A 71,241-nucleotide genomic window follows, 5' to 3' on the forward strand; every position below is an offset into this window, starting at 1 on the left:
TGCCATGCTTTGTTATGCAATGATTCCAGACTACGTGCTACTGGCCTGGCGTGGTAAAGTGTCCTACCATGGTGGACGGGATAAGGCAGCCCTCCCCAGAAACCTTTTGCAAAGGCTTTGGGAGTACATGAAGGAGAGATTTCTGGAGATGTCCCTGGAGGATTTCCGCTCCATCCCCATACACGTTAACAGACTTTTCCAGTAGCTGTACTGGCCGCGATTGCCAGGGCAAATTAATCATTAATCATTAAACACGCTTGCTTTTAAACCATGTGTAATATTTACAAAGGTACACTCACCAGAGGTCCCCTGTGTGCCCTCAGGGTCTGAGAGCACGCCTTGGGTGAGTTCGGGGGTTACTGGTTCCAGGTCCAGGGAGATAAACATATCCTGGCTGTTGGGGAAACCGGTTTCTCCGCTTCCTTGCTGTGAGCTATCTTCATTGTCTTCATCATCATCATCATCATCTTCCGCGTACCCCGAATCCGCTTCCCTGTTGCGTGTTTCTCCATTGACGGAGTCAAAGCACATGGTTGGGGTAGTGGTGGCTGCACCCCCTAGCATGGCATGCAGCTCCGCGTAGAAGCGGCATGTTTGCGGCTCTGCCCCAGACCTTCCGTTTGCCTCTCTGGCTTTGTGGTAGGCTTGCCTTAGCTCCTTAATTTTCACGCAGCACTGCTGTACGTCCCTGTTATGGCCTCTGTCCTTCATGGCCTTTGAGACCTTTTCTAATATTCTGCCATTTCGTTTACTGCTACGGAGTTCAGCTAGCACTGATTCGTCTCCCCATATGGCGAGCAGATCCCGTTCCTCCCGTTCTGTCCATGCTGGAGCTCTTTTGCGATCCTGAGACTCCATCATGGTTACCTGTGCTGATGAGCTCTGCGTGATCACCTGTGCTCTCCACGCTGGGCAAACAGGAAATGAAATTCAAAAGTTTGCGGGGCTTTTCCTGTCTACCTGGTCAGTGCATCTGAGTTGAGAGTGCTGTCCAGAGCGGTCACAATGAAGCACTGTGGGATAGCTCCCGGAGGCCAATAAGGTCGAATTCCGTCCACACTACCCCAAATCCGACCTGCAAAGGCCGATTTTAGCGCTAATCCCCTCGTCAGAGGTGGAGTAAAGAAACCGGTTTAAAGGGCCCTTTAAGTCGAAAGAAAGGGCTTCGTCGTGTGGACGTGTCCAGGCTTAATTCGATTTAACCCTGCTAAAGTCGACCTAAACTCGTAGTGTAGACCAGGCCAAAGAGAGGTTTTCTAGTGACCCAGAGAAGGCACACAGAACTTTATAAAAACACATGTGGAGAACACTGCAATGTTTGCAACACTTGGACATTGTAGGTTCCAAACCTTAAGAAGGCCTTGGGCACACTGCCTCCGAATTAATCAGTGACTAACACCCCTGCAGTAAATTAAGGGGGGAGGTGTGACATTTTGTGCCCAAAGCAACACCCTGGCACTCCCATATTGAACATGATGATGTGATTATGATGTATTTTATACAAAATATGTCATATAAGGTATCAATGAAAAAGTTATGATTTGCTGAATATGATTACCCTCTTTGTATGCATGTATCATTTTTCTACCTAAAGTTCTGAAAGCATGTGAAGGCATGTGACCAGTTCATGTGACACTGGACTCCTTTTGTGCCTGTACTTTTCCACTAACTGCACTGGGGGCTTTTGCTTGGAAAAATGAAGTTCCCTCCACATAGCAGGAGCCATAAAAGGTGGAAGTAATAAAATCACTTGGCCTCACTCCCCTCCATAACTCAACACCTGGAAACACCTGAGGAACAAGGACTGAACTGCGGATTTGGTCCCAGACTGAAGGGATTTCTAGCCTGTTGTAACGAGGCGACCTTTGGCGGGGCACTACTGACAGTATCAAGTCAGGACAAATTGCTTAGAGCCAGGCAGTCACAGCCCAAGGCTGGGGGTTCAATCACTACTAAGGCAAACCAAACCAGTCAAACAGAGAGGACTTCGGTTTTACCCCACTGGCTAACCTGAAGTCATACAAGCAATTCCCTCAGATACTCCAGTTCCCTTGTATCACCACCAGCACCACTCCTTATGGGGACGAATGGTTATGAAAACCAATACCACAGTAAAAGAAAAAAGGTTCTCCCAATCCCAAAGGACCAAGGCCCAGACCCACATCAGTATAAAAACCAGATCTTACCCACAAATCACGCTATTGCCAATCCTTTAGAATCTAAAATCTAAAGATTTATTCATAAAAAGAAAGAAATACAGATGAGAGTTAAAATTGGTTAAATGGAATCAATTACATACAACCATTGCAAAGTTCTTAGTTCAGGTTTGTTTCAGGCTTTATGGGATTACTTACATAAGAACATAAGAACATAAGAAAGGCCGTACTGGGTCAGACCAAAGGTCCATCTAGCCCAGTATCTGTCTACCGACAGTGGCCAATGCCAGGTGCCCCAGAGGGAGTGAACCTAACAGGCAATGATCAAGTGATCTCTCTCCTGCCATCCATCTCCATCCTCTGACGAACAGAGGCTAGGGACACCATTCTTACCCATCCTGGCTAATAGCCATTTATGGACTTAGCCACCATTAATTTATCCAGTCCCCTTTTAAACATTGTTATAGTCCTAGCCTTCACAACCTCCTCAGGTAAGGAGTTCCACAAGTTGACTGTGCGCTGCGTGAAGAAGAACTTCCTTTTATTTGTTTTAAACCTGCTGCCTATTAATTTCTTTTGGTGACCCCTAGTTCTTGTATTATGGGAATAAGTAAATAACTTTTCCTTATCCACTTTCTCAACATCACTCATGATTTTATACACCTCTATCATGTCCCCCCTTAGTCTTCTCTTTTCCAAACTGAAGAGTCCTAGCCTCTTTAATCTTTCCTCATATGGGACCCTCTCTAAACCCTTAATCATTTTAGTTGCTCTTTTCTGAACCTTTTCTAGTGCTAGAATATCTTTTTTGAGGTGAGGAGACCACATCTGTACACAGTATTCGAGATGTGGGCGAACCATGGATTTATATAAGGGCAATAATATATTCTCAGTCTTATTCTCTATCCCCTTTTTAATGATTCCTAACATCCTGTTTGCTTTTTTGACCGCCTCTGCACACTGCGTGGACATCTTTAGAGAACTATCCACGATGACGCCAAGATCTTTTTCCTGACTCGTTGTAGCTAAATTAGCCCCCATCATGTTGTATGTATAGTTGGGGTTATTTTTTCCAATGTGCATTACTTTACATTTATCCACATTAAATTTCATTTGCCATTTTGTTGCCCAATCACTTAGTTTTGTGAGATCTTTTTGAAGTTCTTCGCAATCTGCTTTGGTCTTAACTATCTTGAGTAGTTTAGTATCATCTGCAAACTTTGCCACCTCACTGTTTACCCCTTTCTCCAGATCATTTATGAATAAATTGAATAGGATAGGTCCTAGGACTGACCCTTGGGGAACACCACTAGTTACCCCTCTCCATTCTGAGAATTTACCATTAATTCCTACCCTTTGTTCCCTGTCCTTTAACCAGTTCTCAATCCATGAAAGGACCTTCCCTTTTATCCCATGACAGCTTAATTTACGTAAGAGCCTTTGGTGAGGGACCTTGTCAAAGGCTTTCTGGAAATCTAAGTACACTATGTCCACCGGATCCCCCTTGTCCACATGTTTGTTGACCCCTTCAAAGAACTCTAATAGATTAGTAAGACACGATTTCCCTTTACAGAAACCATGTTGACTATTGCTCAAGAGTTTATGTTTTTCTATGTGTCTGACAATTTTGTTCTTTACTATTGTTTCAACTAATTTGCCCGGTACCGACGTTAGACTTACCGGTCTGTAATTGCCGGGATCACCCCTAGAGCCCTTTTTAAATATTGGCGTTACATTAGCTAACTTCCAGTCATTGGGTACCGAAGCCGATTTAAAGGACAGGTTACAAACCTTAGTTAATAGTTCCGCAACTTCACATTTGAGTTCTTTCAGAACTCTTGGGTGAATGCCATCTGGTCCCGGTGACTTGTTAATGTTGAGTTTATCAATTAATTCCAAAACCTCCTCTAGTGATACTTCAATCTGTGACAGTTCCTCAGATTTGTCACCTACAAAAGCCAGCTCAGGTTTGGGAATCTCCCTAACATCCTCAGCCGTGAAGACTGAAGCAAAGAATCCATTTAGTTTCTCCGCAATGACTTTATCATCTTTAAGCGCTCCTTTTGTATTTTCATCGTCAAGGGGCCCCACTGGTTGTTTAGCAGGCTTCCTGCTTCTGATGTACTTAAAAAACATTTTGTTATTACCTTTGGAGTTTTTGGCTAGCCGTTCTTCAAACTCCTCTTTGGCTTTTCTTATTACACTCTTGCACTTAAATTGGCAGTGTTTGTGCTCCTTTCTATTTGCCTCACTAGGATTTGACTTCCACTTTTTAAAGGAAGTCTTTTTATCTCTCACTGCTTCTTTTACATGGTTGTTAAGCCACGGTGGCTCTTTTTTAGTTCTTTTACTGTTTTTCTTAATTTGGGGTATACATTGAAGTTGAGCCTCTATTATGGTGTCTTTAAAAAGGGCCCACGCAACTTGCAGGGATTTCACTTTAGTCACTGAACCTTTTAACTTTTGTCTAACTAACCCCCTCATTTTTGTATAGTTCCCCCTTTTGAAATTAAAGGCCACAGTGTTGGGCAGTTGAGGTGTTCTTCCCACCACAGGCATGTTGAATGCTATTGTATTATGGTCACTATTTCCAAGCGGTCCCGCTATAGTTACCTCTTGGACCAGCTCCTGCGCTCCACTCAGGATTAAATCTAGAGTCACCTCTCCCCTTGTGGGTTCCCGTACCAGCTGCTCCATGAAGCAGTCATTTAAAGTATCGAGAAATTTTATCTCTGCATTTCGTCCTGAAGTGAAATGTTCCCAGTCAATATGGGGATAATTGAAATCCCCCACTATTATTGGGTTCTTAATTTTGATAGCCTCTCTAATTTCCCTTAGCATTTCATCATCACTATTACTGTCCTGGTCAGGTGGTCGATAATAGATCCCTAATGTTATATTTTTACTAGAGCATGAAATTTCTATCCATAGAGACTCTATGGAACCTGTGGATTCGCTTAAGATTTTTACTTCATTTGAATCTACACTTTCTTTAACATATAGTGCCACTCCTCCCCCTGCACGGCCTGTTCTGTCCTTCCGATATATTTTGTACCCCGGAATGATTGTGTCCCATTGATTGCTCTCAGTCCACCAGGTTTCTGTGATGCCTATTATATCTATATCCTCCTTTATCACAAGGCACTCTAGTTCACCCATCTTATTATTTAGACTTCTGGCATTTGTGTACAAGCACTTTAAAAACTTGTCCCTGTTTATTAGCCTGTCTTTTTCTGATGTGCCAGATTCTTTTTTATGTGGCTGTTTATCATCTGATCCGGCCCTTACATTATACTTTTCAGTCCTCTGCTCCTGACTATAACCTGGAGATTCTCTATCATCAGACTCTCCCCTAAGGGAAGTCTGTGTCCGATCCACACGCTCCTCTGCAGCAGTCGGCTTTCCCCCATCTCCTAGTTTAAAAACTGCTCTACAACCTTTTTAATGTTTAGTGCCAGCAGTCTGGTTCCACTTTGGTTTAGGTGGAGCCCATCTCTCCTGTATAGGCTCCTCCCATCCCAGAAGTTTCCCCAGTTCCTAATGAACGTGAACCCCTCCTCTCTACACCATCGTCTCATCCACGCATTGAGACTCTGAAGCTCTGCCTGCCTACCTGGCCCTGCGCGTGGAACTGGGAGCATTTCTGAAAATGCCACCATAGAGGTCCTGGATTTCAGTCTCTTCCCTAGCAGCCTAAATTTGGCTTCCAGGACATCTCTCCTACCCTTCCCTATGTCATTGGTACCTACATGTACCACGACCACCGGCTCCTCCCCAGCACTACACATAAGTCTATCTAGATGCCTCGAGAGATCCGCAACCTTCGCACCAGGCAGGCAAGTCACCATACGGTTCTCCCGGTCATCACAGACCCAGCTATCTACATTTCTAATAATCGAATCTCCCATTACTAACACCTGCCTTTTCCTAGAAACTGGAGTTCCCTCCCCCGGAGAGGCAACCTCAGTGCGAGAGGCAACCCCAGAACCATCTGGAAGGAGGGTCCCAACTATGGGAAAGTTTCCCTCTGCTTCCATTGACTGCTCTACTTCCCTGGGCCCTTCTTCCTCCTTAACAGCACAGGTGCTGTCTAAGCGGAGGTGGGACAATTCTACAGTGTCCCGGAAAGCCTCATCAACATACCTCTCTGCCTCTCTCAGCTCCTCCAGTTCCGCCACCCTGGCCTCCAAAGTCCGTACATGGTCTCTGAGGGCCAGGAGCTCCTTGCACCGACTGCACACATACGCCACCCGCCCACAGGGCAGGTAATCATACATGCAACAGTCGGTGCAATAAACTGGATAGCCCCCACTCTGCTGCTGGGCTTCTGCCTGCATTTTATCCTAGTTAGTGAAAGGGTGGTTTACAGAAGGAAGTTTTGGAATGTGGTTTGGTTTATAGGTTTTAGGGGGGGGCCACGGGGATGGGGTTACGGCTGGCGAGGGACTCCCACTCCCTTCCCACTCCCCTTCTAAACTCCCTTGCGAAACTCCCTGTTAGCAGCCCCTGGTCGCAAAGCTCCCTGGTCGCTTGTGCGCGGCTTTATAAAGCCCTGGCCTGAGTGAATGCCCCGCCCACTGAGTAAGGCTCAGCCAATTACCAGAGGCTTCGAGCTTTCAAACCTGCCTCCAACTGCCAGCCAGAGCACACGGTCCCTCAAACAACCAACCAAACAAACACAAGCTCAGCACACAGCAAGTAACCCCCAAACTCAAACAAACACACACTACAGACAGTCACTTACCCCACAGATGCTGTATTAGCTCCTCCTTCACCTGGAGAACTCCCTTGCGAAACTCCCTGTTAGCAGCCCCTGTTCGCTGCTGTCTGGTGCAGACTGGGTAATAAATTTACCCTCGCCGGGCTTCTGACCAGGGTAAGACGGTACAGCTCTGGGGTCCTAGGCTTGGGAGCTGGGGTGGGGGGGAATTGGCTGGAGCCTCTCTATTGTTTGCTCATGAGTGCCTAGTGAAAGCATTCATGTAACTGCAGCTGGATGCGTCCCTGGCTGTGTCTGGCTGTGGAAGTGCAAAACCCGGAGAGGATTGCAGCTTGTCACAGCCTCACAGTGTGAGGGGGAGCCCAGGTTGGTATGCCAGAGGGCTCAGCGGTACCCCCGTTCCAGGTTGCATCCTGGGCAAGTCCATCAAACCCACCTAATTAACAATCCCTGCCCTGACCGTGAGTCCATTTTCTTCTTGTTACTAACGGAGAGACCGTGGTTACATCAGGGAAGTCAGGGCTCCTGGGTTCTGTCTGTCATTCTCTGTGTGACCTTCACCAAGTCATGTCCCCCTTTCCCTCAGTTTACCTCTCAGTATAATGGGTATATGTTCATGGTCACTTTCCTTTGCCAGGTGTTTTGAAGATCCTTCAATGAAAGGTGCTGCACAGTATGATGATAGTTACTGATGAGAATTACTGATCTCTGATCCCTTAGCGATAGCCCCGTGTGCCTGCAGAAAGTGTTCGTGTCTCCCCTCAGTCACCTTTCTCCAGATCTCTCTGTCTACTATCTACCCATTAATACTGGACATTTACAGGTATCAGACCCTATGGAGAGCTGGGCATTATCCCTAGTTTTCTTAATAATCAACTTCTTTTAAAAAATACACAAATACACAGAGCAGCCAATTCCCCTCTGACTCAGTGGAGAGCCCAAGGGTTCTCATCTCCTTTGGGAAGGTCCCTTAATTACTGTTTACTCCTGAAGCTGGATAAAGAGCACAGAAGCGCAGACATTGAAAGAGAGTCATTGGCTAGAGTGTCTCTGGTCTCCAGCCAGTTTCCATTCAGATGCTGCTTCTCCCGTAGAGGCTGAACGACCCTCCCTGGGATTGCACACAGCTATATTATAAATGGTGCACACCACTGTATCGGATTTTCACATGGGATGCTGCTGCAGATGCTGGGGTGAGAGAGGTGTGGGAAACGGCTGCCTGCGGGGGATTCCCAGGGAAGACACGTCCAGCTCAGAATTCACAGGTACCCATCTCTTGCTGAGGAGTTCACCTGCTCGACAAACCCAGTGCAACGTGGACGTGATGGGACAGAGAATAGGTCTGTGGTCCTTTCCGCTCTGCACAGCCATTAAACATGCCCTTGCAAGAGGGCATGAGTTTGCTCCAATATCACTGGCCAAAATGTTTCTCTTTGCTCTGCCCCTGGCTGATGGCCTCCATCCCCGAGGTGGCTGCATTTCAGTGGCACAGGGGATCCTTCAGGATGAAAGGTGTTAGTAGATGGACAATTCTGAAGCCGTGGCCCGTACATTCTCAGGCCCCAATGAGGCAAATATCCCCTTGGAGTAAGAACTGAGTAAAGAACTCAGGAGCCAGCTGTGTGTGAGTTAATGCACAGGGACTCTCACCTCCTCCTCTTGCATTTCGGGGCTCTGGCTGTTAACAGGCTCTCACTTGACTTTCTCATGGAAAGCATGGAGGTGCTAGGGCTCTTCAATGGAATAATTATATGAGTTTTTCAACCTGGGCAAGACATCTTTTCTCCTGGCTTCATTTGAGAAGTTGGCTGAACTGTTATGCCTGAAACTTTCAAAAACCAATTCAGCCAGAAGCAGACACCCTGTGTGGGAAATTTCAGTCCAAACAGTTAAAGTTTGGCAAACTTATAAGCAACTGAAAATGAGGTCTCCTAATTGAAGGTGTCAGACAGCCTTAACTAACGGTGGAGCCACCAGCACCACCTGCAATGGCCAATCCATTTGTGAATCCCATTCAGCTATGCTCTTTGCTCCAATAAAATCTGTGGCAAGGAGTTCCACAGGCCAAATATGGATTATGTAAACAATTTTCTTTTCTCAATGTTATATGTTCAGACTTTCAATCTAATTGAATGTTCCCCTGTTCATGTGTTATGAGACAGAGTAAATATAAATGCCTGACCTACTTTCTTTATCGATAGATTCATCGGGTTTAAGATCAGAAGAGACAATTAGATCATCCTGTCTGACCTCCTGTATAACACAAGCCATTAAATTTAACCCAGTTACCTCTGTATGTAGCTCCAAAACTTGTGTTTGACTAAGACCTGGTCTACACTAGGATTTTACATTGTACAATCCTAGAGCCACAGGGTGAGAAGGGACCTGCAAGGGTCGGCTAGTCTAACCCCTGCCAAGATGCAGGGTTTGTTGTGTCTAAACCATCCAGGACAGACGGCTCCAGCCTCCTTTGGAAAATCTCCAGTGAAGGAGCTTCCACAACTTGCCTAGGTGACTGTTCCATTGCCCAACTGTTCCTACAGTTAGGAAGTTTTTCCTGAGATTTCATCTAAATCTGCTCTGCTGTAGTTTGATCCCATTGCCTTTTGTCCTGACCTTTGTGGCAAGAGAAAACAACTTTTCTCCATCTTTTTTATGGCAGCCTTTCAAGTATCTGAAGACCAATATCATGTCCCTCCTTAATCACCTCGTTTCCAAACTTAATATACCCAGTTCCTTCAGCCTTTGTTCATATGGTTTGCATTCCATCGCTTGGATCATCTCTGTCGCTCACCTCTGGATCCTTTCCAGTTTCTCTACAGAGTGGTGACCAAAACTGCACACAGCACTCTTCATACTGCTTCTTTCCAAATGCAGAAGAAAAATAGTTCTTGAACACATCTACCTTTTCCGCAACTTTAACAAGTTTCCTTTCTCCCTCTAGGAATTGGCTTTTACCTTTTCTATGATTTCTTTGGTTCTTAATATGCTTAATAATCTCCTTTTTGGTATCCTTAGCCCTTCAAAGCATGGATTTCCCCCGATGTCTGTAACGTCCTGTATCAATTTTCATAACTTCCAGTTTGTATTGCTTGCCAATTATTTTCCCTTTTTCCCATTTGTTATATGTTGCTTTCCCCCCCTTAATTCCTGCCTTCACTTTCCTACTGAACTGGGTTTTTAACCAAAGTTGTCCACTTCCTTGATTGTGGAATTGTGGCTTTTTAGCTCTTTAATAAACTCTTCTTAAAGAACTCCCATTTTTCATTCCCATTTTTCTGTCTAAATTTTCTCCCAATCAGTTTTGCTGATAATTTGTCTCAGCTTTGGGGAATTAGCCCTTTTGAAGGGTATCTGTAGATAGCTATTACTGGTTGAGAGCTGGTCTCTGTTTGTCCATTTCAATGTAATCAGTTCCATTCTTTTATTTTGTTCTCCTCTATCCTACGCCCCCTTATTTGTCTCTTCTCTAAACTAAACAGACACAGACTTCCCGATCTCATAGCCTGTCTCAGAAATCCCCTTCTATCTGCTACATCCTGTATAGAGACTGGGTGACCAAAACTGAGCGCGTCTCCAGAGCAGGAAATTCTCCATCCCATTCCTTAGGCACTAGAACATTGTCTTTGTTGAGGCCACTACTGCAAATGAGCAGGTGTTTCCATGGAGCTGCTATCAGTGACATCCAAGACTTTTCCCTGAGGTGTGTTCTACTTGGGATGTTTCCCCCGGCACATGTCTTGGCAAAGGTGTTTTTCCCACTGTCGGATTTTCAGTAACTAGGTGAATGGGAAACTTCCTACAGCATGGTTCTGTAGCCTGGGTTTCATTGCATTAAGGGGATGTGTACATTGGCAGATTTTTTTCACTGAAAGTTTGATCAATGACCAAAAAGCCTTTAAAGAAAACCGTTGTTGCACATTCACACTGTCTTTCTCTTTCGGCATAGCGCATCCACACGTGGGTTGGTCACAGTGACAGTGAGGGCAATGCACTGTGGGTAGCTATCCCACAATTCAGCTCTCCATCTTGTGCACATAGGTGTTGTGGGAAGGCAGAGTGGATCGCAGCAGATCATAGAATCATAGAATCATAGAATATCAGGGTTGGCAGGGACCTCAGGAGGTCATCTAGTCCAACCCCCTGCTCAAAGCAGGACCAAACCCCCACTAAATCATCGCAGCCAGGGCTTTGTCAAGTCTGACCTTAAAAACCTGTAAGGAAGGAGATTCCATCACCTCCCTAGGTAACCCATTCCAGTGCTTCACCACCCTCCTAGTGAAAACATTTTTCCTAATATCCAACCTATGCCTCCCCTACTACAACTTCAGACCATTACTCCTTGTTCTGTCATCTGGTACCACTGAGAACAGTCTAGATCCATCCTCTTTGGAACCCTCTTTCAGGTAGTTGAAAGCAGCTATCAAATTCCCCCTCATTCTTCTCTTCTGCAGAATAAACAATCCCAGTTCCCTCAGCCTCTCCTCATAAGTCATTTGCTCCAGCCCCCTAAGCATTTTTGTTCCCCTCCACTGGACTCTTTCCAATTTTTCCACATCCTTCTTGTAGTGTGGGGCCCAAAACTGGACACACAGTACTCCAGATGAGGCCTCACCAATGTTGAATAGAGGGGAATGATCACGTCTCTCAATCTGCTGGCAATGCCCCTACTTATACAGCCCAAAATGCCATTAGCCTTCTTGGCAACAAGGGCACATTGTCAACTCATATCCAGCTTCTCGTCCACTGTAACCCCTAGTTACTTTTCTGGAGAACTGCTTCCTAGCCATTCGGTCCCTAGTCTGTAACAGTGAATGGGATTCTTCCGTCCTAAGTGCAGGACTCTGCACTTGTCCTTGTTGAACCTCATTAGGTTTCTTTTGGCCCAATCCTCCAGTTTGTCTAGGTCCCTCTGTATCCTATCCCTACCCTCCAGCGTATCTACCTCTCCTCCCAGTTTGGTGTCATCTGCAAACTTGCTGAGAGTGCAGTCCACGCCATCCTCCAGATCATGAATGAAGATATTGAACAAAACCGGCCCCAGGACCGACCCTTGGGGCACTCCGCTTGATACCAGCTGCCAACTAGACATGGAGCCATTGATCACCACCCGTTGAGCCCGATGATCTAGCCAGCTTTCTATCCACCTTATAGTCCATTCATCCAGCCCATACTTCTTTAACTTGGCGGCAAGAATACTGTGGGAGACCGTATCAAAAGCTTTGCTAAAGTCAAGGAATAACACATCCACTGCTTTCCCCTCATCCACAGAGCCAGTTATCTCATCATAGAAGGCAATTAGGTTAGTCAGGCATGACTTGGTGAATCCATGCTGATCACTTTACTCTCCTCTAAGTGCTTCAGAATTATTCCACACTGAAGCCACAGATCATGATTGATGCCACGGATCATGGCTCCGGGCTCAATGTCCCATGATGCATTGCTTTCTGTCCCAGCATTCCATGTGTTTTGGTCTCCAGTTCACGGCATTTTTCAATATCTCTTGTTTTCTGTTCAGCTCGCCACCTGTATCTGCAGGAATGGATGCTCTGCTAGATGTCAGTAGAACATTGTGAATGGCAGTGGAATCAGTCTTGAAGTTGCAAAGGCAACGGGAGTCACAGTTGCCTGATGTGGTGTCTGATGTGGATAGCAGCAGCGTTAGCTTGATTTTGGCATTCACGGAACAGCTGACCATGGTGGAACGTCGCTTTGGGGCTCGGAAAACTAGCACGGAGTGGTGGAATCGCATCGTTATGCAGGTATGGGATGACGAGCAGTAGCTGCAGAACTTTTGGATGTGGAAAGCCACCTTCCTGGAAGTGTGTACTGAGCTCACCCCAGCCATATGGCATAAGGACAACCAAATGAGAGCTGCACTCTCAGTGGAGAATCATGTGGTGATCACAGTGTGGAAGATGGTGACTCCAGGCTGCTACTGGTCGGTCACAAATCAGTTTGGAGTTGGGATGTCAACCATTGGGGCTGCATTAATGCAAGTGTGCAGGGCCATTAATCACATCCTGCAGCACAAGACCGTGACTCTTGGCAACGTGCATGATATTGTGGATGGCTTTGCAGAAATGGGTTTCCCCAACTGCAGAGGGGCGACAGATAGCACGCATATTCTAATTTTGGCACCAGATGCCTTGCGATGAAATATATCAATCGGAAGGGGTACTTCTCCACGGTGTTGCAGGCTCTTGTGGATCACCACGGGTGTTTCATTGACATCAATGCAGGTGGTCCAGAAAAGTGCGTGACGCATGAATCTTTAGGAACACCGTCTGATTTACAAAAAGCTGAAAGCAAGGACTTTCTTTCCAGACCAGAAATCCCCGTAGGGGATGTCGAACTGCCCATAGTGATCCTGGGAGACCTGGCATACTCCTCAATCCCAGGGCTCATGAAACCGTACATGGGAAACCTGGATAGCAGGAAGGAGCGTTTCAACAATAGGCTGAGTAGGAGCAGGATGACCATGGAATGTGCATTTGGCAGATTAAAAGTGGACTGGCGATGCCTTTATGACAGGTTAGACCTCAATGAGGAAAATATTCCCCTGGTCATACCCATGTGTTGCACGTTGTATATTTTTGAAGGAAAGGGTGAAATGTTTGCTATGGGGTGCACTGCTGAGCTGAACACTTGGATGCTGATTTTGAGCAGCAGATAGCAAGGCTATTAGAGGGGCACAATGGGAAGCAATTTGAATCAGGGAGACTTTGCAGCAGCACTTTAAAAATGAGAACAAGTAATGTTTGTTGCTATGCTTGGGATTCTAATGCATAATGAAGTCCAGTTCTGGTAGGGTAGGAAGCACTTGTGATTGTTCAGGCCCAGGGTTCAATGTAAGGAAATGATAAAACTACCTGCTTGTTTGCTTTTGCCATCTGCTATCATAACTTCAACGGAAACAAATAAAGCATGCTTATTATTCAAATAACTTTGCTTTTATTGCCAAAAAACCCACAACGCCATGCACACACACACACCTGACCATAAGCCCAGTTTTCATTTGAAAAGGTGTCTGTGGAGGTGAAGTGAATGGTTAAGTGACAAGTCCCAGAAATCGGAAAGGAATGTGCGGGTGGAGTTTGGGAAGGACATGGGAAAGAGTTGTGAATGTGCTGAAGGGGAGGGAGGACACCCATCTGCTCAGTCTGGGGCATCAAGAGGGACTGCAGCATGTTGGTTTGCCACTCCAAAACTTTTATCAGCCTCTCCATTGTATCCCTAGTGTATGCCTCATTTTCTTTTCTTTCCTACTTGTCACTTTCCCTCCACTGCCTGCATTCCGTCTTGTCTGAAGCAAAGTACTGCTGCACCTCCCAGAACATATCTTCCTTGCTCAGTCTTGGGTGTTTTCTAATCCGGCGGAGACACTCGGCTGGACTGGAGGGGGTGCCTCCTTTCAAGGACATATCTGGTGAAGCACAAGTAACAATAAACAAAAGCATTATTGTTAGGTAGATGTACAGCATGAAACGCTACCTTAAAATACACCACTGGTAACACACCAGTCACTTCCCCGCTTACCCTTGACAAGCACACATGGAGAGTGGAGAACAGCACCTGACTGAATGCAGCACTGGGCAACCCCGGCATGGGCTCCACATCCTCTAATGCCTCCATCTCTTCATCAATGACTTCCTCCTCTGGCTTAGGTCCAGTTTCTGTTGGCTCCAGCCCCACCGAACTATCCACAGGGCTCTTGGCGGTGGAAGTGGGGTCGCCACCAAGGATAACGTCCAACTCCTTATAAAAATGGCAGGTCTGGGGCACAGCACCGGAGCGACCATTTGCCTCCCTTGCCTTCTGGTATGCATGCCTCAGCTCCTTCACCTTTGCTCTGCACTGCAGCAAGTCCCAATCATAGTCCTTTTCCCACAAGCTGCAAGAAATCTGTCCATAGGTATTGAAATTCCTACAGCTGGAGCACAGCTGGGACTGCACAGCCTCCTCTCCTCAAATACTGAGCCATAGGCACTGTCTCGGTGGGTGCCAAGCTCCCCACCCCACCCCACCGCCCCAGCTCACCTCTGCCTCAGCCTCCTCCTCTGAACACGCCACGTCCCTGCTTCTCCTCCCAGCACTTGCCACCACCAAACAGCTGTAACAAGACAAGGCCTAAGGAACAATGAGGGATAACCAGTATCCACTCATGTTTCTTGCTGGTGCCTATTAAGGTTTCCCACACCACAATGTGTAGGAATTATTGATGCAGGGAGCACCATAAAATATGGAATTGGCATTAGGAGGGTCAGTTGTTCATAATTCATTTATCTGAATAATGAAAATGTCATTTTTGAGTGTGTGAAGAGCGACCAATCTGCTTCATCCATTAGAACAGCCTCCAGTTGTGCATGTAGTGTCTCATATTAACATTGTCTCTCCATCCAGGAGTCTGTCCTGTGACCATCACCCTAGACTCTGGGCACATACAGGAAGTCAGGGGAACATACGATACATGCAGGAAACACTGTTGGGCCTCAGTGTTGGACACCTTCTCCCCTTCACCATGTCAGACTCCAACTCAACCGACTTCACCAACCCCTCCACCTTCATCCTGCTGGGCATTCCTGGCCTGGAGGCAGCCCACATCTGGATCTCCATCCCCTTCTGCACCATGTACATCATAGCCATCTTGGGGAACTTCACCATCCTGTTCATCGTGAAGAGGGAGCCGAGTCTCCATGAGCCCATGTACTATTTCCTCTGCATGCTGGCCATCACCGACCTAGTCCTGTCTACATCCACCCTGCCCAAAACGCTGAGCATCTTCTGGTTCAATTCCAGGGAGATCAATTTCAGTGCATGCCTGACCCAGCTGTACTTCATTCTCAGCTTCTCCACGATGGAGTCTGGGATCCTCGTGGCCATGGCTTTTGATCGCTATGTGGCCATCTGCGATCCCCTGAGACATTCCACCACCCTGACAAACCCCATGGTGGCCAATATTGGTCTGGTGGTGGTGCTGCGTGGTGCCATACTCGTACTGCCCTATCCCTTCCTGGCAAGGAGGTTGCCATATTGCAGAACCAACATAATTCCCCATACATACTGCGAGCACATAGCTGTGGTGAAGTTGGCCTGCGCTGACATCAGCATCAGTAGTTACTACACCCTCTCTGTGGAATTTTTGGTGATCGGTATGGATGTGCTTTTTATCGCCATGTCCTATACCCAGATCCTCAGGGCCATCTTCAGCCTCCCAACAAAGGACGCCCGGCTCAAGACTTTTGGGACCTGCGGCTCCCACCTCTGTGTCATCTTAGCCTTTTACATTCCACATCTCTTCTCCGCCCTCGCGCAACGGTTTGGGCAAAATGTGGCCCTGCATTTTCACGTTCTCATGGCCAACATGTACCTCCTGGTTCCCCCCATGCTAAACCCCATCATCTATGGGGTGAGGGCCCAACAGATCCGGGATAGGCTGCTCCAGCTCTTTACTCATAAAGGGACCTAAAGCTTTCTCCTGGTGCTCTGGCTCTCAGACTGAGCTCCATGCAGAGCTGGCTGGTGACATGGTGCTGGGCCCTCATCCCTCAATCACTGACTGGCCAGTCAAACAGACATTAAATCCTTTCCTGACATTACTGTGCTGTGTCAGTGGGACAAACTGGGGAATTTGCCTATGTACAACTCATAGGGTTGCCACCTTCCTAATTGCTGGTAACTGGAAGCCTGAGGCCCCGCCTCTCTGCCCTGCCTCTTCCCCCAGGTTCCGCCCCTGCTCTGCCTCTTCCCTTCAAGGCCCCGCCCCTCACTCGCTCCTCTCCTCCCATCCCCTGTCACTCTCTGGTTCACCCCTCTCACACTCTCAACCCAAAGCACCCCATATTTACCAAGGTGATGTAATTATGGTATGTTTTGTACAAAATATTCTCTGTAAGGTATCATTCTAAAAGTCAAGAGTACTTGTGGCACCTTAGAGACTAACAAATTTATTAGAGCATAAGCTTTCGTGGGCTACAACCCACTTCTTCGGATGCATATAGAGTGAACATATATGTTCACATATATGTTCACTCTATATGCATCCGAAGAAGTGGGCTGTAGCCCACGAGAGCTTATGCTCTAATAAATTTGTTAGTCTCTAAGGTGCCACAAGTACTCCTGTTCTTTTTGCGGATACAGACTAACACGGCTGCTACTCTGAAATCATTCTAAAAGTCTTAATCTGCTAAACATTGATATCCCCTTGGGTTGTATGCGCTCTCATTGTATGTGAAGCTATGAAATCCTGCTATGTGTGAGTTACTAAAGTGTGATGTGAGGCTGGAAACACCCCAAACCAGCCTTTCAGGTATGTCAAAGGAGTAGCCAGACGGTGTTAATTGCTGTCATCAACACCCATCCAGGGAAGAATCCACTAGCACAGGATTCTGTGTAAGGAAGCCTCCTCATTGGGAGTATGGAGACAATGGAGAATGTTTGGCCAATGGGGGAAGACCCCTCACGTCACATGCACAGACTTTCCAGCAAGCTGGAAGAAAGTATAAAATATGGGGAGTGACATCATCACTTGTCTTCACACACATCCCCAACTCAACACCTGCAAGACGCTCTGGAAGACAAAGGACTTTGAACGGGGGAGGGGAACCCAGGCTGCAAAGCAGATGCAGCCTGTGCCTCAAGAATCTGTAAGACTGCTTGTATCATCAGTCAGGGTGAGTTTACATGGTTACCATCTAACAAGATATAAGTAAACACACACAATTAGTATTACCTCTAATTCTCTAACAATACAGGTTTACATTTTAGAGCTCCAGTCCATTTCCCATTTATGTTGCTATTTATGAGGAATAGCCCCAATGACCATTTATATACTTCTCTAATATGTCTTGAAAAGGTTGCATTTAGGTCAATTAGCCTGCTAGTTGCATAACCCTTTCTGACCCTGTGTCACACCTATTAACTCACCTTTGATTGTCTGAACCATCTGTATCCTTATGTCTTTGGGCTTTTACTGTGCTCTTCGCTCAGGCTCCTTGTGCTCAGAGGCAGGAGGCTAGGGCGGCCAGAAGAAAGGAGTAACTGCATTCTAGATAAAACCAGTTTTCTCCCGCTTCTCTGCTGAGGGGTGGGCTTGGAAGGAATGGAACCTCCCTAGAAGAGGGAACAGAGACAGGAGGGGTTGGTCCAGCCCTTTAAAAACACAGAGACTGGATAAGTCAGAAGAAGCTGGGGCCGGAGAGAGGCACAAGGACGGTAGAGGGGCTCTTTGGTTGCAGAGCTGTGGCTGCAGCTGAGAGACAGACTACAGATGGAGGAGAAGCCAGGAGTTGCAGGAGGTGGCTCCTGGACACCTTAGAGGGATCTGACCAAATCCCAAAGACCTCTCTAGGGCAATGAGGACACTGAGGCAGGGAATGGTGTGCAGGTGTTGTATTGTGTTTAAGTGGATCTGGGTATCTCTTGTGCGCTCTAAAGTAGAGGAATTGGTTTAGCAACTCCTTTTGCAAGGCCTGGGTCTGTTTGCTTTAACGATCCTGTGTCCCAAAAAGAGAGAAACTGGAAACAGAGTGTGCCCAGGCGGTGGAAGTGGGGTCGCCACCAAGGATAACGTCCAACTCCTTATAAAAATGGCAGGTCTGGGGCACAGCACCGGAGCGACCATTTGCCTCCCTTGCCTTCTGGTATGCATGCCTCAGCTCCTTCACCTTTGCTCTGCACTGCAGCAAGTCCCAATCATAGTCCTTTTCCCACAAGCTGCAAGAAATCTGTCCATAGGTATTGAAATTCCTACAGCTGGAGCACAGCTGGGACTGCACAGCCTCCTCTCCTCAAATACTGAGCCATAGGCACTGTCTCGGTGGGTGCCAAGCTCCCCACCCCACCCCACCGCCCCAGCTCACCTCTGCCTCAGCCTCCTCCTCTGAACACGCCACGTCCCTGCTTCTCCTCCCAGCACTTGCCACCACCAAACAGCTGTAACAAGACAAGGCCTAAGGAACAATGAGGGATAACCAGTATCCACTCATGTTTCTTGCTGGTGCCTATTAAGGTTTCCCACACCACAATGTGTAGGAATTATTGATGCAGGGAGCACCATAAAATATGGAATTGGCATTAGGAGGGTCAGTTGTTCATAATTCATTTATCTGAATAATGAAAATGTCATTTTTGAGTGTGTGAAGAGCGACCAATCTGCTTCATCCATTAGAACAGCCTCCAGTTGTGCATGTAGTGTCTCATATTAACATTGTCTCTCCATCCAGGAGTCTGTCCTGTGACCATCACCCTAGACTCTGGGCACATACAGGAAGTCAGGGGAACATACGATACATGCAGGAAACACTGTTGGGCCTCAGTGTTGGACACCTTCTCCCCTTCACCATGTCAGACTCCAACTCAACCGACTTCACCAACCCCTCCACCTTCATCCTGCTGGGCATTCCTGGCCTGGAGGCAGCCCACATCTGGATCTCCATCCCCTTCTGCACCATGTACATCATAGCCATCTTGGGGAACTTCACCATCCTGTTCATCGTGAAGAGGGAGCCGAGTCTCCATGAGCCCATGTACTATTTCCTCTGCATGCTGGCCATCACCGACCTAGTCCTGTCTACATCCACCCTGCCCAAAACGCTGAGCATCTTCTGGTTCAATTCCAGGGAGATCAATTTCAGTGCATGCCTGACCCAGCTGTACTTCATTCTCAGCTTCTCCACGATGGAGTCTGGGATCCTCGTGGCCATGGCTTTTGATCGCTATGTGGCCATCTGCGATCCCCTGAGACATTCCACCACCCTGACAAACCCCATGGTGGCCAATATTGGTCTGGTGGTGGTGCTGCGTGGTGCCATACTCGTACTGCCCATTCCCTTCCTGGCAAGGAGGTGGCCATATTGCAGAACCAACATCATTCCCCACACGTACTGTGAGCACATAGCTGTGGTGAAGCTGGCCTGTGCCGACATCAGCGTCAGTAGTTACTACAGCCTCTCTGTGGCACTCTTGGTGATCGGTATGGATGTGTTTTTTATTGCCGTCTCCTATACCGGGATCCTCGGGGCCATCTTCAGCCTCCCAACAAAGGACGCCCGGCTCAAGACATTTGGGACCTGCGGCTCCCACCTCTGTGTCATCTTAGCCTCTTACATCCCAGCTCTCTTCTCCTTCCTCACGCACCGGTTTGGACATAATGTGGCCCTGCATTTCCACATTCTCGTGGCCAACGTGTACCTCCTGTTGCCCCCCATGCTAAACCCCATCATCTATGGGGTGAGGACCCAACAGATCTGGGATAGGCTGCTCCAGCTCTTTATTCGTAAAGGGACCTAAAGTTTTCTCTTGGTTCTCTGGATCTCAGACCGAGCTCTATGCAGAGCTGGCTGGTGACATGGTGCTGGGCCCTTTTCCCTGAATCACTGACTGGCCAGTCAAAGAGACATTAAACCCTTTCCTGACCTTACTGTGCGGTGTCAGGGTGAGAAACTGGGGAATCTGTCTATATACAACTCATAGGGTTGCCATCTTTCTAATTGCTGGTAACTGTAAGCCTGAGGCCCCACCTCTCTTCCCTACCTCTTCCCCCAGGTTCCGCCCCGGCTTTGCCTCTTCCCCTCAAGGCCCCACCCCTCACTCGCTCCTCTCCTCCCCACCCCATCACTCTCTGGTTCATCCCTCTGACACTCTGCACCCCAAAGCACCCCATATTTTCCCTGGTGATGTCATTATGGTATGTTTTGTACAAAGTAGGCCCTGTGAGGTATCATTGTAAAAGTCTTAATCTGCTAAACATTGATATCCCCTTGGGTTATATGCACTCTCATTGTATGTGAAGCTATGAAATCTTGCTATGTGTGAGTTACTAAAGTGTGATTTGAAGCTGGAAACACCCAAAACCAGCCTTTCAGGTATGTCAAAGGAGTAGCCAGACAGTGTTAATTGCTGTCATCAACACCCATCCAGGGAAGAATCCACTAGCACAGGAACTTTGTGTAAGAAAGCCTCCTCGGAGGGAGCTTGAATCCCTGAAGGAAATATTTCCTGAACCAGGTAGTGCCAGTTTAGGGTCAGGGCATGGATTTGTCTCTGTCATAAATATAGAGGAACGGGTAGCATAAAATCCCTTCTTGGCAGCTGTACTGAATCGCCTTACCTGTAAGCGGTTAAGCAGTTCAAATAACCTCATTGGCACCTGACCAGAAGGACCAATGAGGAAAGAAGATACTTTCAAATCTGGGGTGGGAAGGATTTGTTTGTTGCTCTCTTTTGTTGTTCCCTCTCCGGATGGAGGCAGAAGCCAAGCAGGTATAACATCTCCTGAAAATATACCTGGAATAATCCATCTAAAACCACAGAAATTATAAGTAGGGCAAGGAAATGCATTTGGTTATCTTTTGTTTTGGCTTATGAATTTTCCTATGCTACAAAGGTAGTTTTATTCTTGTTTTTGTAACTGTGATGCTGAGCCCAGAGGGGAATCCTCTTTGTTTTAAATCTTTTTATTACCCTGTAAAGTTACCTTCCATCCTGATTTTGCAGGTGTGATTCTTTTACTTTTTTCTTTATAATAAAGTTCTCCTTTTAAAAACCTTATTAATTTCAGTGTCCTGAAGACAAAGGGTCTGGTCTGTGCTCACATTGCTAAGGCAATTAGTTGGTAGTTTATGTTGGTAGTTTATTCTCAAGCCTCCCCCAGAAAGGGGGTGAAGGGGCTTGGGGGGATATTTTGAGGGATAGGGATTCCAAGTGACCTGTCCTTGAATTTTTGTGTAAATCACTTGGTGGTGGCAGCAATACCGTCCAAGGACAAGGAAAGGAATTTGTGCCTTGGGGAAGTTTTAACCTAAGCTGCTAAAAATTAAGCTTAGGGAGTCTTTCATGCGGGTCCCCACATCTGTACTCCAGAGTTCAGAGTGCGGGGGGGGGGGGAAACCCTGACATGGTGGCAGCACAGTGGGGTCATTTTGAACCAGAAGCACAGACCTCAGGATTTTAAAAGGACACATTTTTCCTTTTGGCTGCTTGAAAACCAGGGAGTTTTTTTTTAAACGGACACATTTTTATTTTTATTTTTTGCTGAGAGCAGCTGAAGTTTTTTTTTCTTTGCCTGAAGGCAAAGTAGTTAAACTGCAGCAACGGAATTCACAAGCTGTTTTTTTTTTCTTTCTAGCTCTTGGGCTAGGCTATAATAGGGCAAAATGAGTGATAGTGAAGTGCAAAAGAAACTTGAACTTCATAAAAGCCAGATAGAAGAAAGGGAAAGGGAACATGAAAAACAAATGGAATTAAAGCGCTTGGAGGCGGAAATGGAGGTGAAGCGCTTGGAGGCGGAAGAGAGAAAAGAAGCAAAGCGCTTGGAGATGGAGTTAGAGCTGAAGTGCTTAGAGCTGGAAAGGGTTAAGCTGGGTCCCACAGGTAACCCTAACAATCCTTCTCCAGATATTGCTCCCCATTCCAAGAAATTCCCCACATACAAGGTAAGTGATGATACAGAGGCCTTCTTAGAAAATTTCGAAAGAGCCTGCCTTGGGTACAACACCCCTATAGACCAGTATATGGTTGAGCTGATGCCACAGCTCAGTGGACCCTTAGCAAAGGTGGCAGCTAAAATGCCTAAAAAACACATGAACGACTATGAACTCTTTAAAAAAAAAAGGCCAAAATTAGAATGGGCTAACACCCAAGCATGCCCGTCAGCAGTTCAGAGCCCTACATTGGAAACCAGACACGGCATTTTCCTGACACGCCTACCACATTGTAAAAAATTGGGATGCCTGGATATCAGGAGCAAGCATTAAATCTCTGGAAGATCTGTCTCTCCAATGCAAATGGAGCAGTTGTTAGAGGGTGTTCCTGAGGAAATAAAAAGGTACATCCTAGATCGGAAGCCAAAACTGTAATCGAGGTGGGGGAGATCGGAACCAAAGGGGTGGAGGTGGCGAAAAAGAAAAAAGCTGGTAGCAGTTGGAATGGATATCAAAAGGGGCAACCCCAGACAACACCCTACCACCGGGAGCAGCCCATGGCCCCACCTACACCTGAAGAAAAACCCTAAACACCTTATCATCCCACCACACCATTCTCCAGAAACCCACCTCGCCCCAGTGACCAGTCAGCTGGGTGATGTTTTAAATGTAACGAGCTGGGGCATGTGAAGGCCAACTGCACAATAACCCTAACAGACTGCAGTTCATTGCACTGGGGTCACACCAAAGGTCCTGAGGCCCAGATGCCTCCCAGATACCCTCAGAGCGAAGGGAAACTGTGAGTGTGGGTGGGAAGAAGGTTATCGCGTGGAGGGACACTGGAACACAGGTGTCAGCTATCCACCAATCCCTAGTGGACTCCAAATTCAACAACCCAGAGGCCCAAGTGATGATTCAACCCTTCAAGTCAAACTCTTTAATCTTGCCTACAGCCAGGTTGCCTGTCCAGTACAAGGGCTGGTCAGGAATGTGGACTTTTGCAGTCTGTGACAATTATCCCATTCCCATGCTGCTGGGAGAAGACTTGGCCAACCATGTAAAGCTAGCCAAGAGGGTGGGAATGGCAGGGCCGGTGCAAGGATATTTTGCACCCTAAGCGAAACTTCCACCTTGCGCCCCTCCCTCCCCTCCCCCTGGAGCATCGCTTATTATAAACTTTCAAAAATGAATACTGCATAATGTGGCATTGTTCATTAGAATTAATACACGCTCGGCTTGAAAATTTATTAATTTCATTATTTAGTCTACATATTTAATGAAAATAAATGGCCTTGGGTCTCCTGCACGTGGCTAGAGTCCCTCCCCCCCCCCCCCATGGATCTGGAAAGGGCTGTTTTGGGGATCAGAGCACAGACCAGGGAGTCGGGATCTGGCTTCTATTCTCCACCCTGGCACCAACTCACTGGATGACTTCAGGCAAGTTACTTCCCCATTCTGGGTTCAGCTCCTCCCAGTGCTAAGGTGTGAAATGTTTCCTTGCACCTGGGCTGGAAAGTGCAATGCAGGCGGGAGGGGGTGTCTGAAGGCCTGTCTTCCCCACAGGTGTGAGGCGAGGACAGAGTTCCAGCCTCCGTCATGACTGTCCTGGTTGCTTTACTCTGCCCCACGCCAATCGCTGCTGAAGCCCCTTATTCAGGGAGCTCTGGCCCAGGGCAGAGGCGTCAGTGGCACTCTGGGCCTGATTTTCAGAGATGCTGAGCACCTGTGGTTCCCCCGATGTCTGTGGGAACTCCAGGGTTCTCAGTACTTCTGAAACTCAGGGCAATTTATTTCGAATGCTGGGCCAGGACTGAGCCTGCAAAGGCAGGTCCATATACACCCCTCAATCCACAGCAGATCTCCCATCAATAACAATACAAGCAATCAGGAGAATGATGAGGGGCAGTTGGCCCAATGCTGGGAGTGGGAGGACATGGCCCTAATGTGGTCACTAAACTTCTACCTAATAAAGTTACTGGTGCATCTCCTGTCATTCAGTGGGAGAACAAAAATCTCTTGGGTGCTGCAGCCTGCCCAGGGTTCAGCTGCACTTAACCTGAGTTGCTCACACACTTGCAGTGGTTGTGCGCCACGCAACTGGTCACCCATGTTACATGAAAATCTGGCTCTGATGGTGTTGTAATTAGGCTTAACAGTTACTGCCGCATTTCCTAGAGCTGTTGTCCCAGGCTGGCTGCAGACTCAGGCAGACAGAACTGTGTCGGCTAGACGCCCATCACCTTTGGAAGATTTTCCTCGTAGCCATAAGGGCTCGAGACAGCCGTGTTTTGTCACTGAAAACTTGCAGTGAGCTGCCCCTGAATCCCAGATTAATACCTTGTGTGGGCAGGTGCAGAGCTCAGGGCTTGAAGACCTCTGGTCTAATGGTCTGAGCCAGCACAGAACTAGGAGCCTTGATCTCCTGTGTTCAAAGCAGGACTCCGACAATGACTCCCCGGGTGACCTTGGGCAAGTCACGTCCCTGTTCTCTGCCTCAGTTTCCCCAAAAATGGGGCTCTCTTTACCTGCTCCACAGGGCTGCAGGGATGGAGCCTTGGAAGGTGGCACGTGCTGAGGACGGTTACACTTTTGCAGCTCTTTAACCCTGTATCCTATGGCAGGGCCATGATCCACCCCTGCAGGTGGACCGGTGGCCACGGTCTCCTCTTCCTTTCCCCCACTCCCGCCCTCCCCTCCCACCGCTGCATTGCTGTCAATAGGGCCAGCTGCAGGTGGGCTGAAGTCACCCGCTCCGATCTGCAGCCGGCAGCCCTTGGGCAGCAGCCACTGCTGTGACAGGGGGTCCGGGACTGCCAGAGCCGGAGGAAGCGGGCTAGGGAGCGATGCGGTAGCCTGGGGGCTCGGGGAGGAGGCAGCTCCGGGCTGGCGGGGGGACGTGGGCGGGCAGTGATGTGGGGCGCGGCGGAGGGAGGCGGCAGGGCCCGCGGTTGCAGAGGACACCCACAGAGGTAGGCGCTAACGCGGCTGCGAGCGGCCCATCCCCCCGCTGGAAGCAATAGTGTAAAAAAAAAATTACACTAAAATTTACACTAAAATTTTTGGGGGCGCTTTTTGGCGCCCCCAAATCTTGGCACCCTAGGCGGCCGACTAGTTCGCCTAGTGGTTACACCGGCTCTGGGGAATGGTCACCCGCAGCCAGGCTAAGCAAGCCTTCACACCTATCCCTGTTCCTGAGCCTTCTACAAGGGCCCCATCTGTGTTACGAAAGACCCAGACTGAGGTGGTGGAACCAGATCCCATGCCAACAACTACAACAGCCGTAGTGGATCCAGTCCCAGAGACCCAACCAGAACTAGTCCCAAAACCAGCACTGGCGGAGCAACCAGCACCAGAACCATTGCCAGCACTGAATCCAGCACTTGCAACCCCGTCTGCAACTCCAACGCCAGAGGGCACCACCAAGCCTGCACTGGCAGCAGCAGCTAAACCTGTGCAAGAGGCTCAGTCGGAGCCTGAAATACAACCTAATGCACCAGCGGACAGCGGTTCAAAGTCAACGGAAACAACCCCAGCACCTACATCGCTTCCAGAGGGACCAAGCCCAAGTCCACAATCCAGTGAGGAACTCATGTCTCCAGCGTCAAGGGAACAATTCCAGGCAACCGTCAAAAGGCCTTTAATGAGCTTAAAGCAACACTCATGTCTGACCCTGTGCTAAGGGCCCCAAACTTTAACAAACCATTTCTAGTAACCACAGATGCGTCTGAGAATGGTGTGGGAGCAGTTTTAATACAGGAAGGACCAGATCAAGAATTCCATCCTGTCGTGTTTCTCAGCAAAAAACTTTTCTGAAAGGGAAAGCCACTGGTCAATCACAAAAAAGGAATGTTACACCATTGTGTACGCTCTGAAGAAGCTATGCCCATACACTGGGGGACGGCGTTTCCACCTGCAGACTGACCATGCTGTACTGAAGTGGCCTCAGACCGTCAAGGAAAATAACAAAAAAATTCTTCAGTGGAGTTTAGCTCTCCAAGATTTTAATTTTGAAATACAACATATTTCAGGAGCTCCTAACAAAGTGGCTGATGCACTCTCCTGTGAAAGTTTCCCAGAATCAACTGGTTAAAATCATCCTAGAAATGTGGGAAATACTGTTAGTTCTTATATAATCAGTAGTATATCTAGAGGTGCATATGTCTTATTAAATCTGTTTTCTCCTAGAGCTCCAGGAAGAAATCACAGCCAGTGTCCAGCACCGTCTGTGATTTGGGGGACGTGTCATAAATATAGAGGGAAGGGTACCATAAAATCCCTCCTTGGCAGCTGTACTGGATTGCCTTACCTGTAAGGGGTTAAGCAGTTCAAATCACCTAGTTGGCACCTGACCAGAAGGACCAATGAGGAAAGAAGATACTTTCAAATCTCGGGGGGGAGGATTTGTTTGTTGCTTCTCCCTCCGGACAGAGGGAGAAGCCAAGCAGGTAAAATATCTCCTGAAAATATACCTGGAATAATCCATCTAATACCACAGAAATTATAAGTAGGGCAAGGAAATGCTTTAGGTTATCTTTTGTTTTAGCTTCTGAATTTTCCTATGCTACAATGGTAGTTTTATTCCTGTTTTTGTAACTGTGAAGCTGAGCCAGAGGGGAATCCTCTGTGTTTTAAATCTTTTTATTACCCTGTAAAGTTACCTTCCATCCTGATTTTGCAGGTGTGATTCTTTTACTTTTTTCTTTATAATAAAGTTCTTCTTTTAAAAACCTGATTCATTTCAGCATCCTGAAGGCACAGGGTCTGGTCTGTGCTAACACTGCTAAGGCAATTAGTTGGTATATGTAGTGGGGTGGTCACCCACTCCTGCCCTGAACGGCTTGAAATCAGCCCTGGGACAGGGCTGAGGCTGTGTGAGGGCTGCAGCTAGTAAGAGCTGCAAGCCTCAGCTGATTGGGGAAGACAGCCACAGCTGGGGCCACGCCCCAATCAGACCGTAGCTGGCCTTATAAAGGCAAGGGAAGCCAGGCGCTGAGGACTCTCCCTCTAGCGGGAGAAGGGCCTGGCTGCTAAGAAAGCGTACCTAAAGTGGAGCAGGGCTGGGGGAAGGCTAGAGGAGCTGGGGGAGCTCCAGCCTGGAAACCCCCAGGCTGCAGGTCTTGTTAAAGGCTGGGAATGGTACTGGGGTTGCAGAGGGGCAGCCCAAGGGTAGGCAGAGGCAGCAGGTCCAAACCCTCCTTGCCGATGATGAGTGGCAATTACACTGCAGTCCGCCCCAGTGAGCGGGGACTAGATGGTGACTGGCAGTAGCCAAAGACTGAGGCGAGGTGGGGATAGGGGATTGGGGGTTCCCCGGGGAAGGGAGACCCAGTGAGACTGCGGGGTACTGCAGGGGGCAGAAACCCTGACAGTCTCTACCTTGGAAAGTGCTCCCCAGAATGGAAGAGGCAGAGAATCCCTGTTCTAGTGGATTTCGTCCCATCTCCAGGGCCGGCTCTAACTTTTTGGCTGCCCCAAGCAAAAAAAAAGAGTGCCGCCCTCCATAGCGCCGCCATAACACACACCCTCAGCACCGTGACAACACACCCCCGACCCCTCTGCTGTGCCGCCGAACCCCCCAGCCCCCCGCGGAGTGCCGCCGAACCCCCCCCCGCAGAGCGCCGCCGAACGCCGTGCCGCCTAACCCCCCCCCGCAGAGCACCGCTGTGCCGCTGAACCCCCCCGCGGAGCACCGCCGAACCCCCCAGTCCCCCGCGGAGCACCGCTGAACCCCCCAGTCCCCCGCGGAGTGCCGTACCGCCGAACCCCGCAGCCCTCCGCGGAGCGCCGTGCCGCCGAACCCCGCAGCCCTCCGCGGAGCGCCGTGCCGCCTAACGCCCCCCCTGTGGAGCACCGCTGAACCCCCCCCCGCGGAGCGCCGCCGAACGCCATGCCGCCGAACCCCCCCGCCGAGCACCGCTGAACACCTCCCAGTCCCCCGCGGAGCACCGCCGAACCCCCCAGTCCCCCGTGGAGCACCGCCGAACCCCCCAGTCCCCCGCGGAGTGCCGCCGAACCCCCCAGACCCCCGCGGAGTGCCGCACAGCCAAACACCCCCCCCCCCGTACAGTGCAGCGTTGCTGAACCCCCCCGCCGAGCGCCGCGCTGCCGAACCCCCCTGCCGCCCCACACACCTCCCGCCGAGCCGCCAAACACTGCCGAGCCGCGCTGCCGAACACCTCCCACCCCCGCGGAGCGCCCCGCCGCGCCGCCACACCCCCCCCCCGTGGAGCGCCGCTGCCGAATCCCACCCCCCGTGCGTCCAGCCGCCAAAACAAAAACAACCCACCCCAACCCCGCCCGACCGAACACCCCCAAAAAAACCCTGAGCGCCCCCCGCCACCCCAAGATTGGCCGCCCCTTACCAGGTGCCACCCCAAGCATGTGCTTGGTCGGCTGGTGCCTGGAGCCGGCCCTGCCCATCTCTCTCTCTCTCACTCTCTCTCTGTCTCACTCACTCTCTCTCCTCATCCATGCATTTTGGTTCCTTTTCTCCCCCTTTCCTTTCTAGTTCCCCCCACACACACACATGCCTCCCTCTCTCTGCCACTTCTAAGGTGCATCCCACCCTAGGTGCCAGTTACAAACACTCAAGGGTCTGTTGTTCCATCCACTTCAGTGGCAATTGCAGGTGTATCACTGTGAATCTCAGATCAGCTGAGCACTGATCTGGCTGGGCACGAAGCACTGCGCATTAGTCTGGTTATTTATCCAGGTAAAAAAAGTCCCTGGCCATTACCATTGAGCAGCCTGCAACCACCTCAGTATTAACCTCTATGATAATATATGGAGATATTACCTATCTCATAGAACTGGAAGGGACCCTGAAAGGTCATTGAGTCCAGCCCCCTGCCTTCACTAGCAGGACCAAGTACTGATTTTTGCTCCAGATCCCTCAGTGGCCCCCTCAAGGATTGAACTCACAACCCTGGCTTTAGCAGGCCAATGATCAAACCACTGAGCTATCTATCCATCCATCCCTCCCCCCCCAAAGGAGGGAGGGAGGGAGGAATTGCTGGGCAGATGGCAATTTCATGGCCAGGGCTGGAGGCTGCTTGAAAGATGTGGGTGCTCCGTTCATACAGCGCAGCCTTTGGGGAGATGTCATGGCCGCTGGCTTGGTAGAAACTTGCAGATCTATAGAGCAATGGGTACCCCAGCTCCAATGGATGGAAGCAAAATGGTGGGGAGCTCAGGTACTCTGGGCTGATGTTTTCAAGGCTCCTTGTCTCCAGCCGCTTCTCCGTATTGAGATCAGCAGCACAAGATGAGGAGTGAGGATATATTGAACCCACAACCACTCCCATCAGCGCTGTGTCAGTTTTGGCAGCTTTCTTGCTGGGGACACATTGCTAGAGTGAAAGACCAGCAAGTTCTGAAGTGGGCACAACGAGGAAAAACACAAGAGTCCAGGAGGTGCTATCATTGTAATTCCACTGAGCACTGAGCACCTGAGGGATAAATACCCTGTGCTGGGAAGAAGCAGGCAGCCCATGCGAATGCTGCAATTCTGAGCACAGAAGCCCTCAGGCACCCATCACTTATCATACTAGGTTAGCAAAACTAGCCTCTGCACAACTAGGCATGAAGCACTTAAAGGCTGTCAGCATTCATGGCAGGGAACAGCTTGAGTGGGAAGATACAGGGGCAGAAATGTCTGTGGTTAGGAGGAGTATAGTGCAACAAGGTGACATACTGACAGGACAGATGGCAGAGCTTTTATTATTTGGCAGCTACAAAATCCTTGTGCCTTTGGCTAACGTTCACATAGAAACCAAGGGTTTGGAAACTGTATTATTAGTGGGGGTAGTAGACGATAACCCCATTGATATGCTAATTGGCAATGATTTCTTCCATGTAGCTCAGGCTGTTAAAGTGTCCGCCTGCAGCAAGAAGGAGCGTTCTGCTGGGAGCTCAGAGGGAAAGGGGAAAGTCTCAGGAACTGGTGAAGGAAAGAGAGAGTCTCTCCTTGATTTCCCTGCAGCAGTGGGAAACTGCATGCTTCCAGGGGTGGGGGTGGTTGAGACCAGCTGAAGGGAGCGCTGACTCAGGGAGAAAAATGTCCATGTTGCTGCTAAACAAGGCACAAATGCAATATTAGGGAGCACAGAGAGATGTGTTCTGGAGGGGAACCCAGAAAAGGGTGGTAGAATCATAGAAACCATTGAGGAGGTGGGTGTGGGTTCCTTTAACACTGCAGCAGGAGGCAACACCACCTGAAGAAGGGAGCGGGGGTGGAGAGCCTGCTACTGAGACAGCTGTCCAGGCTGTTAGCTGTGAGCCCTTCACAGATGAACAGGGATAGTTCCCACTCTAGAAAGCATAGGAGTATGTGTCCTAGAGGGGGGCCCAGAGCAGGAAACTGGGGGAGGAATAGTGGGAGTACAGGAATGTCTCCTCACTGATCACGTGGGGGAGGATGCCCAGGACAGAATGGCTGATTTAGCATTTGTGCTCCCAGGCACCCAACCTGAGGGGAAAGGAAAACCAGTAACTAAACACATGTTAAGGTTCAGGAGGAGTTGAAAGACACAATGAGTATTGAACAAATCAAACTGTTCAAGCAGAAGGTGTGGTATAATAAAAATATTTGGAACAGCTACCTGTGATAAAAGATTTGGTGTTATTGCTAAATCTCATGATGCAATGTTTGTTGCTAATGGTAAATCTTATAACAAAGAATTTCGTACTGACAGTAAATCCTATGAAAGGGTGTAACATGCATGATTTTGGGGAAAAGCTTTCGGACATGCTACAAATAGTAAACAAGAAGCCCTATGGGGATACTGCTTCTCAGCTAACACCTGTAAATGGGTTCAAAGCTTGTCACAGCAGGGAAAAAATAATAATATCGGTCTGCTGTGTGGAAGGGGAAACTGAGGCACACCACTGCATGGCATTGATGAATATCTGTATTGAGTTATCACCAGATTGAAAATCACAATGGTTGCCAATGCTGCACGGATTCAAAGAGAGGTTTTCTAGTGACCCAGAGAAGGCACACAGAACTTTGCAAGAACACGTAGATAACACTACGTTTGCAACACTTGGGCGTTGTATATTTTAAACCTTCAGAAGGCCTTGGGCACACTGCCTCCGAATTGGTCAGTGACTAGCACTCCTACAGTAAACTAAGGGGGAGGTGTGACACTCTGTGCCCCAAAGCAACACCCTGCCACTCCCATATTTACCACGGTGATATGATTATGATATATTTTATACAAAGTATGTCATGTAAGGTATCAATGAAAAAGTTATGATTTTCTGAATATGATTACCCTCTTTGTATGCATGTATGCATGTGTACAAAGAACCTGAAGTTCTGAAAGCGTGCGAGGGCATGTGACCAGCTCCTGTGACACTGGATACCATTTGTGCCTGTCCTTTTCCAGTAACTGTGCTGGGGGCTTTTGCTTCGGAAAATGAAGCTCAACACCTGGACACAGCTTAGGAACAAGGACCGAACTGGGGATTTGGTCCCAGGCTGAAGGGATTTCTAGCCTGTGTATGGAAGACAGGTGGACTGTTTGTACCATCAGGGTGACACACTGCGCGATTCAAATCCTGTCTAGTTTATAGAACTCAGATTGTGATTTTGCTTTATTTCTTAGGAAATCTACGTTGATCTGTACACTTATTACTTATAATCACTTAAAATCTATCCTTCTGCAGTTAATAAATCGTTTTTTTATTTTTTTTTTACCTAATACAGTGTGTTGTTTGAAATGCAACAGGGAAACCTTCTCAGGAACAGGGGCTGGTGCATTGTTCTCTCCACACTGAGGGTGGGGCAGGCTTCTGACCAGGGTAAGACGGTACAGCTCTGGGGTCCTAGGCTGGGGAGCTGGGGTGGGGGGGAATTGGCTGGAGCTTCTCTATTGTTGGCTCATGAGTGCCTAGTGAAAGCATTCATGTAACTGCAGCTGGATGCGTCCCTGGCTGTGTCTGGCTGTGGAAGTGCAGAACCCGGAGAGGATTGCAGCTTGTCACAGCCTCACAGTGTGAGAGGGAGCCCAGGTTGGTATGCCAGAGGGCTCAAGGGAATCCCCATTCCAGGTTGCATCCTGGGCAAGTCCATCACACCACCTAACTAACGAGCCCTGCTAGATTCCTTCTTGTCATGCACAACAGGGAAGTCAGGAATCCTGGGTTCTATCTGTCAATCTCTGTGTGACCGTCACCAAGTCACGTCTCCCTTTGCCTCAGTTTACCTATCAGTATAATGACGATATGTTCATAGTGACTTTCCTTTGCTAGGTGTTTAGAAGATCCTTCTATGAAAGGTGCTAAACAGTATGATAGTTACTGATGAGAATTACTGATCTCTGATCCCTTAGCGATAGCCCGGTGTGCTGCAGAAAGTGTTCGTGTCTCCCCTCAGTCACCTTTCTCCAGATCTCTCTGTCTACTATCTACTGGGCCTTTACAGAGTATCAGACCCTATGGAGAGCTGGGCATTATCCCTAGTTTTCTTACTAATCAACTATACTTTTTAAAAATACACAAATACACAGAGCAGCTAATTCCTCTCTGACTCAGCAGAGAGCCCAAGAGTTCTCATCTCCCTTTGGGAAGGTCCCTTAATTACTGTTTACTCCTAAAGCTGCATAAATAGCACAGAAGCACAGATATTGAAAGAGAGACATTGGCTTGAGTGTCTCTGGTCTCCAGCCTGTTTCCATTCAGATGCCACTTCTCCCCTTGAGGTTGAGCGAAACCCCCTGGGATTGCACACAGCTATATTATAAATGGTGCACACCCTTGTATCGCCTCTCGGCGTGGGATGCTGCTGCAGATGCTGGGGTGAGAGAGGTGTGGGAAATGGCTGCCTGCGGGGGATTCCCAGGGAAGACACGTCCATCTCAGAATTCACAGGTGCTCCTCTATTGCTGAGGAGCTCACCTGCTCGACAAACCCAGTGTAACGTGGGCATTATGGGATAGAGAATAGGTCTGTGGTCCTTTCCGCTCTGCACAGCCATTAATCAGCCCAGGGCCCTTGCCACAGGGGATGAGTTTGCTCCAATATCACTGGCGAAAATGTCCCTCTTTGCTCTGCCCCCGGCTGATGGCCTCCAGCCCCGAGGTGGCTGCATTTCAGTGCACAAGGGATCCTTCAGGATGAAAGGTGTCAGTAGATGGACAATACGAGTCCAAATTCTGAGGCCCCACTGAGGCAAAACTCCCCTTGGAGTAAGAACTGATTAAAGACCCCAGAAGCCAGATGTGTGAGAGTTAATGCACAGGGACTCTCAGCTCCTCCTCTTGCATTTTAGGGCAATGGCTGTTAATGGGGCTCTAATCTGGCTTTCTGATGGAAAGCATGGAGGTGCTAGGGCTCCTCACTGGAATAATTATATGAATTTTTCAACATGGGCAAGACATCTTTTCTCCTGGCTTCATTTGAGAAGTTGGCTGAACTGTTATGCCTGAAACTTTCAAAAAACAATTCAGCCAGAAGCAGATACCCGGTGTGGGCAAACTTATAAGCAACTGAAAATGAGGTCTCCTAATTGAAGGTGTCTGACAGCCTTAACTAACGGTGGAGCCACCAGCACCACCTGCAATGGCCAATCCATTTGTGAATCCCATTCAGCTATGCTCTTTGCTCCAATAAAGTCTGTGGCAAGGAGTTCCACTGGCCAAATATGGATTATGTAAACAATTTTCTTTTCTCAATGTTATATGTTCAGACTTTCAATGTAATTGAATGTTCCCATGTTCATGTGTTATGAGACAGAGAAAATATAAATGCTTGATCTACTTTCTTTATCGATAGATTCATCGGGTTTAAGATCAGAAGGGACAATTAGATCATCCTGTCTGACCTCCTGTATAACACAAGCCATTAAATTTAACCCCGTTACCCCTGTATGTAGCTCCAAAACTTGTGTTTGACTAAGACCTGGTCTACACTAGGATTTTACATTGTAGAATCCTAGAGCCACAGGGTGAGAAGGGACCTGCAAGGGTCGGCTAGTCTAATCCCTGCCAAGATGCAGGGTTTGTTGTGTCTAAACCATCCAGGAGAGACGGCTCCAGCCTCCTTTGGAAAACCTCCAGTGAAGGAGCTTCCACAACCTGCCTAGGCGACTGTTCCATTTTCCTGCTGTTCTTACACATAGGGAGTTTTTCCTGAGATTTCATCTAAATCTGCTCTGCTCTAGTTTAAACCCATTGCCTTTTGTCCTGCCCTCTGTCTCAAGAGAGAACAAATTTTCTCCATCTTTTTTACGGCAGCCTTTCAAATACTTGAAGACCGCTATCATATCCCTCCTTAATCTCCTCTTTTCCATACTCAATATACCCATTTCCTTCAGCTTTTGCTCCTATGGTCTGCATCCATCCCTTGGATCATCTTTCTTGCTCACCTCTGGATCCTTTCCAGTTTCTCTACATCCTTTCCAGACAGCGGTGACCAAAATTGCACACAGCACTCGAACTGCGACCTAACCAGTGCTGAGTAGAGTGGTACTATCACCTACCATGACTTGCGCGCAATAGCTCTATTAATGCAACCCAAAACTGCATTTCCTTTTTTTCCAACAGCAAAAGAATCCACACCCCTGATAGATATAGCTATATCAACCTAACCCCGATATAAACAGAATGCGGTCGATGGAACAATTCTTCCATCAACCTAGCTACCACCTCTCGGGGAGGTGAATTACCTACACTGACGGGAGAATCCCTGTTGTCCATGTAAGTCATGTCTACACTTAAAACACTACAGTGGCACTGCAAAGTGCTTAAGTGTAGACAAGCCCTCAAGCAGATCTTCCAGAAATGCATCCAGTCTGGATCTGCAGACATGGGGAGTTGGAGAATACACCACTTCCCTTTGTAGTTTCTCCCAACGATTAACCACCCTGAGTGCTAATCATTTGGCCCTTATTTCCAATTGGAATTTATCTGGCTTCAGCTTCCAGTCCTTGGGTCTTCCTCTGCCTTTCTAAACTAGATTACAGAGCCCGTTAGTACCCATGGTTTTCTCCCCATGGAATTCTCTGCTTGATTGTCTTTTTGATGAGATAAATAGATAAAGCTCTTTAAATTTCTCTCTCTGTCAGGCATCTTCTCTGGTCTCCAATCATATTTGTAGTTTTTTTCTGCACCCTCTCCAATTTTTCAACATCCTTTTTGAAATGTGGACCCCAGAACTTGGTGCAGTCGGTTTCATCAATGCCGTGTGCAGAGGTAAAATCCTTCCCCTGCTCCAATGCACGACTCCCCTGTTTATGCATCCAAGGATCTCATTAGCCATTTTGGCCAGAGCATCACACTGGGAGCTCACAATGAGTTGGTTGTCCACAATAACCCCTAAATCCTTTTAACGATCCCTGCATTCCATAATACAGTGCCCGAGCCTGGGGGTCGGGCCTGCATTCCCTGTTCCGACAGGACCACTTTGCATTTGACTGTATTAAAACATTTTGTTTGCATGGGCCCAGCTCAACAAATGCTCCAGATCAATCGTTATGCCTGCCCTGGCCCCCTCATTGTAACCACTCTGCCAAGCTTTGGGTCGTTAGCAAATTTATCCTTTGGCCCTTTGGCCCTTTGACAACATCTTTCTGAGATCTGTCAGTTAGCCAGCTTTTACTCCATTTAACATGTGCTCTACTGATATTGCATAGTGTTCATATTTTTAACTGAATGTTTCCCCCTACTAAATGAAATGCTTCAGAGAAATCAAAGTTTGTTGCATCTGCTTGGTTCCCTTGATCAACCAAACGTGTACTCTCATGAAAGGATGAAATCAGATTTATTTGACAAGTCCTGTTTTCCAAAAACCATGCTGTTGTCTGGCATTAATTATACTCCTAGACTTTTTTTTTTTAAACTTATCCCACATCAGCTTTTCCATTGTTTCCTGACTACTTACTTCTGGTTCCGAATGAGATGTCTGGTTGATTGGTCAGTTTGTAACTCTGGTGTTTGTAACTCTAAGGTTCTACTGTAGATGCTGGTTAACATCCTCCTTGACTGCTAATGGACTGGAAAGTGTTTCATCACTGCATGTGATAGGAGTACCTCATACTGCTTCTTTCCAAATGCAGAACAAAAATAGTTCTTGAACACATCTAACTTTTCTGCAACATTAACAAGTTTCCTTTCTCCCTCTAGGAATTGGCCTTTACCTTTTCTGGGATTTCTTTTGTTCTTAATATACTTAATAACCTCCTTTTTGTTCTCCTTAGCCCTGCAAAGCATGGATTTCCCCCGATGTCTGTAACGTCCTGTATCCATTTTTATAACTTCCAGTTTGTATTGCATTAAGGGGATGTGTACATTGGCAGATTTTTTTCGCTGAAAGTTTGGTCAACGACCAAAAGCCATTAAAGAAAATCGTTGTTGCACGTTCACACTGTCTTTTTCTTTTGGCATAGTGCGTCCACAGGTGGGGCCATTGCAGCGACAGTGAGAGCAATGCACTGTGGGTAACTATCCCACAGTTCAGCTCTCCATCTTGTGCTGATAAGTGTTGTGGGAAGGCAGAGCGGATTGCAACACATCATGGCTCCAGGCTCAACGTCCCATGATGCATTGCTTTCCGTCCCAGCATTCCATGTGCTTCCGTCTCCAGTTTGCAGCATTTTTCAATGTCCCTTGTTTTCTGCTCAGCCCGGCACCTTTATCTGCTGGAATGGATCCCGCACTGCTCTGCCAGCTGTCAGTAGCACATCACGAATGGCAGTGGAATCAATCTTGAAGTTGTGAAGGCAAAGGGAGTCACAGTTGCCTGATGTGGTGTCTGACGTTGATAGCAGCAGCGTTAGATTGATTTTGGCATTCACGGAACAGCGGAGCATGGTGGAATGTCGCTTTTGAGCTCGGGAAACTAGCACTGAGTGGTGGAATCGCATCGTTATGCAGGTCCGGGATGACAAGCAGTGGCTGCAGAACTTTTGGATGTGAAAAGCCACCTTCCTGGAACGGTGTACTGAGCTCACCCCAGCCCTGAGGTACAAGGACACCCAAATGAGAGCTGCACTCTTTGTGGAGGAGCGCATGGCAATCGCGGTGTGGAAGATGGTGACTCCAGGCTGCTACTGGTTAGTCACAACTCAGTTTGGAGTTGGGAAGTCGACCGTTGAGGCTGCGTTAATGCAAGTGTGCAGGGCCATTAATCACATCCTGCTGCGCAAGACCGTGAATCTTGGCAACGTGCATGACATTGTGGATGGCTTTCCAGAAATGGGTTTCCCCAACTGTAGAGGGGCAACAGATGGCACGTATATTCCAATTTTGGCACCGGACACCTTGCGATGGAATATATGAGTCCAAAGGGGTACTTCTCCATGGTGTTGCAGGCTCTTGTGGATCACCACGGGTGTTTCATTGATATCAATGCAGGTGGTCCAGAAAAGTGTGTGACACATGAATCTTTAGGAACACCGGCCTTTACAGAAAGCTAAAAGCAGGGACTTTCTTTCCAGACCTGAAGATCCCCAGAAGGGATGTCAAAATGCCCATAGTGATCCTGGGAGACCTGGCATACCCCTCAATGCCAGGGCTCATGAAGCCGTATGTGGGAAACCTGGATAGCAGTAAGGAGCATTTCAACAATAGACTGAGTAGGGACAGGATGACCATGGAATGTGCATTTGGTAGATTAAAGGCGTGCTGGCGGTGCCTTTATGACAGGTTAGACCTCAGTGAGGAAAATATTCCCATGGTCATAGCCATGTGTTGCACGTTGTATAATATTTGTGAAGGAAAGGGCAAAAAGTTTGCTCAGGCGTGCACTGCTCAGACAGAACACTTGGCTGCTGATTTTGAGCAGCCAGATACCAAGGCTGTTAGAGGGGCACAATGGGGGGCAATTCGAATCAGGAAGGCTTTGCGGGAATGCTTTGTAAATGAGAACGAGTAAAGTTTGTTGCTATGCTTGGGATTGTAATGCATAATGAAGTCCAGTTTTGGTAGGGTAGGAAGCAGGTGTGATTGTTCAGGCCCAGGGTTCAATGTAAGGAAATGGTAAAACTGCCTGCTTGTTTGCTGCTGCCATCTGCACGGAAACAAATAAAGAGTGCTGATTATTCAAATAACTTTGCTTTTAATTGCCAAAAAGCCCACAATGCCATGCACACACTCACAGCTGAGCATAAGTCCAGCTTTCATTTGAAAAGCTGTCTGCGGATGTGGAGTGAGAAGTCCCAGAAATCAGAAAGGAATGTGCGGGTGGAGTTTGGGGAGGACATGGGAAAGAGTTCTGAATGTGCTGAAGGGGAGGGCGGGCACCCATCTGCTCAGTCTGGGGCATCAGGAGGGACTGCAGCATGTTGGTTTGCCGCTCCAAAACTTTCATCAACCTCTCCATTGCATCCCTAGTGTATGCCTCATTTTCTTTTCTTTCCTGCTTGTCGCATTCCCTCCACTGCCTGCATTCCGTCTTGTCTGCATCAGAGTACTGCAGCACCTCCCAAAACATATCTTCCTTACTCGGTCTTGGGCGTTTTCTAATCCGGCGGAAACACTCAGCTGGAGTGGAGGGGGTGCCTCCTTTCAAGGACATATCTGGTGAAGCACAAGTAACTATAAACAGAAGCATTATTGGTAAGTACACCTACAGCATTGAAACGCTACACCAAAATACACTGCTGGTAACACACCAGTCACTTTCCCATTGACCCTTGACAAGCACACATACCAGTCAACACTACAACCATGGTGAGTGTTCCGGGGGGCGGGGGACGTTGTGCATGGGAGAAAAGCAATGTGAAGGGGGTTGCGGGGGGCACTTCTCAGGGGACAACACTCTAAAATTTCCCACCACTTTCCATAGGTGGGGGTCATTGTGGCAGATCTCTCTCTCCTGAGGGTTAGCAAGGAAGCAAGGGTGCATCTACTACATGCTTGCTGTTTCCGTCCCGGTCCCTATGCTGCTCGCCTGTGTGCTGCTTTGGTCCTTGCCCAAGTAATTGCAGAATGGCGCGGGAAAGTGTACCTCAATGGGGGTAGGAACAAAGAAGCTCTGCCAAGGAACCTCCAGCAGAGGATTGCAGAGTACCTGCAGGAAAATTTCCTAGAGAGCTCTCTGGAGGATTCCAGTGAAATCTCAGTGTGCATCAACACCCTGTTCTGCCATACTGCCTACCTACAAGGGGAACTGCCCAGCACACACAAACACAGCCAGCCTTGTACATTTCTCTGTCCTCCACCAACCTCTGCACTTCACAAAGCAAAACCACTTACCAGGGGCCTTATCTCCTGCTTCTGGCTCACCTGATTGTGACTGCCGAGACTGGCTGGACACCTCCAGAGTGGAGAACAACTCCTGACTGGATGCAGCACTGCGCAACCCCAGCATGGGCACCACATCTTCTAATGCCTCCACCTCTTCATCGATGACTTCCTCCTCTGGGTTAGGTCCAGTTTCCATGGGCTCCAACCCCACCGAAGTAGCCACACGGCTCTTGGCGGTGGAAGTCAGATCGCCGCCAAGGATAACGTCCAACGCCTTATAAAAATGGCAGGTCTGGGGCGCAGCACCGGAGCGACCGTTTGCCTCCCTTGCCTTCTGGTACGCATGCCTAAGCTCCTTCATTTTCCTCTGCACTGCAGCATGTGCTAATCATAGCCCTTTTCCCACAAGCTGCAAGAAATCTTCCCATAGGTATTGAAATTCCTACAGCTGGAGCACAGCTGGGACTGCACAGCCTCCTTCCCCAAATACTGAGCAAATCTAGTAGCTCCACAGTGGTCCAAACAGGAGACCATTTGCTGCATGGAGCTGCCATGGCCACCTGGGAAGATGTGATGTGAACACTCCACGCCGAGCAAACAGGAAGGGGAATTTCAAAATTCCTGGGCCTTTAAAAGGGGAGGAGCAGAAAGTATTTACCTGGATGCAGGGCAGCAGAGATGAAACTTCTGACCAGAGGGGTTAGGATGGGCATTGTGGGATGCCTTCCAGAGGCCAATTACACCGATGAAATCAATCACAGTGTCTACAATGGCACTTTGGAGACAAATTTTTTGTGTAAAAAGCCTTACAACTCTCGTCAAGGTGCCTTTATTACATCACTGAAACTGGGGAGTTCCGTCATCAAAAGTGGCTTTGTAGTGATAACACCTCCACTATTTCTTCACCAAATGCTGCCTTTTGGCGAAAAAATGTGGCAGTGTAGAGAAGGCCTATGGAACAATAAGGGAAAACCAGTATCCATTCGTGTTTCCTCCTGGTGCCTGTTAAGGTTTCCCACCCCACAATGTGTAGGAATTATTGTGGCAGGGAGTACCATAAAATATGGAATTGGCATTAGTAGGGTCAGTTGTTCATAATTCATTTCTCTGAATAATGAAAATGTCATTCTTCAGTGTGTGAAGAGCAACCAATCTGTTTCATCCATTAGAACAGCCTCCAGTTGTGCATGTAGTGTCTCATATTAACATTGTCTCTCCATCCAGGTGTTTGTCCTGCGACCATCACCCTAGATCCTGGGCACACACAGGAAGTCAGGCGAATGTACGGTACATGCAGGAGACACCGTTGGGCCTCAACGTTGGACACCTTCTCTCCTACTCCATGTCAGACTCCAACTCAACCGACTTCACCAACCCCTCCACCTTTATCCGGCTGGGCATTCCTGGCCTGGAGGCAGCCCATGTCTGGATCTCCATCCCCTTCTGTGCCATGTACGCCATAGCCATCTTGGGGAACTTCACCATCCTGTTCATCGTGAAGAGGGAGCCGAGCCTCCGTGGGCCCATGTATTATTTCCTGTGCATGTTGGCCATCACCGACCTAGTCCTGTCTACGTCCATCCTACCCAAAATTCTGAGCATCTTCTGGTTCAATTCCAGGGAGATTGATTTCAGTGCCTGCCTCACCCACCTGTACTTCATTCTCAGCTTCTCTGCGATGCAGTCTGGGATCCTTGTGGCCATGGCTTTTGATCGCTACCTGGCCATCTGCGAACCCCTCAGACATTCCACCACCCTGACAAACCCCGTGGTGGCCAAAATTGGCCTGGCCGTGGTGCTGCGTGGCATCATACTCGTACTGCCCTATCCCTTCCTGGCAAGGAGGTTGCCATATTGCAGAACCAACATAATTCCCCATACATACTGCGAGCACATAGCTGTGGTGAAGTTGGCCTGCGCTGACATCAGCATCAGTAGTTACTACACCCTCTCTGTGGAATTTTTGGTGATCGGTATGGATGTGCTTTTTATCGCCATGTCCTATACCCAGATCCTCAGGGCCATCTTCAGCCTCCCAACAAAGGACGCCCGGCTCAAGACTTTTGGGACCTGCGGCTCCCACCTCTGTGTCATCTTAGCCTTTTACATTCCACATCTCTTCTCCGCCCTCGCGCAACGGTTTGGGCAAAATGTGGCCCTGCATTTTCACGTTCTCATGGCCAACATGTACCTCCTGGTTCCCCCCATGCTAAACCCCATCATCTATGGGGTGAGGGCCCAACAGATCCGGGATAGGCTGCTCCAGCTCTTTACTCATAAAGGGACCTAAAGCTTTCTCCTGGTGCTCTGGCTCTCAGACTGAGCTCCATGCAGAGCTGGCTGGTGACATGGTGCTGGGCCCTCATCCCTCAATCACTGACTGGCCAGTCAAACAGACATTAAATCCTTTCCTGACATTACTGTGCTGTGTCAGTGGGACAAACTGGGGAATTTGCCTATGTACAACTCATAGGGTTGCCACCTTCCTAATTGCTGGTAACTGGAAGCCTGAGGCCCCGCCTCTCTGCCCTGCCTCTTCCCCCAGGTTCCGCCCCTGCTCTGCCTCTTCCCTTCAAGGCCCCGCCCCTCACTCGCTCCTCTCCTCCCATCCCCTGTCACTCTCTGGTTCACCCCTCTCACACTCTCAACCCAAAGCACCCCATATTTACCAAGGTGATGTAATTATGGTATGTTTTGTACAAAATATTCTCTGTAAGGTATCATTCTAAAAGTCAAGAGTACTTGTGGCACCTTAGAGACTAACAAATTTATTAGAGCATAAGCTTTCGTGGGCTACAACCCACTTCTTCGGATGCATATAGAGTGAACATATATGTTCACATATATGTTCACTCTATATGCATCCGAAGAAGTGGGCTGTAGCCCACGAGAGCTTATGCTCTAATAAATTTGTTAGTCTCTAAGGTGCCACAAGTACTCCTGTTCTTTTTGCGGATACAGACTAACACGGCTGCTACTCTGAAATCATTCTAAAAGTCTTAATCTGCTAAACATTGATATCCCCTTGGGTTGTATGCGCTCTCATTGTATGTGAAGCTATGAAATCCTGCTATGTGTGAGTTACTAAAGTGTGATGTGAGGCTGGAAACACCCCAAACCAGCCTTTCAGGTATGTCAAAGGAGTAGCCAGACGGTGTTAATTGCTGTCATCAACACCCATCCAGGGAAGAATCCACTAGCACAGGATTCTGTGTAAGGAAGCCTCCTCATTGGGAGTATGGAGACAATGGAGAATGTTTGGCCAATGGGGGAAGACCCCTCACGTCACATGCACAGACTTTCCAGCAAGCTGGAAGAAAGTATAAAATATGGGGAGTGACATCATCACTTGTCTTCACACACATCCCCAACTCAACACCTGCAAGACGCTCTGGAAGACAAAGGACTTTGAACGGGGGAGGGGAACCCAGGCTGCAAAGCAGATGCAGCCTGTGCCTCAAGAATCTGTAAGACTGCTTGTATCATCAGTCAGGGTGAGTTTACATGGTTACCATCTAACAAGATATAAGTAAACACACACAATTAGTATTACCTCTAATTCTCTAACAATACAGGTTTACATTTTAGAGCTCCAGTCCATTTCCCATTTATGTTGCTATTTATGAGGAATAGCCCCAATGACCATTTATATACTTCTCTAATATGTCTTGAAAAGGTTGCATTTAGGTCAATTAGCCTGCTAGTTGCATAACCCTTTCTGACCCTGTGTCACACCTATTAACTCACCTTTGATTGTCTGAACCATCTGTATCCTTATGTCTTTGGGCTTTTACTGTGCTCTTCGCTCAGGCTCCTTGTGCTCAGAGGCAGGAGGCTAGGGCGGCCAGAAGAAAGGAGTAACTGCATTCTAGATAAAACCAGTTTTCTCCCGCTTCTCTGCTGAGGGGTGGGCTTGGAAGGAATGGAACCTCCCTAGAAGAGGGAACAGAGACAGGAGGGGTTGGTCCAGCCCTTTAAAAACACAGAGACTGGATAAGTCAGAAGAAGCTGGGGCCGGAGAGAGGCACAAGGACGGTAGAGGGGCTCTTTGGTTGCAGAGCTGTGGCTGCAGCTGAGAGACAGACTACAGATGGAGGAGAAGCCAGGAGTTGCAGGAGGTGGCTCCTGGACACCTTAGAGGGATCTGACCAAATCCCAAAGACCTCTCTAGGGCAATGAGGACACTGAGGCAGGGAATGGTGTGCAGGTGTTGTATTGTGTTTAAGTGGATCTGGGTATCTCTTGTGCGCTCTAAAGTAGAGGAATTGGTTTAGCAACTCCTTTTGCAAGGCCTGGGTCTGTTTGCTTTAACGATCCTGTGTCCCAAAAAGAGAGAAACTGGAAACAGAGTGTGCCCAGGGGGGAGCTCTGGGCAGGGTGTGTTGAAGCAATTGGAGACTCTGGGGAAGCCAAGCCAGAACTAGTCTCTGGGCCCTGGCACTTGGCATGCAGGTCTCTGTATAACCCACACACCTCCTGGATGTGGTGTTCTGTCCCATCTAGTGGCACTGAGATCACTTAGAGAGAGAGATAAAATGAGTCTTCTCTACAGCCTCATCTGATAGGCGTTTGGCTTTTAGCTCATGTGGTAGAGGCTCATGCACTAAGCTCCAGAGGTCCCCGGTTTTATCCCGCCCGCTGACAACCGGGGTCTGTCAGCGTTACATCTGCTCCCAGAGGGAGGCACTAGAATGGAAGCTGACCCCGAGAGTGGGCCTAGAAAACCAGAGCCAGAGGAGGGCCTGAACCCTGCTCCAACTCAAAAACACATCAGTCCAGCATGTGGGACCCAAACACGGCTGCCTGGCTAGTGTCCAGGCACGGGAGCTTGAGCAGGGCTGTGACAGCAAACCTGAAGCTGGGGCACGGACGCTAAGGGACTGTGAGTGGACCGGGAGTGGAGCTGGATGATCCCAAACCTGCAGGGAGGTGTCCACAAGATGTTCTCTTGACCCTAATGTGGCCACTCCCCCTGCCCTCAGTGTTTCCAGAAGTGCTCCAGTTCCCAGACTGATCCAGCCAGAATCCCTGAAGGAAATATTTCCTGAACTAGGCTGTGCCAGTTTAGGGTCAGGGAAAGGATTTGTCTCTGTCATAAATATAGAGGAACGGGTAGCATAAAATCCCTCCTTGGCAGCTCTACTGAATCGCTTTACCTGTAAGGGGTTAAGCAGGTCAAATCACCTCGTTGGCACCTGACCAGAAGGACCAATGAGGAAAGAAAATACTTTCAAATCTGGCATGGGAAGGTTTTGTTTGTTGCTCTCTTTTGTTGTTCCCTCTCTGGATGGAGGCAGAAGCCAACATCTCCTGAAAATATACCTGGAATAATCCATCTAATACCACAGAAATTATAAGTAGGGCAAGGAAATGCGTTAGGTTATCTTTTGTTTTAGCTTGTGAATTTTCCTATGCTACTGAGATAGTGTTATTCCTGTTTTTGTAACTGTGAAGCTGAGCCCAGAAGGGAATCCTCTTTGTTTTAAATCTTTTTATTACCCTGTAAAGTTACCTTCCATCCTGATTTTGCAGGTGTGATTCTTTTAATTTTTTCTTTATAATAAAGTTCTTCTTTTAAAAACCTGATTCATTTCAGCGTCCTGAAGACAAAGGGTCTGGTCTGTGCTCACATTGCTAAGGTAATTAGTTGGTATATGTAGCGGGGTGATCACCCACTCCTGCCCTGAATGGCTTAAAATCAGCCCTGGGACAGGGCTGAGGCTGCGTGAGGGCTGCAGCTAGTAAGAGCTGCAAGCCTCAGCTGATTGGGGAAGACAGCCACAGCTGGGGCCACGCCCCAGTCAGACTGTAGCTGGCCTTATAAAGGCGAGGGAAGCCAGGCACTGAGGACTCTCCCTCTAGCTCTTGAGGGAGAAGGGCCTGGCTGCCTGGGAGCTGAGGAAGAGTACCTAAAGTGGAGCAGGGCTGGGGGAAGGCTAGAGGAGCTGGGGGAGCTCCAGCCTGGAACCACCCCCCCCCCCCCCAGGATGCAGGCCTTGTTAAAGGCCAGAAAGGGTACTGGGGTTGGGTAGGCAGAGGCAGCAGGCCCAAACCCTCCTTGCCGATGAGTGGCAATTATGCTGCAGTCCGCCCCAGTGAACGGGGACTAGATGGTGACTGGCAGTAGCCAAAGGCTGAGGTGAGGTTGGGATAGGGGGTTGGGGGTTCCCTGGAGAGGGGAGACCCAGCGAGACTGCGGGGTACTGCAAGGGGCAGCACCCCGGCCTGAAAGGGGCACCGGCATCCAGGAGGGACTCGGGGCCCGGCGGCAAGCGGGACACCGCCTGCAGAGAGCGCTCCTGGGTTGAAGAGTTAATTTCCGGATTGACCAACAGGAGTCGCCACAGGGGTGAGTCGCCACACCGTCACACGTGGTGGAGAATGTGGGTATAGGCAGCCCTCCCCCGATACAAGGGGCAAGGAGGAACAGCAGGACTATTGCCCAGACACTGGAGAGACAAGAAGGGACGATAGATCCCAGTTACACCAGGGTCTTTTATGCCAAGACCCCAGAGGAAGGGGGCTGATGACCTACAGGGGATCCAGGAGGCCCATCAGGGAATATGGGCGGTGCATTTGGCCCTTCATGAACAATTCGGCCGGCTGGTGGAGGGACAGCGGGCCCTGGCACTACTCCTCCGAAAGGAGTTCCAGAGGAACCGCAGCGGGCGTGTGCAGCGGAGTGCCAAGGCCAGGAGGCCTGTGGCAAGGTGCAGGGCGTGCTACACCTGTGGAAAGATGGGGCATTTGAGATGGGACTGTCCCTATTGGGGTGGGGGCAGGGCGCCGCAGCCCAAGCAGGGACCAGGACAGGTCTCGAAGACAGTCCGCCGGGTGAAGAAACCTGGGCGGCTGCTGACCTGTTGGGCCTGTGGGCAACAGGGCCACATGCAGTGGACATGCCCAGGCCCAGCGCTGAAGGTTCACATCAGTCCCGGCGAGGGGACGGAACCCCAAACGGAACACGGGAAGTCCCGGGCAGCACGGAGGCGGGATGCCTGCTGGGGTTGCCGGGTACCCGGCCATATTAGGAGGCACTGCTCCCTTAGGGGAACTGAGCGGGGACCAGAGGAGATGCCTGTGGGCCCAGGAGGGCCGGAACTGGAGTCGGAGTTGGTCGCCAGGACGGAGGGGACCCTGAAGGAGGACGGGACCCAGACAGTCTGGATTTCCTTATCAGAGATCGGCCCAGTGACGGAGTGGGGCCAGCAAGATGCCGGGGTCCAGGTGGTTGCGGAGCAGACCACCAAGTGGACACAGACCCTAGGGGTGGAGGGTCCGGAGGACGCAGACCTACAGGCATGGCTAGAGGCCATGGAGGTGGCCCGATGAAGGCCGAGGCCCAGGTCCGGGAGATGGCCCGAGGCTGGGAGGCCTCAGAGAGGAAGTGTGCAAGCCGGGAGGGCCAACTTCGGGGAACCCAAGCCATGAATCCCCCCTACCGCCAGGGGGGGGTGTAGCGGGGTGGTCACCTACTCCTGCCCTGAACGGCTTGAATTCAGCCCTGGGACAGGGCTGAGGCTGTGTGAGGGCTGCAGCTAGTAAGAGCTGCAAGCCTCGGCTGATTGGGGAAGACAGCCACAGCTGGGGCCATGCCCCTATCAGACCGTAGCTGGCCTTATAAAGGCCAGAGAAGCCAGGAGCTGAGGACTTTCCCTCTAGCTCTTGAGGAAGAAGGGCCAGGCTGCCTGGGACCTAAGAAAGCATACCTAAAGTGGAGCAGGGCTGGGGGAAGCCTAGAGGAGGTGGGGGAGCTCCAGCCTGGAAAGCCCCCAGGCTGCAGGCCTTATTAAAGGCCGGAAAGGGTACTGGGGTTGCAGAGGGGCAGCCCAAGGGTAGGCAGAGGCAGCAGGTCCAAACCCTCCTTGCCGATGATGAGTGGCAATTACACTGCAGTCTGCCCCAGGGAACGGGGGGTAGGTGATGACTGGCAGTAGCCAAAGACTGAGGCAAGGTAGGGATAGGGGGTTGGGGGTTCCCTGGGGAGGGGAGGCCCAGTGAAACTGCAGGGTACTGCAGGGGGCAGAAACCCTGACAGTCTCTACCTTGGAAAGTGCTCCCCAGAATGGAAGAGGCAGGGAGTCCCTGTTCTAGTGGATTTCGTCGCATCTCTCTCTCTCTCTCACCATCCATGCACTTTGGTCCCTTTTCTCCCCCTTTCCTTTCTAACTCCCCCCCACACACACACATGCCTCCCTCTCTCTGCCACTTCTAATAGGCATCCCACCCTAGGTGCCAGTTACATACACTCAAGGGTCTGCTATTCCATCCACTTCAGTGACAATTGCAGGTGTATCACTGTGAATCTCAGATCAGCTGAGCACTGATCTGGCTGGGCACGAAGCAGTGCGCATTAGTCTGGTTATTTATCCAGGTAAAAAAAGTCCCTGGCCATTACCATTGAGCAGCCTGCAACCACCTCAGTATTAACCTCTATGATAATATATTGAGATATTACCTATCTCCTAGAACTGGAAGGGACCCTGAAAGGTCATCGAGTCCAGCCCCCTGCCTTCACTAGCAGGACCAAGTACTGATTTTTGCTCCAGATCCCTCAGTGTCCCCCTCAAGGATTGAACTCACAACCCTGGCTTTAGCAGGCCAATGATCAAACCACTGAGCTATCTATCCATCCATCCCTCTCCCCCCCCCCCCCAAAGGAGGGAGGGATTGCTGGGCAGATGGCAGCTTCATGGCCCGGGCTGGAGGCTGCTTGAAAGATGTGGGTGCTCCGTTCATACAGCGCAGTCTTTGGAGAGATGTCATGGCCGCTGGCTTGGTAGAAACTTGCAGATCTATAGAGCAATGGGTACCCCAGCTCCAATGGATGGAAGCAAAATGGTGGGGGGGCTGAGGAATTCTGGGCTGATGTTTTCAAGGCTTGTTGTCTCCAGCAACTTCTCTGTATCAAGATCAGCAGCACAAGATGAGGAGTGAGGATATATTGAACCCAAAACTGCCCCCATCAGCGCTGTGTCCGTTTTGGCAGCTTTCTTGCTGGGGACACATTGCTAGAGTGAAAGACCAGCAAGTTCTGAAGTGGGCACAACGAGGAAAAACACAAGAGTCCAGGAGGTGCTATCATTGTAATTCCACTGAGCACTGAGCACCTGAGGGATAAATGCCCTGTGCTCGGAGGAAGCAGGCAGCCCATGCGAATGCTGCAATTCTGAGCACAGAAGCCCCTCAGGCACCCATCACTTATCATACTAGGTTAGCAAAACTAGCCTCTGCACAACTAGGCATGAAGCACTTAAAGGCTGTCAGCATTAATGGCAGGGAACAGCTTGAGTGGGAAGATACAGGGGCAGAAATGTCTGTGGTTAGGAGGAGTATAGTGCAACAAGGTGACATACTGACAGGACAGATGGCAGAGCTTTTATTATTTGGCAGCTACAAAATCCTTGTGCCTTTGGCTAACGTTGACATAGAAACCAAGGGTTTGGAAACTGTATTATTAGTGGGGGTAGTAGACGATAACCCCATTGATATGCTAATTGGCAATGATTTCTTCCATGTAGCTCAGGCTGTTAAAGTGTCCGCCTGCAGCAAGAAGGAGCGTTCTGCTGGGAGCTCAGAGGGAAAGGGGAAAGTCTCAGGAACTGGTGAAGGAAAGAGAGAGTCTCTCCTTGATTTCCCTGCAGCAGTGGGAAACTGCATGCTTCCAGGGGTGGGGGTGGTTGAGACCAGCTAAAGGGAGCGCTGACTCAGGGAGAAAAATGTCCATGTTGCTGCTAAACAAGGCACAAATGCAATATTAGGGAGCACAGAGAGATGTGTTTTGGAGGGGAGCCCAGAAAAGGATGATAGAATCATAGAAACCATTGAGGAGGTGGGTGTGGGTTCCTTTAACACTGCAGCAGGAGGCAACATCACCTCAGGAAGGGAGCGGGGGTGGAGAGCCTGCTACTGAGACAGCTGTCCAGGCTGTTAGCTGTGAGCCCTTCACAGATGAACAGGGATAGTTCCCACTCTAGAAAGCATAGGAGTATGTGTCCTAGAGGGGGGGCCCAGAGCAGGAAACTGGGGGAGGAATAGTAGGAGTACAATAATGTCTCCTCACTGATCACGTGGGGGAGGATGCCCAGGACAGAATGGCTGATTTAGCATTTGTGCTCCCAGGCACCCAACCTGAGGGGAAAGGAAAACCAGTAACTAAACACATGTTAAGGTTCAGGAGGAGTTGAAAGACACAATGAGTATTGAACAAATCAAACTGTCCAAGCAGGAGGTGTGGTATAATAAAAATACTTGAAAACACCTACCTGTGATAAAAGATTTGGTGTTATTGTTAAATCTCATGATGCAATGTTTGTTGCTAATGGTAAATCTTATAACAAAGAATTTGGTACTGACGGTAAATCCTATGAAAGGGTGTAACATGCATGATTTTGGGGGAAAGCTTTCGGACATGCTACAAATAGTAAACAAGAGGCCCTATGGGGATACTGCTTCTCAGCTAACACCTGTAAATGGGCTCAAAGCTTGTCACAGCAGGGAAACAATAATAAACTGGGTCTGCTGTGTGGAAGGGGAAACTGAGGCACACCACTGCATGGCATTGATGAATATCTGTATTGAGTTATCACCAGATGGAAAATCACAATGGTTGCCAATGCTGCACAGATTCAAAGAGAGGTTTTCTAGTGACCCAGAGAAGGCACACAGAACTTTGCAAGAACACATGGATAACACTACGTTTGCAACACTTGGGCGTTGTATATTTTAAACCTTCAGAAGGCCTTGGGCACACTGCCTCCGAATTGGTCAGTGACTAGCACTCCTACAGTAAACTAAGGGGGAGGTGTGACACTCTGTGCCCCAAAGCAACACCCTGCCACTCCCATATTTACCACGGTGATATGATTATGATATATTTTATACAAAGTATGTCATGTAAGGTATCAATGAAAAAGTTATGATTTTCTGAACATGATTACCCTCTTTGTATGCATGTATCATTTTTGTACCTAAAGATCTGAAAGCATGCAAGGGCATGTGACCAGCTCCTGTGACACTGGATACCATTTGTGCCTGTACTTTTCCACTAACTGTGCTGGGGGCTTTTGCTTGGGAAAATGAAGCTCAACACCTGGACACAGCTTAGGAACAAGGACCGAACTGGGGATTTGGTCCCAGGCTGAAGGGATTTCTAGCCTGTGTATGCACAGACAATCCAGGAAGTTTTTGGAAAGTGTAGGGGACAATTTCCTGGTGCAAGTGCTGGAGGAACCAACTAGGGGCAGAGCTTTTCTTGACCTGCTGCTCACAAACAGGGAAGAATTAGTAGGGGAAGCAAAAGTGGATGGGAACCTGGGAGGCAGTGACCATGAGATGGTCGAGTTCAGGATCCTGACACAAGGAAGAAAGGAGAGCAGCAGAATACGGACCCTGGACTTCAGAAAAGCAGACTTTGACTCCCTCAGGGAACAGATGGGCAGGATCCCCTGGGAGAATAACATGAAGGGCAAAGGGGTCCAGGAGAGCTGGCTGTATTTTAAAGAATCCTTATTGCGGTTGCAGGAAAAAAACATCCCGATGTGTAGAAAGAATAGTAAATATGGCAGGCGACCAGCTTGGCTAAACAGTGAAATCCTTGCTGAACTTAAACGCAAAAAAGAAGCTTACAAGAAGTGGAAGATTGGACAAATGACCAGGGAGGAGTATAAAACTATTGCTCAGGCATGCAGGAATGAAATCAGGAAGGCCAAATCACACTTGGAGTTGCAGCTAGCAAGAGATGTTAAGAGTAACAAGAAAGGTTTCTTCAGGTATGTTAGCAACAAGAAGAAAGTCAAGGAAAGTGTGGGCCCCTTACTGAATGTGGGAGGCAACCTAGTGACCGAGGATGTGGAAAAAGCTAATGTACTCAATGATTTTTTTGCCTCTGTCTTCACAAACAAGGTCAGCTCCCAGACTGCTGCACTGGGCAGCACAATATGGGGAGAAGGTGACCAGCCCTATGTGGAGAAAGAAGTGGTTCGGGACTATTTAGAAAAACTGGATGTGCACAAGTCCATGGGGCCGGATGCGCTGCATCCGAGGGTGCTAAAGGAGTTGGCGGATGAGATTGCAGAGCCATTAGCCATTATTTTTGAAAACTCATGGCGATCGGGGGAGGTCCCGGATGACTGGAAAAAGGCTAATGTAGTGCCCATCTTTAAAAAAGGGAAGAAGGAGGATCCGGGGAACTACAGGCCAGTCAGCCTCACCTCAGTCCCTGGAAAAATCATGGAACAGGTCCTCAAGGAATCAATTATGAAACACTTAGAGGAGAGGAAAGTGATCAGGAACAGTCAGCATGGATTCACCAAAGGGAAGTCGTGCCTGACTAACCTAATTGCCTTCTATGATGAGATAACTGGCTCTGTGGATGAGGGGAAAGCAGTGGATGTGTTATTCCTTGACTTTAGCAAAGCTTTTGATACAGTCTCCCACAGTATTCTTGCCGCCAAGTTAAAGAAATATGGGCTGGATGAATGGACTGTAAGGTGGATAGAAAGCTGGCTAGATCGTCGGGCTCAACGGGTAGTGATCAATGGCTCCATGTCTAGTTGGCAGCCGGTTTCAAGCGGAGTGCCCCAAGGGTCGGTCCTGGGGCCGGTTTTGTTTAATATCTTTATTAATGATCTGGAGGATGGTGTGGACTGCACTCTCAGCAAGTTTGCAGATGACACTAAACTAGGAGGCGTGGTAGATACACTAGAGGGTAGGGATCGGATACAGAGGGACCTAGACAAATTAGAGGATTGGGCCAAAAAAAACCTGATGAGGTTCAACAAGGATAAGTGCAGAGTCCTGCACTTAGGACGGAAGAATCCCATGCACTGCTACAGACTAGGGACCGAATGGCTAGGTAGCAGTTCTGCAGAAAAGGACCTAGGGGTCACAGTGGACGAGAAGCTGGATATGAGTCAACAGTGTGCTCTTGTTGCCAAGAAGGCTAACGGCATTTTGGGCTGTATAAGTAGGGGCATTGCCAGCAGATCGAGGAACGTGATCGTTCCCCTTTATTCGACATTGGTGAGGCCTCATCTGGAATACTGTGTCCAATTTTGGGCCCCACACTACAAGAAGGATGTGGAAAAATTGGAAAGAGTCCAGCGGAGGGCAACAAAAATGATTAGGGGTCTGGAGCACATGACTTATGAGGAGAGGCTGAGGGAACTGGGATTGTTTAGTCTCCAGAAGAGAAGAATGAGGGGGGATTTGATAGCAGCCTTCAACTACCTGAAGGGAGGTTCCAAAGAGGATGGAGCTCGGCTGTTCTCAGTGGTGGCAGATGACAGAACAAGGAGCAATGGTCTCAAGTTGCAGTGGGGGAGGTCCAGGTTGGATATTAGGAAACACTATTTCACTAGGAGGGTGGTGAAGCACTGGAATGCGTTACCTAGGGAGGTGGTGGAGTCTCCTTCCTTGGAGGTTTTTAAGGCCCGGCTTGACAAAGCCCTGGCTGGGATGATTTAGTTGGGAATTGGTTCTGCTTTGAGCAGGGGGTTGGACTAGATGACCTCTTGAGGTCCCTTCCAACCCTGATATTCTATGATTCTATGATTCTAAGACAGGTGGACTGTTTGTACCATCAGGGTGACACACTGCGCAATTCAAATCCTGCCTAGTTTCTAGAACTCAGATTGTGATTTTGCTTTATTTCTTAGGAAATCTACGTTGATCTGTACACTTATTACTTATAATCACTTAAAATCTATCCTTCTGCAGTTAATAAATCGTTTTTTTATTTTTTTTTTTACCTAATACAGTGTGTTGTTTGAAATGCAACAGGGAAACCTTCTCAGGAACAGGGGCTGGTGCATTGTTCTCTCCACACTGAGGGTGGGGCAGGCTTCTGACCAGGGTAAGACGGTACAGCTCTGGGGTCCTAGGCTGAGGAGCTGGAGTGGGGGGGAATTGGCTGGAGCTTCTCTATTGTTGGCTCATGAGTGCCTAGTGAAAGCATTCATGTAACTGCAGCTGGGTGCGTCCCTGGTTGTGTCTGGCTGTGGAAGTGCAGAACCCGGAGAGGATTGCAGCTTGTCACAGCCTCACAGTGTGAGGGGGAGCCCAGGTTGGTATGCCAGAGGGCTCAAGGGAATCCCCATTCCAGGTTGCATCCTGGGCAAGTCCGTCACACCACCTAACTAACGAGCCCTGCTAGATTCCTCCTTGTCATGCACAACAGGGAAGTCAGGAATCCTGGGTTCTATCTGTCAATCTCTGTGTGACCGTCACCAAGTCACGTCTCCCTTTGCCTCAGTTTACCTATCAGTATAATCACGATATGTTCATAGTGACTTTCCTTTGCTAGGTGTTTAGAAGATCCTTCTATGAAAGGTGCTAAACAGTATGATAGTTACTGATGAGAATTACTGATCTCTGATCCCTTAGCGATAGCCCGGTGTGCTGCAGAAAGTGTTCGTGTCTCCCCTCAGTCACCTTTCTCCAGATCTCTCTGTCTACTATCTACTGGGCCTTTACAGAGTATCAGACCCTATGGAGAGCTGGGCATTATCCCTAGTTTTCTTACTAATCAACTATACTTTTTAAAAATACACAAATACACAGAGCAGCTAATTCCTCTCTGACTCAGCACAGAGCCCAAGAGTTCTCATCTCCCTTTGGGAAGGTCCCTTAATTACTGTTTACTCCTAAAGCTGCATAAAGAACACAGAAGCACAGATATTGAAAGAGAGACATTGGCTTGAGTGTCTCTGGTCTCCAGCCTGTTTCCATTCAGATGCCACTTCTCCCCTTGAGGTTGAGCGAAACCCCCTGGGATTGCACACAGCTACATAATAAACGGTGCACACCCCTGTATCGCCTCTCGGCGTTGGATGCTGCTGCAGATGCTGGGTTGAGAGAGGTGTGGGAAACGACTGCCTGCGGGGGATTCCCAGGGAAGGCACGTCCATCTCAGAATTCACAGGTACCCATCTCTTGCTGAGGAGCTCACCAGCTCAACAAACCCAGTGCAACGTGGGCATGATGGGATAGAGAATACGTCTGTGGTCCTTTCCGCTCTGCACAGCTATTAAACAGCCCAGGGCCTTTGCCACAGGGGATGAGTTTGCTCCAATATCACTGGCAAAGATGTCCCTCTTTGCTCTGCCCCCGGCTGATGGCCTCCATCCCCGAGGTGGCTGCATTTCAGTGCACTGGGGATCCTTCAGGATGAAAGGTGTCAGTAGATGGACAATACGAGTCCAAATTCTGAGGCCCCACTGTCAAGGCTGCTTCCCCACTCTGAACTTTAGGGTACAAATGTGGGGGCCTGCATGAAACTTCTAAGCTTAACTACCAGCTTAGATCTGGTCCGCTGCCACCACTCCCAAGATGCTAATTCCCTTCCCTGGGTAGCCTTGAGAGACTCTTCACCAATTCCCTGTTGAATACAGATCCAAACCCCTTGGATCATAAAACAAGGAGAAATTAACCATCCCCCCTCCTTTCTCCCACCAACTCCTGGTGGTTCAAGATCCAACCCCCTTGGATATAAAAACAAGGAAAAATCAATCAGGTTCTTAAAAAGAAGGCTTTTAATTAAAGAAAAAGGTAAAAATCATCTCTGTAAAATCAGGATGGAAACTAACTTTACAGGATAATCAAACTTAAAGAGCCCAGAGGAATCCCCTCTAGCCTTAGGATCAAAGTACAGCAAACAGAGATAAACACTCTAGCAAAAAGGTACATTTACAAGTTGAGAAAACAAAGATAAAAACTACCACACCTTGCCTGGCTGTTTACTTACAAGTTTGAAATATGAGAGACTTGTTCAGAAAGATTTGGAGAGCCTGGATTGATGTCTGGTCCCTCTCAGTCCCAAGAGCGAACAACCCCCAAAACAAAGAGCACAAACAAAAGCCTTCCCCCCACCAAGATTTGAAAGTATCTTGTCCCCTTATTGGTCCTTTGGGTCAGGTGTCAGCCAGGTTACCTGAGCTTCTTAACCCTTTACAGGTAAAAGGATTTTGGAGTCTCTGGCCAGGAGGGATTTTATAGTACTGTACACAGGAGAGCTGTTACCCTTCCCTTTATAGTTATGACACCCACTGAGGCAAAACTCCCCTTGGAGTAAGAACTGATTAAAGACCCCAGTGTGTGAGTTAATGCACAGGGACTCTCACCTCCTCCTCTTGCATTTTAGGGCTCTGGCTGTTAACGGGGCTCTAATCTGGCTTTCTGATGGAAAGCATGGAGGTGCTAGGGCTCCTCACTGGAATAATTATATGAATTTTTCAACATGGGCAAGACATCTTTTCTCCTGGCTTCATTTGAGAAGTTGGCTGAACTGTTATGCCTGAAACTTTCAAAAAACAATTCAGCCAGAAGCAGATACCCGGTGTGGGAAATTTCAGTCCAAACAGTTAAAGTTTGGCAAACTTATAAGCAACTGAAAATGAGGTCTCCTAATTGAAGGTGTCAGACAGCCTTAACTAACGGTGGAGCCACCAGCACCACCTGCAATGGCCAATCCATTTGTGAATCCCATTCAGCTATGCTCTTTGCTCCAATCATGTCTGTGGCAAGGAGTTCCACTGGCCAAATATGGATTATGTAAACAATTTTCTTTTCTCAATGTTATATGTTCAGACTTTCAATGTAATTGAATGTTCCCATGTTCATGTGTTATGAGACAGAGAAAATATAAATGCTTGATCTACTTTCTTTATCGATAGATTCATCGGGTTTAAGATCAGAAGAGACAATTAGATCATCCTGTCTGACCTCCTGTATAACACAAGCCATTAAATTTAACCCCGTTACCCCTGTATGTAGCTCCAAAACTTGTGTCTGACTAAGACCTGGTCTACACTAGGATTTTACATTGTAGAATCATAGAGCCACAGGGTGAGAAGGGACCTGCAAGGGTCGGCTAGTCTAACCCCTGCCAAGATGCAGGGTTTGTTGTGTCTAAACCATCCAGGAGAGACGGCTCCAGCCTCCTTTGGAAAACCTCCAGTGAAGGAGCTTCCACAACCTGCCTGGGCGATTGTTCCATTGCCCAACTGTTCTTACACGTAGGGAGTTTTTCCTGAGATTTAATCTAAATCCGTTATGCTCTAGTTTGAACCCATTCCCTTTTGTCCTGCCCTCTGTCTCAAGAGAGAACAAATTTTCTCCATCTTTTTTATGGCAGCCTTTCAAATACTTGAAGACCGCTATCATATCCCTCCTTAATCTCCTCTTTTCCATACTCAATATACCCAGTTCCTTCAGCCTTTGCTCCTATAGTTTGCATCCATCCCTGGGATCATCTTTCTTGCTCACCTCTGGATCCTTTCCAGTTTCTCTACATCCTTTCCAGACAGCGGTGACCAAAATTGCACACAGCACTCCAACTGAGACCTAACCAGCGCTGAGTAGAGTGGTACTATCACCTACCATGACTTGCGCGCTATACCTCTATTAATGCAACCCAAAATTACATTTCCTTTTTTTCCAACAGCAAAAGAATCCACACCCCTGATAGATATAGCTATATCAACCTAACCCCGATATAAACAGAATGCGGTAGATGGAACAATTCTTCCATCAACCTAGCTACCACCTCTCGGGGAGATGAATTACCTACACTGACGGGAGAATCCCTGTTGTCCATGTAAGTCATGTCTACACTTAAAACACTACAGTGGCACTGCAAAGTGCTTAAGTGTAGACAAGCCCTCAAGCAGATCTTCCAGAAATGCATCCAGTCTGGATCTGCAGACATGGGGAGTTGGAGAATACACCATTTCCCTTTGTAGTTTCTCCCAACGGTTAATCACCATGAGTGCTAATCATTTGGCCCTTATTTCCAATTGGAATTTGTCTGGCTTCAGCTTCCAGTCCTTGGGTCTTTCTCTGCCTTTCTAAACTAGATTACAGAGCCCATTAGTACCCACGGTTTTCTCCCCATGGAAGTCTCCGCTTGATTGTCTTTTTGATGAGATAAATAGATGAAGCTCTTTAAATTTCTCTCTCTGACAGGCATCTTCTCCGGTCTCCAATCATATTTGTGGTTTTTTTCTGCACCCTCTCCAATTTTTCAACATCCTTTTTGAAATGTGGACCCCAGAACTTGGCGCAGTCAGTTTCATCAATGCCGTGTGCAGAGATAAAATCCTTCCCCTGCTCCAATGCACGACTCCCCTGTTTATGCATCCAAGGCTCGCATTAGCCCTTTTGGCCAGAGCATCACACTGGGAGCTTATGATGAGTTCGTTTTCCACAATGACCCCTAAATCCTTTTAACGATCCCTGCGTTCCATAATACTGTGCCCTAGCCTGGGGGTCGGTCCTGCATTCCCTGTTCCGAGAGGATCACTTTGCATTTGACTGTATTAAAACATTTTATTTGCATGGGCCCAGCTCAACAAATGCTCCAGATCAATCGTTATGCCTGCCCTGGCCGCCTCATTGTAACCACTCTGCCAATCTTGGGGTCGTCCGCAAATTTTACCTGCAATAATTTTCTATTTGCTTCCAGATCATTGATGTAAAAATTGAACAGCATCTGGCTTGGAACTGATCCCTGCAGAACCCCACTATAAACACTCCCATTTGCTGACAATGGCCCATTGACAACTGCTTTCTGAGATCTGTCAGTTAGATTGGGGAACAAATGCTAGTAACAATAATAGGGCTCAGATGTTCCTAGACGTGCTAGGAGATGAATTCCTTCATCAAGTAGTAGCTGAACCGACGAGGGGGGATGCCATTTTAGATTTGGTGCTGGTGAGTAGTGAGGACCTCGTTGAGGAAATGGTTGTAGGGGACAACCTTGGCTCGAGTGACCATGAGCTAATTCGGTTTAAACTAAATGGAAGGATTAACACAAATAAAACTCTGACTAAGGTTTACGATTTCAAAAAGGCCAACTTTAATAAATTAAGGCAACTACTTAGGGAAGTGGATTGGGCTAACATACTTAGAGAGCTAAAGGCAGATGAGGCCTGGGATTATTTCAAGATGAAGTTGCACGAGCTGTCCGAGGCCTGTATCCCGAGAAAGGGGAAACGGTTAGTAGGCAGGAGAATTAGACCTAGCTGGATGAGCGGGCGTCTCAAAGGGGCGATTAAGAAAAAACAGAAAGCGTACAAAGAATAGAAGAGGGGAGAGATCATCAAGGAAACCTACCTTATTGAGGTCAGAGCATGTAGGGATGCAGTGAGAAAGGCCAAAAGCCGTGTAGAGTTGGACCTCGCGAGGGGAATTAAATCCAATAGTAAGAGGTTTTATAGCCATATAAATAGGAAGAAAACAAAGAAAGAGGAAGTGGGACCGCTGAAGAATGTAGATGGAGTGGAGATTAAGGATAATCTAGGCATGGCACAATATCTAAATGGATATTTTGCGTCGGTCTTTAATAAGGCTAATGAAGGGCTTAGGAATAGAGGGAGCAGGACAGAGGGGACTGAAGGAGGGGCGATTGACATTACAGTATCAGAGGTGGAAGCCAAACTTGACCAGCTAAATGGGACTAAATCAGGCGGACCGGATGATCTTCATCCTAGAATATTGAAGGAGCTGGCGCGAGAAATTGCAAGCCCCTTAGCGATAATTTTTAATGAATCTGTAAACTCGGGGGTGGTACCGTTGGACTGGAAAATAGCTAATGTGGTTCCTATTTTCAAGAAGGGGGGGAAAGTGACCCGGGTAACTACAGGCCTGTTAGTTTAACTTCTGTAGTATGCAAGGTCTTGGAAAAAATTTTGAAGGAGAAAGTAGTTAAGGACCTTGAGGTGAATGGCAATTGGGACAAATTACAACATGGGTTTACAAAAGGCAGATCGTGCCAAACCAACCTGATCTCCTTCTTTGAGAAAGTAACAGACCTTCTAGATAAAGGAAATGCGGTGGATCTAATTTACCTCGATTTTAGTAAAGCGTTTGATACTGTGCCGCACGAGGAATTATTGGTTAAATTAGAAAAGATGGGGATCGATATGAAAATCCAGAGGTGGATAAAGAACTGGTTAAAGGGGAGACTGCAGCGGGTAGTACTGAATGGTGAACTGTCGGGTTGGAGGGAGGTCACCAGTGGGGTTCCTCAAGGTTCGGTTTTGGGTCCGATTTTATTTAATCTATTCATTACTGACCTCGGAACCGAATGTAGGAGTGGGCTGATAAAGTTTGCGGATGACACAAAGTTGGGAGGTATTGCCAATTCGGAGAAGGATCGGGATATTCTACAGGGAGACTTGGATGACCTTGTAAATTGGAGTAACAATAATAGGATGAGATTTAATAGTGAGAAGTGTAAGGTGATGCATTTAGGGATGACTAACAAGAATTTTAGTTATAAGTTAGGGACGCATCAGTTGGAAGTGACGGAGGAGGAGAAGGACCTAGGAGTCCTGGTTGATCGCAGGATGACTATGAGTCGGCAATGTGACATGGCTGTGAAAAAAGCTAATGCGATCTTGGGATGCGTTAGGCGAGGTATTTCTAGTAGGGACAGGGAGGTGCTGCTTCCGTTATACAAGGCGCTGGTGAGACCTCATTTGGAGTACTGTGTGCAGTTCTGGTCTCCTATGTTTAAAAAGGATGAACTCAAACTGGAACGGGTACAGAGAAGGGCCACTAGGATGATCCGAGGAATGGAAAACCTTTCCTATGAAAGGAGACTCGAGGAGCTCGGTTTGTTTAGCCTAACCAAAAGAAGGCCGAGGGGGGATATGATTGCTCTCTTTAAATATATCAAAGGGATTAATACCAAGGAGGGAGAGGAATTATTTCAGCTCAGTAGTAATGTGGACACGAGAACAAATGGATATAAACTGGCCGTGGGGAAGTTTAGGCTTGAAATTAGACGAAGGTTTCTAACCGTCAGAGGGGTGAAATTTTGGAACAGCCTTCCGAGGGAAACGGTGGGGGTGAAAGACCTCTCTGGCTTCAAGATTAGGCTTGATAAGTTTATGGAGGGAATGGTTTGATGGGATAATGTGATTTTAGTCAATTAGGCATTAATGTGCCATCGCTGGTAAAATGAGGGTCCGGCTGTAGAATCTTGCCTGTATGCTCGGGGTTCTACTGATCGCCATATTTGGGGTCGGGAAGGAATTTTCCTCCAGGGTAGATTGGCAGAGGCCCTGGAGGTTTTTCGCCTTCCTCCGCAGCATAGGGCAGGGGTCGCAGGCTGGAGGATTCTGTTGTGGGTGGATCAGCTTTTGTGGCCTGCATCATGCGGGAGGTCAGACTAGATGACCATATTGGTCCCTTCTGACCTTAAAGTCTATGAGTCTGAGTTAGCCAGCTTTTACTCCATTTAACATGTGCTCTACTGATATTGTATAGTGTTCATTTTTTTAACTGAATATTTCCCCCTACTAAATCAAATGCCTCAGAGAAATCAAAGTCTGTTGCATCTGCTTGGTTCCCTTGATCAACCAAACGTGTACTCTCATTAAAGCATTAAATCGACTAGCATTAATTATACTTCTTTTAAACTAATCCCATATCAGCTTTTCCATTGTTTCCTAATCTTGTCAAATCTTTTTTTAAACTTTCCCTTTTTTTTAATAGTTTACCTTTAACGCAGAACTGTCCTGTATTTGCCTGGGGGGGGGGGTCTGTTGCTGCCTGATTGCCTAATTCTGGTTCCAAATGAGATGTGTGGTTTATTGGTCTGTTTGTAACTCTGAGTTTCTAGTGTAGATGCTTTTTAACATCCTCCTTGACTGCTAATGGACTGGAAAGTATTTCATCACCGCACATGATAGGAGTACCGCATACTGCTTATTTCCAAATGCAGAACAAAAATAGTTCTTTTACACATGCACATCTACCTTTCCTGAAAGGTTAACAAGTTACCATTCTCCCTCTAGGAATTGGCCTGTAACTTTTCTAGGATTTCTTTTCTTCTTAATATACTTAATAACCTCCTTTTTATCCTTACCCTGCAAAGCATGGATTTACCCCGATCTCCATAAAGTCTCGTATGAATTTTCATAACTTCCAATTTGTATTGCTTGCCAATTATTTTCCCTTTTTCCCATTTGTTATATGTTGGCTTTTCCCCCCTTAATTGCTGCCTTCACTTTGCTACTGAACTGGGTTTTTAACCAAAGTTCTCCAATTCCTTGATTGTGGAATTGTGGCTTTTTAGCTCTCTCTCAAACACTTCTTAAAGAACTCCCAATCTCCATTCCCATTTTTCTGTCTAAATTTTTCCTCCCAATCAGTTTTGCTGATAATTTGCCTCAGCTTTGGGGAATTAGCCCTTTTTAATGGTATCTGTAGATAGCTATTACTGGTTGGGAGCTGTTTTCTGTTTGTCCATTTCAGTTTAATCAGTTCCATTCTTTTATTTTGTTCTCCTCTATCCTACGCGCCTTGTTTGTCTCTTCTCTAAACTAAACCGTCCCAGACTTTTCAGTCTGTCCACATACGGCAGCCTCCCCCATTCTCATAGCCTGCCCCCGAAATCCCCTTTCTATCGGCTATATCCTTTATAGAGACTGAGTGACCAAAACTGAGCGCGCCTCCAGAGCAGGATATTCTCCATCCCATTCCTTAAGCACTAGAACATTGTCTTTGTTGTGGCCACTACTGCAAATGAGCAGGTGTTTCCTTGGAGCTGCTATCACTGACACCCAAGTCTTTTCCCTGAGGTGTGTTCTAGTTGGGATATTTCCCCCAGCAAATTTCTTGTCAAAGGTGTTTTTTACCACTCTCAGATTTTCAGTAACTAGGTGAATAGGAAACTCCCTACAACAACGACTCTCTAGCCTAGGTTTCATTGCATTAAGGTGATGTGCGCACTGGCAGATTTTTTTCGCTGAAAGTTTGGTCAACTACCAAAAGCCTTTAAAGAAAATCGTTGTTGCACGTTTACACTGTCTTTCTCTTTCGGCATAGCGCGTCCACACGTGGGGCCATTGCAGCGACAGTGAGAGCAATGCACTGTGGGTAACTATCCCACAGTTCAGCTCTCCATCTTGTGAGGCTAAGTGTTGTGGGAAGGCAAAGCAGATCGCAGCACATCATGGCTCCAGACTCAATGTCCCATGATGCATTGCTTTCCGTCCCAGCATTCCATGTGCTTCCGTCTCCAGTTTGTGGCATTTTTCAACGTCCCTTGTTTTCTGCTCAGCCCGGCACTTCTATCTGCTGGAATGGATCCCGCACTGCTCTGCCAGCTGTCAGTAGCACATCATGAATGGCAGTGGAATCAATCTTGAAGTTCTGAAAGCAACGGGAGTCACAGTTGCCTGACGTGGTGACTGACATGGATAACAGCAGCGTTAGATTGCTTTTGGCATTCACAGAACAGCTGAGCATGGTGGAACGTCGCTTTGGGCTCGGGAAACTAGCACTCAGTGCTGGAATCGCATTGTTATGCCTGGCTGGGATGACGAACAGTGGCTGCAGAACTTTTGGATGTGAAAAGCCACCTTCCTGGAACTGTGTACTGAGCTCCCACCAGCCCTGCGGCACAAGAACACCCAAATGAGAGCTGCGTACTCAGTGGAGAAGTGCGTGACGATCGCAGTGTGGAAGCTTGCGACTCCAGGCTGGTTTTGGTCAGTCACAAATCAGTTTGGAGTTGGGAAGTTGACCGTTGGGGCTGCCTTAATGCAAGTGTGCGGGGCCATTAATCACATCCTGCTGTGCAAGACTATGACTCTTGGCAACATGCGTGACATTGTGGATGGCTTTGCAAAAATGGGTTTCCCCAACTGCGGTGGGGCAATAGATAGCACGCATATTCCAATTTTGGCACCAGATGCCTTGCAATGCAATATATCAATTGGAAGGGGTACTTCTCCATGATGTTACAGGCACTTGTGGATCACCGTGGGCGTTTCATTGACATCAATGCACGGTGGTCCGGAAAAGTGCATGACACATGAATCTGTAGGAACACCAGCCTTTACAGAAAGCAGAAAGTGGGAACTTTGTTTCCAGACCAGATGATCACCGTAGGGAATGTCGAAATGCCCATATTAATCCTGGGAGACCTGGCATACACCTCAATGCCAGGGCTCATGAAGCCGTACATGGGAAACCTGGATAGAAATAAGGAGCATTTCAACAATAGGCTGAGTAGGAGCAGGATGACCGTGGAATGTGCATTTGGCAGATTAAAGGCACGCTGACGATGCCTTTATGACAGATTAGATCTCAATGAAGAAAATATTCACATGGTCGTAGCCATGTGTTGCACGTTGTATAATATTTGTGAAGGTAAGGGTGAAAAGTTTGCTCAGCAGTGCACTGCTGACCAGAACACTTGGCTGCTGATTTTGAGCAGCCCGATACCAAGGCTATTAGAGGGCACAGTGGAGGGCAATTTGAATCAGGGAGGCTTTGCGGCAACACTTTGAAAATGAGAGTGAGTAATGTTTGTTGCTATGCTTGGGATTGTAATGCATAATGAAGTCCAGTTTTGGTAGGGTAGGAAGCAGTTATGATTGTTCATGCCCAGGGTTCAATGAAAGGAAATGATAAAACTGCCTGCTTGTTTTCTGCTGCCATCTGCTATCATAAGTTTCACGGAAACAAATAAAGAGTGCTTTTATTGCCAAAAACACACAACACTATGCACACACACAGAGCTGACCATAAGTCCAGCTTTCCTTTGAGAAGGTGTCTGTGGAGGTGGAGTGAATGGTAAAGTGAGACGTCCCAGAAATCGGAAAGGAATGTGCAGGTGGAGTTTGGGGAGGACATGGGAAAGAGTTGTGAATGTGCTGAAGGGGAGGGCGGGCACCCATCTGCTCAGTCTGGAGCATCAGGAGGGACTGCAGCATGCCTTTTTGGCACTCCAAAACTTTTATCAGCCTCTCCATTGCATCCCTAGTGTATGCCTCATTTTCTTTTCTTTCCTGCTTGTCGCTTTCCCTCCACTGCCTGCATTCCATCTTGTCTGCATCAGAGTACTGCAGCACCTCCCGGAACATATCTTCCTTGCTCTGTCTTAGAAGGCGGAGACACTCGCCTAGAGTGAAGGGGGTGCCTCTTTTCAAGGACACATCCGGTGAAGCACAAGTAACAATAAACAGAAGCATTATTGGTAAGTACAAGTCCAGCATTGAAACACTAAAATACACCACTGGTAACACACCAGTCACTTTCCCGCTGACCCTTGACAAGCACACATGCCGGCGAACATTATAAGCATGGTGAGTGTTCCCAGGGGTGGGGGACATTGTGCGTGGGAGAAAAACAATGTGAAAGGGGTCGCAGGGCACTTGTCAGGGGACAATACTCTAAAGTTTCCCACAGGCCGGGGTCATTGTGGCAGATCTCTCTCTCCTGAGGGTAAGCAAGGAAGCAAGGGTGCATCTACCACATCCTTGTGGTTTCCGCCCCGGTCCCTACACTGCTCAACTGTGTGCTGCTTTGGTCCTTGCCCAAGTAATTGCAGAATTGCTCAGGAAAGTGTCCCTCCCTGGGAGAAGGAACAAAGCAGATCTGCCAAGGAACCTCCGGCAGAGGATTGTGGAGTACCTGCAGGAAAGTTTCCTAGAGATCTCTCTGGAGGATTCCAGTGAAATCTCGGTGTGCATCAACACCCTGTTCTGACATACTGCCTAGCTGCACGGGGAAATGCCCAGCACACACAAACACAGCCAGCCTTGTACATTTCTCTGTCCTCCACCCACCTCTGCACTTTACAAAGCAAAACCACATACCAGGGGCCTTATCTCCTGTATCTGGCTCACCTGATTGTGACTGCCGAGACTGGCTGGACACCTCCAGAGTGGAGAACAGCTCCTGACTGGACGCAGCACTGGGCAACCCCGGCATGGGCTCCACATCTTCTAATGCCTCCACCTCTTCATCGATGACTTCCTTCTCCGGGTAAGGTCCAGTTTCCATCGGCTCCAGCCCCACCGAAGTAGCCAGAGGGCTCTTGGCGGTAGAAGTGGCGTCTCCGCCAAGGATAACGTCCAACTCCTTATAAAAATGGCAGGTCTGGGGTGCAGCTCCGGAGTGACCGTTTGCCTCCCTTGCCTTCTGGTATGCATGCCACAGCTCCTTCCCCTTTGCTCTGCACTGCAGCATGTCCCGATCATAGCCCCTTTTCCGCAAACTGCAAGAAATCTGCCCATAGGTATTGAAATTCCTACAGCTGGAGCACAGCTGGGACTACACAGCCTCCTCTCCCCAAATACTGAGCAGATCTAGCAGTTCCACAGTGGTCCAAGTGGGAGATCATTTGCTGCGTGGAGCCGCCATGGCCACCTGGGAAGATGTGATGTGAACACTCCACGCCGAGCAAACAGGAAGGGGAATTTCAAAATTCCTGGGCCTTTAAAGGGGGAGGAGTGGAAAGTATTTACCTGGATGCAGGGCAGCAGAGTTGAAACTCCTGACCAGAGTGCTTAGGATGGGCATTGTGGGATGCCTTCCAGAGGCCAATTACAGTGATGAAATCAAGCACGGAGTCTACACTGGCACTTTGGTGACAAAACTTTTCCATAAAAAGCCTTACAACTCTCGTCAATGTGCCTTTATGACGTCATTGAAACTGAGCAGTTCCATCCTCAAAAGTGGCTTTGTAGTGTTTACACCTCCCCTATTTCTTCACTAAATGCTGTCTTTGGGCAAAAAAAAACTTGGCAGTGTAGATAAGGCATAAGGAACAATGAGGGAAAACTAGTATCCACTTGTGTTTCCTGCTGGTGCCTATTAAGGTTTCCCACACCACAATGTGTATGAATTATTGCTGAAAGGAGCACCATAAAATAAGGAATTCACATTAGTAGGGTCAGTTGTTCATCATTCATTTATCTGAATAATTAAAATGTCATTTTTCAGTGTGTGAAGAGCGACCCATCTGCTTCATCCATGAGACTAGCCTCCAGTTGTGCATGTAGTGTCTCATATTAACACTGTCTCTCCATCCAGGTATTTGTCCTGTGACCATCACTCTAGACCCTGGGCACATACAGGAAGTCAGGGGAACATACGGTATATGAAGGAGACACCGTTGTGCCTCAGCGTTGGACACCTTCTCTCCTACTCCATGTCAGATTCCAACACAACCAACTTCACCAACCCCTCCACCTTCATCCTGCTGGGCATTCCTGGCCTGGAGGCAGCCCATATCTGGATCTCCATCCCCTTCTGCACCATGTACGCCATAGCCATCTTGGGTAACTTCACCATTCTGTTCATTGTGAAGAGGGAGCTGAGTCTCCATGGGCCCATGTACTATTTCCTCTGCATGCTGGCCGTCACTGACCTGGTCCAGTCTACATCCATCCAGCCCAAATCGCTGAGCATCTTCTGGTTCAATTCCAGGGAGATCAATTTCAGTGCCTGCCTCACACAGATGTACTTCGTTCTCAGCTTCTCTGTGATGCACTCTGGGATCCTCGTAGCCATGGCTTTTGATCGCTACGTAGCCATCTGCGATCCCCTGAGACATTCCACCACCCTGACAAACACTGTGATGGCCAAAATTTCCCTGGCCGTGGTGCTGCGCGGCATCATGCTCATACTGCCCTATCCCTTCCTGGCGAGGAGGTGGCCATATTGCAGAACCAACATCATTCCCCACACGTACTGCGAGCACATAGCTGTGGTGAAGCTGGCCTGCGCCGACATCAGCATCAATAGTTACTACAGCCTCTCTGTGGCATTCTTGGTTATCGGTACGGATGTGTTTTTTATTGCCGTGTCCTATATCCACATCCTCAGGGCCATCTTCAGCCTCCCAACAAAGGACGCCCGGCTCAAGACTTTGGGGACCTGTGGCTCCCACCTCTGTGTTATCTTAGCCTCTTACATCCCACATCTCTTCTCCGCCCTCATGCAACGGTTTGGGCACAATGTGGCTCTGCATTTCCACGTTCTCATGGCCAACATGCATCTCCTGGTGCCGCCCATTTTAAACCCCATCATCTATGGGGTGAGGACCCAACAGATCCGGGATAAGCTGCTCCAGCTCTTTACTCATAAAGGGACCTAAAGCTTTCTCCTGGTGCTCTGGCTCTCAGACCAAGCTCCATGGAGAGCTGGCTGGTGACATGGTGCTGGGCCCTCTTCCCTGAATCACTGACTGGCCAGTCAAACAGATTTTAAACCCTTTCCTGACCTAACTGTACTGTGTCAGCATGACAAACTGGGGAATCTGTTTATATACAACTCAGAGTTGCCACCTTTCTAATTGCTGGTAACTGGAAGCCTGAGGCCCCGCCCCTCTGCTCTGCCTCTTCCCCCAGGTTCCGCCCCGGCTCTGCCTCTTCCCTTCAAGGCCCCACCCCTCAGTCGCTCCTCTCCTCCCCAGCCCCATCACTCTCTGGATCATCCCTCTGACACTCGGCACCCCAAAGCACCCCATATTTACCCTGGTGATGTAATTATAGTATGTTTTATACAAAGTAGGCCCTGTGAGGTATCATTCTAAAAGTCTTGATCTGCTAAACATTGATATCCCCTTGGGTTGTATGCGCTCTCATTGTATGTGAAGTTATGAAATCCTGCTATGTGTGAGTTACTAAAGTGTGATGTGAGGCTGGAAACACCCAAAACCAGCCTTTCAGGTATGTCAGAGGAGTAGCCAGACAGTGTTAATTGCTGTCGTGGCAACCCATCCAGGGAACAATCCACTAGCACAGGAACTCTGTATAAGGAAGCCTCCTCTGAGAGAGCACAGAGACAATGGAGAATGTTTGGCCAATGGGGGAAGACCCCCCCCCCCCCACGTCACATGCACAGACTTTCCAACAAGCTGGAAGAAAGTATAAAAGATGGGGAGTGACATCTCTTGTATTCTTTCCTGCACAACTCAAAACCTTCAGGAAGCTCTGAAAGACAAAGGACATTGAACGGCGGAGGGGAACCCAGGCTGCAAAGGTGATGCAGCCTGTGCCTCAAGAATCTGTAAGACTGCTTATATCATCAGTCAGGGTGAGATAGTGCTGATTCAAATCCTATCTAGTTTGTATAAATCTTAGATTGCAAGTTTGTTTGATCTCCTAGGTAACCTGCTTTTATCTCTTTTTTATCACTTATAATCACTTAACATCTATCCTTCTGTAGTTAATAAACCTGACTTATGTTGTATCTTAACCAGTGTGTTTTTGAGTGAAGTGTTTGGAAATCTTAGCTCTGTTAACAAAGGGTGGTGAATAACTTCCCTCCATCGAGGGGGGAGCGGACTATTTACTCTGTACAGATCGCTGTGCAGTGCAAGACGGTCTAATTCTGGGTTTATACTCCAGTAGGGGTGCAAGGCCGGGGAGCTGGGAAATTGGCTGATGCCTCCATTGTTGGTTCATGAGTGGCTTAGGTAAAGTACTCATGTAACTTAGTTGGGTGTGTGGCACCACCTGCTGTCGTGTTGGGTGATAACAGGGCCCGGAGGGGCTGGCTGTGGGTCACCAGCAGACCAGACAGAGAGGCCAACCCAGCTGAATGGTTTGGGGGCACAGCAGTTCCAACAGCTTTCAGGCTTCACCTCAGAGGTACATCTCATCACAATCTCCACTTCCCACCCAAGCGCCCCAGCTGGGCTCCCTCTGCTCCGAGGCTGGGACAGGAGCTGCTGCAGCCTGACAAGGAGCCTGCCTGTGGGTAGGAGGCTGCCCTGGTTGATGACCCAATGCCTCCCTCCACCCTGAAGTAACCAGACATCACTATACATAGAGATATGAATAGAATTCTTAAGTCAATTTAATGGTAGAGATGGTGAGCTTTAGAGTAGCAAAGAGTTCTTTCAGAATGAATCCTTAGGTTGCAGTCCAATGTCCAATATCAGGGTGATCCAGAATGGAACTGGAGACCTCAGTCTTGTGACTTGAGCTTCCCCTGATGAAGCTTAAGCAGATTTGCAATGACAGGATCAGGGCCCAAATATTCATTTTTAGACCACTGGCAGGGGTTTACACTTGCTGGGAAGTATGGTCCAATTTTACCCTGTTCTTCTAATCCCCATCCAGGAGGTGCTATCATTGTAATTCCACTGATCACTGAGCACCTGAGGAATAAACGCCCTGTGCTCAGAGGAAGCAGGTAGCCCATGCGAATGCTGCGATTCTGAGCACAGAAGCCCCTCAGACACCCATCACTTATTATCCTATTGGGATTCCCCCTCCCAGCCTAAGGCGGGGGGGTCCACAGGACCTTGAAGCCAAGTGATTTCAGGGGACAACTAATAAAATAACAGGAACAGGAGTGTGGTCAAAGGGTCATACAAAGGGAAACCGACACTGACACCGAGCAGAGAACCCCGGACAGCGCCCACTGCTCCTCAAAGACATCAAGGGAGTCAGTGGACACCGCCCAGAGGAACTCTGCCCGGATGCGTGAACACACAGAGGATCGGAAAAAGGCCCCACAGTCACAGGACTCTCCATTGGCCAACCTCCTCTCCCTGGTTTTATAGATGGCCATTTTAGGCAGGGCCAGGAGGAGGTTGACCAAGAGGTCCCGTGGCTTTGTGGGGCCACGGATATGGACTGCATAGAAAAGGAGGTGAGGGGAAAAGTGCAGCCAGAAACATAACAAAATATTAGTGAGGAGCCAGAATAGGGGCTGCAATCTGGCGCACTCCAAGTAAACATGCGCCAGGGTCTCCCTCATGCCACAGAAGGGGCAGGAGTCCAGGACAGGGGTAAACCACACCAAATACATGCCCATGCCCATGCTCATGGCCCTGTGAAGGAGCCGCCAACTGTTATCCCCGGTGGGGACCATGGTAGAGTATAGAGTATAGGCTGGCCCACCGGGGTGCCTCACCCTGTCACTTATCATACTAGGTTTGTAAAATTAGCCTCTGCACAACAGGCATGAAGCACTTAAAGGCTGTCAGCATTAATGGCAGGAAACACCTTGGGTGGGAAGATCCAGGGGCAGAAATTTCTGTGGTTAGGAGGAGTATAGTGCAACAAGGTGACATACTGACAGGACAGATGTCAGAGCTTTTATTATTTGGCGGTTACAAAATCCTTGTGCCTTTGGCTAAAGTGTACATAGAAACGGAGGGTTTGGAAGCTGTATTATCAGTGGGGGCAGTAAACGATGACCCTATTGATCTGCTAATTGGCAATAATTTCTTCTGTGTAGCTCAGGCTGTGAAAGTGTTCACCTGCAGCAAGAAGGAGCATTCTCCTGGGACCTCAGAGGGAAAGGAGAAAGTCCCAGGAACTGCTGAAGGAATAACAGAAGTACTTGTGGCACCTTAGAGACTAACAAATTTATTAGAGCATAAGCTTTCGTGGGCTACAACCCACTTCTTCGGATGCATATAAGAAGTGGGTTGTAGCCCACGAAAGCTTATGCTCTAGTAAATTTGTTAGTCTCTAAGGTGCCACAAGTACTCCTGTTATTTTTGAGGATACAGACTAACACGGCTGCTACTCTGAAACCTGCTGAAGGAATGAGAGTCTCCTTGATTCCCCTACAGCAGTGGGAAACTGCATGCTTCCAGGGGTGGAGGTGGTTGAGACCAGCTCCTGCCCTGCAGCTGAAGGCAGCATCGCCTCAGGGAGAAATATGTCCATGTTGCAGCTAAACAAGGGACAAACCCAATTCTGGAGCTGGTAGAGGCGCAGCCGGGCCAAGACATCCTCCTTAAACCTGCGACACTGAGCAAACCAGGGGGAAAGATCCAGGCTGCCCACGGGCTCTGGCAGGCTGACGTCCGAGACCTGGCGTGTACCAAGAGCCCCAGTGAGAAAGACCAGCCTGGACAGGAGGCTCAGACAGCCCCTGTGCCCATGCTGGGACCAGAGTTACCCCTGAGAGCGCTCCCCCACCACATGATGCTCCGGTAAACGGGCTGGGGGCTCCATCCCCAACGCCGCCATCCACGCACTGCCAGC

General features: G+C 48.4%; 4 protein-coding genes across 5 annotated transcripts; all 4 read left to right on the top strand.

The window, feature by feature from the left end:
• The first annotated feature begins 8,014 nt into the window (after window positions 1–8,014).
• On the top strand, window positions 8,015–16,345 carry LOC135881845 (olfactory receptor 52B2-like). Of its 2 annotated transcripts, XM_065408572.1 has the most exons (2): window positions 8,015–8,044; window positions 15,431–16,345. In XM_065408572.1, exons 1-2 carry the CDS (start codon window positions 8,015–8,017, stop codon window positions 16,343–16,345), a joined length of 945 nt encoding a protein of 314 aa, XP_065264644.1. The 2 variants fall into 2 exon arrangements, with proteins under 2 accessions (XP_065264644.1, XP_065264636.1); XM_065408564.1 differs by lacking the exon at window positions 8,015–8,044 and having other exon boundaries at window positions 15,347–16,345.
• A 2,822-nt stretch (window positions 16,346–19,167) lies between these two features.
• Window positions 19,168–20,166, top strand: LOC135881858 (olfactory receptor 52E8-like). The gene has a single exon (XM_065408583.1). The coding sequence runs from the start codon at window positions 19,168–19,170 to the stop codon at window positions 20,164–20,166; it is 999 nt and encodes a 332-aa protein (XP_065264655.1).
• Window positions 20,167–40,775: 20,609 nt separating this feature from the next.
• Window positions 40,776–41,774, top strand: LOC135895365 (olfactory receptor 52R1-like). The gene has a single exon (XM_065423454.1). The coding sequence runs from the start codon at window positions 40,776–40,778 to the stop codon at window positions 41,772–41,774; it is 999 nt and encodes a 332-aa protein (XP_065279526.1).
• A 24,612-nt stretch (window positions 41,775–66,386) lies between these two features.
• Window positions 66,387–67,385, top strand: LOC135895283 (olfactory receptor 52H1-like). The gene has a single exon (XM_065423355.1). The coding sequence runs from the start codon at window positions 66,387–66,389 to the stop codon at window positions 67,383–67,385; it is 999 nt and encodes a 332-aa protein (XP_065279427.1).
• Window positions 67,386–71,241: the final 3,856 nt, after the last annotated feature.

Source organism: Emys orbicularis, chromosome 1, assembly GCF_028017835.1.
Source record: "Emys orbicularis isolate rEmyOrb1 chromosome 1, rEmyOrb1.hap1, whole genome shotgun sequence".
Taxonomy (NCBI): domain Eukaryota; kingdom Metazoa; phylum Chordata; order Testudines; family Emydidae; genus Emys; species Emys orbicularis.

Bases quoted from the DNA above. Each gene is read 5' to 3' on its own strand.
- LOC135881845 (XM_065408564.1), top strand. From the start codon at position 15,347: ATGCAGGAAACACTGTTGGGCCTCAGTGTTGGACACCTTCTCCCCTTC.
- LOC135881858 (XM_065408583.1), top strand. From the start codon at position 19,168: ATGCAGGAAACACTGTTGGGCCTCAGTGTTGGACACCTTCTCCCCTTC.
- LOC135895365 (XM_065423454.1), top strand. From the start codon at position 40,776: ATGCAGGAGACACCGTTGGGCCTCAACGTTGGACACCTTCTCTCCTAC.
- LOC135895283 (XM_065423355.1), top strand. From the start codon at position 66,387: ATGAAGGAGACACCGTTGTGCCTCAGCGTTGGACACCTTCTCTCCTAC.